At 40.0% G+C, this 57,319-nt stretch overlaps 5 protein-coding genes across 10 annotated transcripts; 4 read left to right on the top strand and 1 right to left on the bottom strand.

Annotated features, from left to right (window-relative positions):
* The first annotated feature begins 4,201 nt into the window (after nt 1-4,201).
* On the top strand, nt 4,202-5,571 carry tbcc (tubulin folding cofactor C). The gene has a single exon (XM_004084275.4). The coding sequence runs from the start codon at nt 4,238-4,240 to the stop codon at nt 5,321-5,323; it is 1,086 nt and encodes a 361-aa protein (XP_004084323.3). The 5' UTR covers nt 4,202-4,237; the 3' UTR covers nt 5,324-5,571.
* Nucleotides 5,572-9,490: 3,919 nt separating this feature from the next.
* On the top strand, nt 9,491-14,637 carry prph2 (peripherin 2). Its single transcript, XM_004084274.4, has 3 exons — nt 9,491-10,594; nt 11,659-11,905; nt 13,470-14,637. Exons 1-3 carry the CDS (start codon nt 10,014-10,016, stop codon nt 13,674-13,676), a joined length of 1,035 nt encoding a protein of 344 aa, XP_004084322.1. The 5' UTR covers nt 9,491-10,013; the 3' UTR covers nt 13,677-14,637.
* A 7,350-nt stretch (nt 14,638-21,987) lies between these two features.
* On the top strand, nt 21,988-36,845 carry LOC101161529 (protein quaking-B-like). 6 transcript variants are annotated; one of them, XM_023949827.1, is made up of 10 exons: nt 21,988-22,295; nt 22,426-22,593; nt 24,471-24,619; nt 25,644-25,760; nt 29,543-29,686; nt 30,769-30,856; nt 31,075-31,359; nt 32,697-32,720; nt 33,381-33,458; nt 35,178-36,845. In XM_023949827.1, exons 2-10 carry the CDS (start codon nt 22,452-22,454, stop codon nt 35,198-35,200), a joined length of 1,050 nt encoding a protein of 349 aa, XP_023805595.1. In that variant the 5' UTR covers nt 21,988-22,295; nt 22,426-22,451; the 3' UTR covers nt 35,201-36,845. The 6 variants fall into 6 exon arrangements, with proteins under 6 accessions (XP_023805595.1, XP_004084307.4, XP_023805597.1 ...); XM_004084259.4 differs by having other exon boundaries at nt 21,988-22,593; nt 33,384-33,458; XM_023949829.1 differs by lacking the exon at nt 32,697-32,720 and having other exon boundaries at nt 21,988-22,593; nt 33,384-33,458.
* A 4,668-nt stretch (nt 36,846-41,513) lies between these two features.
* Nucleotides 41,514-44,339, top strand: timm23 (translocase of inner mitochondrial membrane 23). Its single transcript, XM_004084258.4, has 7 exons — nt 41,514-41,899; nt 42,026-42,084; nt 42,171-42,264; nt 42,490-42,574; nt 42,662-42,720; nt 43,090-43,200; nt 43,745-44,339. The coding sequence occupies exons 1-7, from the start codon at nt 41,794-41,796 to the stop codon at nt 43,861-43,863; spliced, it is 633 nt and encodes a 210-aa protein (XP_004084306.1). The 5' UTR covers nt 41,514-41,793; the 3' UTR covers nt 43,864-44,339.
* LOC101161025 (elastase-1) lies at nt 44,335-47,929 on the bottom strand. The gene is made up of 6 exons (XM_004084257.4): nt 47,704-47,929; nt 47,520-47,629; nt 45,524-45,618; nt 45,162-45,442; nt 44,729-44,892; nt 44,335-44,655 (listed from the first exon to the last, which is right to left on the bottom strand). The coding sequence occupies exons 1-6, from the start codon at nt 47,879-47,881 to the stop codon at nt 44,476-44,478; spliced, it is 1,008 nt and encodes a 335-aa protein (XP_004084305.2). The 5' UTR covers nt 47,882-47,929; the 3' UTR covers nt 44,335-44,475.
* Nucleotides 47,930-57,319: the final 9,390 nt, after the last annotated feature.

The raw sequence follows: 57,319 nt of genomic DNA, 5'->3' as shown, positions 1-57,319 counted from the left end.
TGGTGGGCCCTCTCCGGGGACTCCAGCTTCCTCCCACTGTCCAAAAATATGCTTCATAGGTTAATTGGAAACTCTAAATTGTCCCTAGGTGTGAGAGTGAATGTGTGATTGTGGCCCTGCGACAGACTGGCGAACAGTCCAGGGTGTCCCCTGCCTTCGCCCACAAGTGGCTGGGATAGGCTCCAGCAGCCCAGTGAGCTCGAAGGGGACAAAATGAATGAAAAAAATGAAATATATATATATATGAGCATGGTGTACAAAGTACTTTTAAAGTCAAAGGCACTACACTGTCCCGCTTTACATAGTTTTGTAGTAGTTGTAGAATTTCGACATGGTCACAGCTTTGGACAGCACTACAAAAGGGCGCATACACTATAGTGCACTTTGTAGTGAGTATGAAAGGAATTCAGACAGAGCCTAGATTTACGTTAAAAGTGTCTAACAGGTGGTATGCTGAATTTTGGAAAGATTTAATATTTATTGTTTTATTAAATTCCACCATGCTTAGTTTAAGCCAATTAAAACCTTTTTTTTCTCTATGTTATTTGCTTATGAGCAAATTAAAAGAATACTTTTGTTTTGCAATATACAAATCATATATCGAACCAAGACAAGATGGTAACCCAAACATCAAGGTTTGAACTGAACCATAGTACGTAATCATTTTTAGTTGAATTATTAGGAAAAAGTAGTTCACTCTCTTGGCTCCAACAGGTTGTGTTTATTAATCATTATTTTTTTTTCTAACGTTTTTGTTCCAGGGATGCACAATGATTGGTATCCAGAGATAATGGCATCAAAGAGTTAGAAGTAATTTCTGCTGGAATCAGCCAGTATAATTATTACTGCAAAAATGTTTTGCTGATTTAGTCAAGCTTAGATCATACAATCAAAATGAATGCATCTGTGAGACTGCAACACACTTAATCTAGTTTGGATCCTGGAAGTGTTTTTGAGGGTTTGACGACAGACAAAAACTTGCTGCAGCATTGGTAAAGCTGCATTGACATCTATGATGGTGAACAGCATAAATTTGATGATAAAAAGGTTGTTTTGACTTTAAAACAGGACAGTCGTATCAGTTTCAGCTCACATGTATCTAAAAAATGTACTGAAAATTATTAAAATCCCATAATGTGCATTCTCATTTATTATAGACAGTAGTATAGAAATTCTGGCCAAAAAGAAAGAAATGTTCCTTTTTATTCTGTATGTTTTCTTATTTTTTTTTCCAGTTCATTCATCCATCCATCCATCCATCCATCCATCCATCCATCCATCCATCCATCCATCCATCCTTCCATCCATCCATCCATCCATCCTTCCATCCATCCATCCATCCTTCCATCCATCCTTCCATCCATCCATCCATCCATCCATCCATCCATCCATCTTCTTCTGCTCTTCCAGGACAGTGTCACGTAGGGCAGGAGTCTAAGCAAAGATACTTAGATTTTATTCTATTTCACAGGTTTTGGACTACAAACAGGTTTAACCAGCACTAATTTTTCAGTAGTAATACATTTTAGATACAGTTACAATACGGTTGGATGGTTTTTTTTTTTTGGTATGGATACATTGTAAAAACATGAGGGATTACATTTCACTCCTTTTTTTTTAATGTTCTGTCAAATACTGACAAATACTTATATTGGCAATTGTTAATATTGGATCATTTAAAATAAAATTTCCGAGTTTAGTAATAAAACAGAAAACAATACGTAACAATTTTGGCTTTGTAGTCTAGTATATTTTCTAAAAGTTTCTTCTTAAGTGCCAGCACTTGGGTTTTTTCTACCAAAAACTTAAAGTGCAAAAACAAAACTTTAGAATGGTATTTTTTTAAATAAAACATTTTTTCTTTTTCAAGAAAAAAGGGAATGGACTGCAAAGAAAAAATGCATAATTTTTGTTGGACTATTCCAATTAACTTTGAGTCGGAAAATGTAATTGCACAATTAATTCCACAAATGTAGTCAAATCTATTATTTTTCATCTATCTGTTCACCTTTTACTGTCACAAAAATGGTTTGCGTGTTGTATTATTTTGTCTTTGTAATTTTATTGTGGGAATCAAATCAAATCAAATCAAATCAACCTTTATTTACATAGCACTTTTTCAACAACATATGTCACTCAAAGTGCTGTGCATAAAATACAATAAAATTTAAAAACAAGATGACAAGACAAACCGTGCGACAACCCCCCCCCCCCCCGCAAAAACACACACACACACACACACACACCCACACACACACACACATCAATAAATAAATAAATAAATGAATAAATAAATTAAAAAAGTGATAAAATGATAGAATGTAGAGACCAGGCTTTGTCCTGAAGTGGGGAAACGATATTTTGGGGACATGTCCACACCAGCGACCCCCCAACCCAAGTTCACGGAGAACACTACCACAGAACCCCCCAGATCCGATCAAAAGAGTCAGACCCAGGAGACCCCACTGCAGCGTCCCCGCTCACTGAGAAGGGTCAGTCACTGATGTGGAGGTTCCCTCAGAGGAAAACACTGGAGTGTAATAAAATGTAAAAGGAATAAAATTAAAATATGTATAAAACATGGACAAAAAACAAATAATTACATGAACCTTAATAGGCATATGAAATAGTAAGAGCGACTTAAAAATTAATAGGATAAATAAATGTATTTACATACACATATAAAACTAGTTAAAAGAAAAATAAATAAATAATTAAAATATTTAAAAAAAAAAAATTAAAATCCTAAAATTCAACTAAAAGCTAAATTAAAAAGGTAGGTCTTAAGCCTTCCTTTAAAAACATGAACAGTCTCTGCGGCCCTTAGGCTCTCTGGGAGGCTGTTCCACAGGCGAGGTCCGTAAAAACTGAATGAGGCCTCGTCGTATGTTTTTGTTCTTACTTTTGGAATAACCAAAAGGCCTGTATCAGAGGACCTCAGGGTCCGCGAGGGCTCATACTTTAAAATCATGTCAGATAAATATGAAGGCCCGAGACCATAAAAACATTTGTAAACCAATAAAAGAACTTTAAAATCAATTCTGAATTGCACAGGGAGCCAATGCAGCGATCTTAAAACTGGTGTAATGTGTTCCCGCCCCCTGGTCCTCGTCAACACGCGTGCTGCTGAATTTTGCAGCAGTTGAAGATTTGATATTCTTGTTCTGGGAAGACCAGAGAGCAGGGCATTACAATAATCTAATCTGCTGGTAATAAAAGCATGCATTAGCACCTCTGTACTGGCAAGAGAGAGAAACGGGCGGACTCTGGCTATATTTTTTAGATGATAAAATCCTGTTTTTGTGATATTTTTAATTTGTGGGATAAAAGTCATCTCAGAGTCAAAAATGACACCCAGGTTTCTCACACACTGAGAAGTTTTGTAATTCTTTAGTTTAGATAAAACTATCTCTCTCTTGTCTTCAGAACCGATCACTAAAACCTCTGTTTTGTCCTGGTTTAGCTGTAGGAAGTTCTCTGCCATCCATGACTCAATGTCTAAAATGCATTTTAAGAGTGTGTTGACCGACTCTTCGTCATCAGGAGACACAGCGATGTAGAGTTGAGTGTCATCAGCATAGCTGTGGAAACAAACGCCATGCCTCCTGATGACGTCCCCCAGTGGCAACATATATAGATTAAAAAGTAGTGGGCCTAAAATTGAACCTTGGGGGACCCCACAGTTGATGTCGAAGACCCTTGAGGAGCAAGTATCCATACTTACGTAAAAACTTCGATCTGTGAGATAGGAATAAAACCACTTTAGTACGGTACCAGAGATGCCCAAACCTCTCAGTCTGTTGAGTAAAATACTGTGATCTACAGTGTCGAAAGCAGCACTGAGATCCAGTAGTACCAGAACTGAGAGTTTCTGACAATCCAGGTTACATCTAATATCATTGACTATTTTAACAAGGGCCGTCTCTGTGCTGTGGTTTGTCCTAAAACCAGATTGATATTTTTCAAATATGTTATTTCTATTTAAAAACTCATTAAATTGGATTAAAACAGTTTTTTCAACCATTTTACTTAAAAATGGCAAGTTGGATACTGGACGATAATTGTTATAGTTGTTTGGATCTAAATTACTCTTCTTCAGAAGAGGCCTCACCACTGCCGTTTTAAAGGCAGCAGGGAAGACACCTGTCTGAAGAGAATAATTTACTATATTTAAAAGCTCAGACTCAAAGAATAAAGTACATTTAAATAAAATCTAACTCCGAACCACCAGGGGGCGATGTTCGCCCCTAAATGTCAAACGGAAGTTACTAAAGAACTCTTCCGGGTAAGCAGTACGCATGTCAATATGGATAAAGTAAACCAGGAAAATTGTGTACAAGGCGATTTCAACGCGTCTAAAGTACACGAGCGACTGGAAAAACGGCATCAGGCGAGATTCGAGGATACCGAGCGGAGGAAAGAGGCCAAAGAGAGTCAGTCTGTCAGCGAAGAAAAGAGCGAGTATTTCTCCAGCACTTTCTACAGTCAGAAGGCTGGAATCGATGAGCTGCTGTCCGGCTGCGCTGGGGCCGACAGAGCAGTGGTGACCCAGAAACTGGAGGAGGCGACGAACAAGACGCTGCAGCTGCAGAAGTTTCTGAATGACAGCATGTTGTTCCTAACGCAGTATGAGCTAATGAAAGCGCAGGGTGCTCTGCAGAAGCTCCAGACCACCATCGCTGAGATTAGGGAGGAGGCTCTACCCAAGAAGAAGTTCACCTTTCGAGCTCGCACCAAAGCAGCAGATAGAGGTCCAGCCACAGCTCAACATGCACCTCCAGCTGACACAGGAGTCACCAAGGTGGATGGGGCACCACCCTCAGACCTTTGCGGCTTCTCTAACATGAGCAATGAGGTCTTAATAAAGACAGCAGAGGAGCTCCAGAGCCGAGACGTGTTGCTGTCTCACCTGACCAACTGTAAGGTCCGTCTGTTTGGTTCTCCCAGCACCGTGCACCTGAAACACATCAGCAGCTGTGAGATCCTGTGTGGGCCGGTCTCCACCTCAGTGTTCGTGGATCACTGCAGCAGCAGCACCCTGGCCTTCGCCTGCCAGCAGCTGCGGACGCACAACGCCACAGACACGCAGGTGTACCTGCACGTCACCAGCCGAGCCATCATCGAGGATTGCAGCGGACTGAGCTTCGCCCCGTTCTCCTGGACTTATCCAACTATGGAGCAGGATTTCACTGTTTCGGGTCTAGATCGAAACAGAAATAACTGGAACCAGGTGGATGATTTCAATTGGCTGGCTGCAGGAACACACTCCCCAAACTGGACTGTTATTCCAGAAGAAGAAAGAAAAACCACTTGGTACCTTTAAAAATAACACATTAACCTTTTAGTGTTTGCATTAGCATGACAGTCGAAGCATCACATTAACTGCTTTCAGACCATATTTAAATGTCTGTTGTGATGTAGTTCAGTTCCGAAAATCACAAAATGTCCATGTGTTCTTTCTAGGGTTGTTCTGCTCTACAATAGTTCAGGATGTAAGACAGAATTCATGTGCTTAAAATGACTCATTCTGTCCACACAGATCTGTTAAATAAACAATAAGTCTCCAAAACACTCTCTTTTTTTTGTCATTCTCTTGTTTGCTGACTAAATTCGTTTTCACTAAAGCTTAGTACTTTTTTATTTAAGGAATGTAGCACTTAGCAATTTTCCTCCAAAACAATTAATGAACAAACATTTTCTGAGTTCCAGAAAAATATTTGTATTTAGGATGCTTCTGGCGAAGAACAGAGAAAGTTAGGAGCTGCATTTTGTCTTTGTGGTTCTAGGTAAAGTCAATGACAGGATTTATAGAGAGGGGATGAGGAAGTCCACAGTGGCAGAGAAGTTTAGGGTGTGGTGAGATGTTTTGTTGGGGTGTATAGAGTTTAAGGTGGAGGTGGGATTGCACCAAGGATCAGCTTTGAGCTCCTATCGTTTGTGTGGTGATGGACAGACTGACAGATGAGGTTAGATGTGAATCTGTGAATCATGATGTTTGCAGATGATCTGTTGGTCGAGGAATATCTAGATAGGTGGAAGTTTGCTCCGGAAAGGAGACAGCAGCAGCAGAACAGTATATGTGTGAATGTAAGGAACTCAAGAGGAAAGGTGAGGCCACAGGAGGCAGAGGGGAAGAAGGTGGAGGACTCGAAGCTTAGTGTCAACAGTCCAACAACAGAGAGTTTTGGAAGAGGTAAAGAGGTTTGTGCTAATATGCCAGCAGGTTGGAACGGGTGGATGTGAGACAAAAGAGTGTCAGCAAGAATGTAAGGATGTAAAGTAGCTGTAGAAGACTGTGGTGAGAGCAGCCATGTTGTTGGTTGAGAACAGGGATCTGCAACCATCAACACTTCATGAGCCGTCCAGGTCAATTTTTCACTGACAACAACCTAAGAAGAGCCACAAAGTTTTACCTCACCCTTTAGCATAAGAAGACATGTTATTATTATTATGTTATTGGTACTATTATTATAAATAAAAATGCACCGTTGTTTCATTTGGCATAAATAGATACCAAACGAAGATAGCTTTTTTCAAAATATGACATAGTTTATAACTTCTGTCAGAGGTTCACATGGGTTTCTTTCAAAATAAAAGACTCCCAGTGTCACATCTCAATGAAGCAATAGGTAGTGTAAGGTCAGCAGCGTGGAATTTTTTTTATTCTTTTGATATTTTATTTATTTTGTTTGTCTATTATATCTGCTTTGATTGCTTGAAATAAACCATTTCCAAATCCAATTCTTTGTGGTGGATCTCAGCCAGAAATTTGTAAATCTAACCAACAAAAAATTCAGTCAAAGCTAATTAAATGACCTTACTGTATTTGTCGTAACCATAAAGCTAACTTAAAAAAAATATATATATATGTTCAAAAATAGAAAATCTTTGTAATCTGGCGCTTACCAACCTCCACTTGGTCTTCTGTGTTACACGGCAAACAAAAATCTGCTGAAAGGTTTTAGTTCGATTAATGATACCTAACATTCAGCGGTTTGTGAACGAGTTTATTAAAGTGAAAGTTTTATTTATTTTTTGCCTTACTATTTTTTTTTAACTTTACGTTTACTTTTTAACTGTAAAGTAACCACATTGGAGGGCTAAAAGAGCTTCACGTGACTCTGGACCTGCAGATTTAGACATTGAGAGTGGAGGAACCGTGTTTAAATGATGCTGAGATGGGAGCTGCCTGGAAAAAAATCTAAAGGAAGACCAAACAGGAGGTTCCTGGGTGGAGGGAAGGACAACACGGGGTGGTTGGTACGAGCAAAGAGGATGCAGAGGAGAGGATTACATGGAGGCTGGAGCGAGCTCTAAAGGAAGCAGCCCAAAGGCAATAAGAAGGTAAATAGTAAATATTTATTTTAAATTGATGTCATTCATTACAAAACCTCAAGCATTTTTTTCATCCTCCCGTTTTTTCTTAGTTTCTTTTTATAGGAAGGAAACAAATTTTGTTGAAATTTTAAAGTGATTTTAAAAAACGTCCATTATTTTTTAGTTCCAAAGACAAAAATTAAAAGTAGAACTAATTAAAAGAGGAAGTCAAAGTAATACAAAGTTAACCTAAAAAGGTTAACTTTGTAATATTGTGACGGGATCACGATTATAAAAACGATAGAATATACATAAAATAAACACTGACAGATAATAGTAAACAGCGGTCTGAAAACTGCAGGACGGATCCTCAGAACGACAGAAACTGAACTAGACTGGACAAATATAAGGTGAGGTTTCACGTCAGCGACACAAAATGGTTATAGTAATCCTGTTCTAGTCAGCTAGAAAGAGCATTATGCACTTACAGTCACTGTCAATCAACACTCCGACATGAGCCAGATGCTGAGAACAAGCAGACTTCCCCCAGCGGCTTCCGTTCTCACCTCTCTTGTAAACCTTGTTGCATTATAAAATGCACATTAGTACTAAAAAACTAAATAGTAGAGTGAACTTGATTTTTGTTAACTCGAATGAGCAGATGTGTAATTGGAACAAAAATGGAAAGTTTCACATAAAGCTTGCATTTCAATTATTTGAAGTTCATTGGATTTTTCCAGGACACCCCAAGGCTGGAGAGTGTTGCCAATGACAATTAAGTTATTAAGTCAAAAGTTAATGAACACATTAAAAAATCCACTTTACAGATGTATCATTCATTTGATTTAAGGTGCAGATATGTGCTAACATCCAAACCTGACAAAGAAGGAAAACAATCTATGTAGGAGAATGTTTGAAATGACTTTTATATCAACCAAACAGGAAATTAAGACAGAATTTCAAAGTAAGTGCTATTCAAGACTGGATGACTTAAAACAAAAAGCTGAAATGTGTTTAAAGGAGACAGCTGACGCACAGAAACCCTAAAGAAGATTTCTATTTGAAGGTTGAAATATTCTGTCCCAACTAGGTTACATTAAAATGACAAATTACAGAAGTTCATTGAGCAATGCTCATGGTGCTCTGTGATCATCTGTTTTAGTTTCTTCCCAATTAAAAAAAAAGAACAAGACAGGGGTGGGAATATATACCGTAGGTTGTCTTCCTTCCACTCCTTTTCAAACAATTAATTAAACTCCTTCGGACAAACGTAATGTTTAATGGTTTAAATGTGTCATGTACTCTACGAATGTTAGTAAGTGCTAATATATCTGTTTTTGATTAAGAGTAATTATAATAGATTTTTTTTATGAGTATGTGGATGTATGCATATGCACATGTATTTTTCAGTCAAATTGTGATTGATATAGTTTGATATATCCAGGTATTGATTTATATTTCTGTTTGTCTTCTCTAGTTTTATTTTTGTTTTGATTGCTTGATTTCCAAATCCAGACTGATGGTCAAAATGACTCACTTCTGTCCTCATTGAGTGATTTTTGCTCTTTTTTTGCTCCAAATTTTAATGAGAAAGTGGGTCCAGACAGCCTAAAATGAATAAGCCTCACCCATCCAGGTTTAAACCAAAATTCCATTCATCCATCTTAAGAACCCACTGAATCCCTTTTAGGGTTATGGGGTTGTTGGAGCCAACCCAGCTGCCATTGGGCGAAGGCGGGGTACACCCTGAACAGATCTGTTCACACTCTGACATTCACACCAAGGGGCAAATTTGGAGTTACCAAGTCACCTATGAGAAGCATGTGTTTGGACTGTGGGAGGAAGTCGGAGCTCGGAGAAAAGTCACATATGCATGGAGAGCACATGCAAACTTCACATTGAAATAACCCATCTGGGATTTGAACCAGGCGCTTCTTGCTTTGAGGCCAACGCGCCAACCACCGTGCAACCCTGAACCTAATTAGACAGTGTTTACATCAAGGGGTAACTGGGGTTCGGTTGATAACTTGCTATAATGTAAAGTTTGGTGTGTCAATGATGCTCCCATAGCTGTAGGTGGGAGTGCTCCACAGTCATGTTTGTGATCTTTGTCAGCCTGCAGCTCCTTATTTGTTTCATCAAGGTGGCCACGACCATGTGAGCTCTCAAACCAATTATGGTCACTGCCAGCCGCTTACAATCAGGCTCATCTTGTGTGGAGGATTTCTGGAAATGGGATCAGGCTACTTACAGGAGCTTAGCATGACGTACTGCAACTTTGAGTTTAATCATGAGGCTCTACGGCAATCTCCCACCTTTCCAGGAGATCAGTACATCAAGGTTAGCTTCACCTGTAAGTTAGGAAGCAAAAAAGCCAATTTATGGAATTTTTCTCTGTTTTTTTGGCACAATGGGCAAGGAGAGAGCTTTGCAGAAATAAGACTCTGGCGTTAATCCTGGTTCCTCTTTAGTTGTTCATCTCTGCGCTTTTGCCCTGCAATGGATTCCCTGCTGAACTAATTTTCCTGTCTTTTTGTGCCAGCCAGAGGACACCCTGATTCCACAGTAACAAGGAAACAAGACGTTGGAATACTCCCGATTTAAGTCAAGTGTTTACTGGAATTTGGGATCTTCTTGAGGCTCAAGGTCATTTATCTCCCTTCTTTGCTGACAAGGACACGTCCCAGAACTGGACAATGGCTTTGATGGTGGTCAAGTTTGACCTGAAAAAGCGAGTGAAGCTCGCTCAGACAGTCTGGTTCATGTACTGGTTTGCTGTTCTGGCTGGCATCCTTGTCCTCAGCTTGGGTTTGTTCTTCAAAATAGAGCTGCGAAAACGCTCAGAACTGATGGACAACAATGAAAGTCACTTTCTGCCCAACTTGCTCATACTCATGGGTCTCATAGCATGTGGCATCAATGCGTTTGGAGGCAAAGTGTGCTACGACTCTCTAGATCCGGTCAAGTTTGCCAAGTGGAAGCCCATGCTGAAGTACTTCTTAGTGTTCTGCGTGTGCTTCAACGGCCTGCTGCTCATGACTTCCCTGCTGTGCTTCCTGATGAGGATCCCTCTGCAGTTCACCCTGGCTGAGGGAATAAAAAACGGCATGAAGTTCTACAAGGACACAGACACTCCGGGACGGTGCTACATGAAGAGGACCCTGGACCTGATGCAGATGGAGTTTCGATGCTGTGGAAATGACAATTTTAGAGATTGGTTTGAGATCCAGTGGGTCAGCAACCGCTACCTTGACTTCAGCTCAAAGGAAGTTAAAGAGTAAGCATCAGAGAATTTGTTCCAAACTCTTTGTAGTGACTTTTAACAGACGACTGTTGTTGTGTGTGACATGAATGTGACGTAGAGACAATTTTTCTTAGTGAAGAAACTTCTAGGTGGGATAGTTTAGAAGTTCCATTACCCGGGCAGGGTAAGTGGATTAGCGGTTCAGGCAGGGCAAGTGTATTGTTCACTTTTGTCCCATCAGGATTATCACCACAGAAACAGAGACAGCCGCTGTCAGAGACACATTTAAGGGGGGGGGGGGGGGGGGTCATCCAGAGGAGGTAACTCTGTTATTTGGGATTGATCTATCAGAAGACAATACATCAAGTCAAGGTGACTTTAGGAATTTTAAAAACAATACCCCTACATTACAGAATTTTTGGACAGTTTTGCAAGCTGAGGAATGATTAGTGTTTAATCTCAAGGATTAAAAGTCCTTTGAGAATCTGTGTCCTGTCCAATCAGCAGGGCGCCTGGCTGATGTCCAACTCTACCACAGTTCAAGAACTTTGATCTAGAGATGTGTTTTGTTTTAATAAAATACGAAAAATGAAAATATATTGCTGAAAATTACCTTAACTCTAATTTGGAATGACATTTCATGAGTCAGAACTTTGCCATAGAAGCTAGTGTCGTCCACCTGTACATGGGCTCAAAGCCTAATCAAAGGCTTATTTTTGGGCTTGATAAGATGGTTTTTCTAGAAATCAATGATGCCTTCGTGATCTAATCACCCATGTCTTTCCATTGACCTACTCCTATCAGTCACAGTTGAGCTCTGATCTGATCCTCAGATTAAGCTCTGACCCAGATATTTAGTAGTAACTTCCAACTCCTTGGAATAGCTTTAAAGTTTACAATATTGTTGGTCAAGACCTCCTCTGATGGGACATTGTCAACTGTTGACGACGGTCACACCAATGCAAGATTCTGCTGAAGTTGGGATGAACATAATTTTCTCAAACTGTATTGAAAAACAAAAAGTCTTGAATTCTTACCTTGTAGGTTGAGTTTAAGTTGTATCTTACCTTGGTTAATACAACACTTTGTCTTCTTAGTCGCATTGGGAGCAATGTGGACGGCCAATATCTGATGGATGGAGTGCCGTTCAGCTGCTGTAACCCCAGTTCCCCACGACCCTGCATTCAGTACCAGATGACAAACAATTCGGCCCACTACAGTTACGACCACTACACCGAGGAGCTCAATGTGTGGAAGAAAGGCTGCCGCGACGCCCTGCTGTCCTACTATGGAGGCATCATGAACACCATAGGAGCACTGGTGGTGCTGGTGACAATGCTGGAGGTCAGAACCATGAACACATTTTCACACAGTTTTGGCCCATTCGCCCTTGTTTGATTGGAAAAGAAAGGATTTACCATCTTATTCACCAATTTATGTCCATGTTTTGTTCAGTGACTTTAAGAAGTAGCCATTGGTACAACTCTAAAGTTTCAATGTGCTACGCAATATTCTTATTGTTACAAGAAAATATAGGCTATAGGCTATAGGCTCTATTAATGACACTGTAAAGTTTGTTCTTACTTGTTTTTCCAAAACAAGCCCAGCAATGCAACAGCTGTCCATTCAGTCTTTGAGTCTTTGGCTTTGAGCTTCTCCATGTGGCAGCAGCAGGGACTCTGCCCTCTCCTCAAAAAGCATGGTCTTTTTCCATTGGTCAGCAAACAGGTGGCTTAATCAGACAACACCACCACCACCGTTACCCAACTGTGAATCATTCCCTCCAAACTTCAAACATGAAGATCTTTAATAAAGAGTAATATTGGCTTGCTTTGTAGCTTTATGGGAAACACAAAAGGCAAGATATGTTAAGACTATTTAGAAAACTGTTTACTCAGACCAAGATTGACCCTACTAACACCCTCGCACACCTTTAAAAGCAACTGTAAAATGATTGCATCTGTTCACATTTGCTGTTATTTTTGAAATTTTGAAACTGGACAACTAATGCCGTGGAGTAGAACAACAAAGTTATAAGGGGTTAAAAGAATTCACTTCTTTAGACCCTTAAAAAGTTATTTCTTCAGTATCATCAGGTGTGCAAACAGGTAAAGCTCTGACCCACTTGGCCTTTGAGACGTCTGATTCCTTCACTTTGCCAATATGTTTCCCCTCCTTCCAAAACCCCTATATCCTCTTTACCTAAACATTTGTCCTCCTGTCTCCCTGCCATGTTTTCTGTGCCATGCTTGGTATGTGTTTAAATGGAGTTTGTCAACATTGGACTTCCTACCCAAAGGGTAATCCTATAAACAGCCACACCGTGTTTCCTCAGATTCAAATCCCTGCCAGTCTTTGTTGTTGTTTATACCAAACTATGAAACAGATTGATAAAAAAAACAACCAGAAATTAACTTATAAATCTTTTTTCACTCAAAACAAGAGCAATAAAAACTTTTTTGTCAAAAGATTTACTTAAAACTGACATGGAAGCTGATCTGCTGATGTTACACAACCACCTTTAAAAAAAGGTCGTGGAGTCAGAAAAGGAGAAATGGGTCAATCTTCCCAGAGTGACAGTGACAGACCTACTTCCTGGATGTTTATCGTCTTAGCTGGCGTCCTTATTTACATGAACTCTGAATAAAGGGGCCCAGAAAAGCGGTAAAAAATTGTTAATGTTTCAATTAACAAATGATTACTTTCAAAACAGTTAAAATGATGTTTTTTTTCCTTTTTGAGGACATTTTCTTGACACATGATCAAGTTTAGATCAACCTAAACCCTTCCGATCCACTTTAAGCTTCGTCTTTTCTTCTGTTATTTTTTTTTTCTCAAGCAGTATTAGATCCATTTTAACACAAAAATATATTTTTAAAATAATTTTTGCTCCTGTTTTATTTGGCAGGTAGCTGTGACCGTTGGCCTGCAGTACGTCAACAGCTCCTTGTCCACCCTGGCAAACCCGGAGGAGGTGGAGAGCGAAAGCGAGGGCTATCTGCTGGAGAAGACCGTCAAGGAGACGTTCACAGATATCATGGCTAAAATGAAGGCCATGGGCAAAGGCGGCAAAGTGGAGGAAGGTGGGGAGGAAGCTGTTGCGACTGTGAGTTGAGCGAAACTGCAGCTGCAGAAACCATGAACACTCCCAAACCATGAACACTGGAAAAAAAAGAGAGGGGGGGGGGGACAGCACCTATTTGTGTTGTTTTCTGTCAGCATTTATTTTGTATTCACTATCAGAACCAACACATGATAATGACTTCATTTTAAATACGTTAATGACAAATGGACTCTTCTTCATATAGATAATGGGTCATACTGATGTCAACTTTTCCAGTTTGCATTTCTGCTCACACCAACCCTGTTTTACATGAAGCCAATAGTAGAAATTCTGTACAAATGATGGATTTTAGACAGATTACTATCTCGCACCACATGTACTGATAATTGACTATTTTCCAATTAGGATTAGGTGTTTAATGTTTACTCTTTGTTTCTTTATCACATAGTTTGTGGGGTTGGTGGTTGCTATGCAACCCCCCCTCATGGAAACCAAGAATACAGACACATTTCAATTAGTTAAATTTGTCTGTAAAGACAAACAAAACAAAAAAAAAAAATCCAAATTTAGCCCTCTTTTTACTGCCATTGAGCTCTTTTTATCAGTTGATGTTTGAATGCTGGATTTGCTCCTACAAACTGGAGTAAAATATTTTCCAAGTCACCATGAATTCCATTCTGAAGCTGTGGGACGTGGCTGAGGAGAAGCTGTGGTTGAGGATATTGGCAGCTAAATATGGGCTCCCCCATTCTATAAAGTTGGCTTTCCTTTCTCTTGTGCATTCACCATCAATTAATTACCACATACAGCATGTATGTATGTATATGTATGTATGTATATTATTATCACTGGGTCTTTGTACATAGTGTAGAAAAAATATTTTTTTAAATACTGTAATTAAGGTATATCTTTTCTTTAATTCTGAGTTGAGATTTTTTCCAGATGATATTTTGGGGTTTATGTGTTGATGTAGAAAAAAAATGTACAAATAAATAAAGGATTTTAGAGATGATGTTGTGCTCTGCCAACTTTGAGTCACAAGGAAGTCCCCCCGGGAGCGGAGGAGGCCTTGCTGCGAGTGCTGCAGTGCTCCTGATTAAGTCAATAGGATAAGGGTAATTACGGCATTACTGCTTTCACATGGACGTGGGATGACTTTTCACATGTCCGGCATCAGGACATGTGTGTGTCTGTGCTTATAACGACATCCCCAACATAAAAGTGTGCACATATGGGTTAAAATTGTTTTAACATGAGAAAAAAATCATTTGATTCCTTTAGACTTCAAACTGATTTAAAAAAAAACTACATCCATCCCAGTCTTAAGTAATACACCATGAACTTCTTAGAAACAAATCCTTATATTCTGCTCCCACAGCGAGGCTTGAGACGCTGTGATATAAATTTTGTTTGTTTTTTCTGACCGTATGGGGTTAGGAGGCAGCGAAGAGTCAGCAGGAACAGTAAAGAGGCCAGATCCGTGCTATATTTCTGTTGGACCAAAGAACATAACAAGTGCTGAGTAGATAAGAGGACTAAGCGGCTTGAGATTAGCATGATCCCCTCGACCAGGTGAGCAGGACTCACGACAGGAAGGAGAAACTGAAAGACAAACAGGAGAGAGTGAAGATCAGGGCCATATGAAAGTAAAACAAGGCAGAGCTTGAGAGATTTTCCACCAAACGTTCTCAAGGTCTTTTTTTGGAGCAAGCAACGGTTCACATCTTTTGTTTCCAAAATAAAGGAGCGTTTGAGAAGTGCGAGCAAGGAAACCAGAAAACATCTGATGACCTAATAAATCTAATTTAAAAAATCAACAGTTACAGTAGGGTAAAGAATGAATTAGTTAACCACCAATTGTGCCAGTTCTACCACTTCAAAAGATGAGAGAGACCTGTAATTTTCATCATAGGTGTACCTTAACTATGAGAGACAAAATGAGAATAAAACCATCCAGAAAATAACATTGTCTGAGTTTTTAAGAATTTATTAGTAAATAATGGTGAAAAATAAGTATTTGGTCACCTACAAACAAGCAAGATTTCTGGCTCCCATAGACCTGTAACTTCTTCTGTCAGAGGATCCTCTGTCCTCCACTCGTTACCTGTATTGATGGCACCTGTTTGAACTGGTTATCTATATAAAAGACACCTGTCCACAACCTCAAACAGTCACACTCCAAACTCCACTATGGCCAAGACCAAAGAGCTGTCTAAGGACACCAGAAACCAAATTGTTGATCTGCATCCCAGAACCACACGGGGGACCTAGTGAAAGACCTGCAGAGAGCTTCGACCAAAGTAACAAAGACTGCCATCAGTAACACACCAAGCCGCCAGGGACTCAAATCCTGCAGTGCCAGACGTGTCTCCCTGCTAAAGTCAGTACATGTGCAGGCCTGTCTAAAGTTTGCTAGTTTTTGGAGGATCTAGAAGAGGAATGTCCTATGGTCAGATGAAACCAAAATAGAAATTTTTAGTAAGAACTCTACTTGTCGTGTTTGGAGGAGAAAGAATCTAAAGAACACCATACCTACTTTAAAGCATGAGGGTGGAAGCATCATACTTTGGGGCTGTTTTTTAGCAAAAGGACCAGGACGACTGATCTGTGTAAAGGATATGTAAAAATGAATGGATCTGTAAAAATGAATGGGGCCATGTATCCTTAGATTTTGAGTGAAAATCTCCTTCTATTAACAAGGGCATTGAAGATGAAACATGGCTGGGTCTTTCATCATGATCCCAAACACACAGTCTGGGTAATGAAGGAGTGGCTTCGTAAGAAGCATTTCAAGGTCCTGGAGTGTCCTAGCCAGTGTCCAGATCTCAACCACATAGAAAATCTCTGGAGGGAGTTGACAGTCTGTTGCCCAGCGACAGCCCCAAAACATCACTGCTATGGAGGAGATCTGCATGGAGGAATGGGCCAAAATACCAGCAACAGTTTGTGAAAACCTTGTGAAGACTTACAGAAGACATTTAACTGCTTTCATTGCCAACAAAGAGTATGTAACAAAGTATTATATTGAACTTTTTTTATTGACCAAATACTTATTTTCCACTATGATTTACTAATAAATTCTTTAAAAATCAGACAATGTGGTTTTCTGGATTTATTTTCTCATGTTGTCTCTCATAATTGAGACCTCATCTTTTTAAGGGGGAGAACTTGTACTATTGGTGGCTGACTAAATACTTGTTTGCCTCACTGTATGTTTCTTATAACTAATAAATAGGCTTGTATTTTTTTTAACCACTGACATAATTTAATGAAAATCAACAACTTTTTTTTTAAGTCAATAAGGCTGAACATCCCAGTCACTTATAAACAGACTCAATACATCTTTAAAAAAATTTATCTGTTTTGGAAATACTAAGCTTTTTATTTCTTCTATCATATTGAAATAAAAATGTTCTATTGACAGCCGTGAAGTTTATTCAGTCTCTTTTAGTGGCGAAGAGCTGCTGAAATAGAATCTCTCCTAAAGGACAAGTACATAGAATATTTGGCCCGTTGATGCTAATATTTATTTCCAGCTATGAAAAAAAACTCATTGTTTTTGCTTTCAAGTATTTACTAAAATAAAGTAACTTTGGAGCTGAAGTGATGTTCTGTATATGTGGCATCAATGGGTTCCAAGGGGTTAATTAAGTTAAAACAAAAGACATAAAATTATTAAAATATTCCATTATAGCTACAGGAAATACACCAGAAAAACTTCAGCTCAGAAGTGAGTGTGATAAACAAAAACATTTACACACTTTATTTAAAAAAGTAGGCAAAAATGCTTCTCATGTAGTAGATTTGAATTTATTGTTTGCAATGTTGCCAGATTTTGCTTTGGGCAGGAGGAAAAAAGAAACATTTTCAACTTTAATTACAAATTCAACTTAGTTGGGCAGAGATTATGTATATACGTTGATAAAAACATAAACAATTCTAAATCTACATTGTTTTTACGCTGCAGTACAGTATTCTCACAACATTCATAAAAGTGTTGAATTCTTCCTGTTCTGGAGAATTGTCTGCTGTAGACATTTGTTTCCACTCCTACTCCATCCTAGAAATGTCCATTTATCATCACAGTATAAAATAGATTGAATTCAGCGTCAATTTTAGAAAGTTTTTCCTCCCTTTTCTAAAGAAGACAACAAAAATAAGATGCTGACTTCAATCTCATTTGTATAAACTCTACTGCTCCCTGTTGGTGACTGCAGGTATGGCAACGAGTGAAGGAAAATGACACTAAATTATTCAATAAAGACTTAGATCAGCAGTTTGTTTGACAGCAAACTGGCTTCCAGTTCTGTGACGTCAGTATGTGTAACTCCACTGCCTCCTTCATTGTTTTGATTCTTTGCTTACACACAGCCTCTGCGGTGAGCCACTTGAAACGGGATTTATTTAGACTCCAAACATTTTCCAGACTTTTTCTGTGACAAATGAGAACAGTTGGACCACTGACTTCTTCAGTTACACTAAATGTCCACAAGAGGGCGGCTTTTCACCATTAGTGACAACATTGCTTTTCATTAATAAAAAAAAACTCCAAGGGTTCAGGGCGGGGGTCTGCAACCTTCAACACTTAAAGAAACATTCAGGTGGGTTTCTATATAACCCAGTAGGAACCACAAAGGCTTATTTCAAATTTAGAAAAATAAGACACTTATTTGTTTTTATGTTATTGTTACTAATATGATTGAATATAATTAAAATATTGTTTTTTGGCATAAAGAGAATATAGCCTTATTTCTAAATATAAAATAGTTTTTGACAGAGGTTCACGTGACTTCCTTTCACAATAAAAGACACACTGTGTCACATAGGATCATCTCTTTGCAGCAAATAGGTAGTGTGATGTTAGCAGTGATAAAAATATAAAAGCTCACACACAGTTTATTTGATCGTTTGTAATGCATCTCAGACAGAAATGTGAAAATCTAACTAACCCAAATGAAATCAGAGTTAATTAATTGACCCTTACTGTATTTATCGAACAATAAGGGACATTTAAAATCCTTGAATTTGTTCAAAAATAGAAAATCTGCCTGATAATCTTATCTTTATAATTCATCGTTATAATATAAGGATGAATTACGCGTGTGCTTATCTCCAATTGGTTTTCTGTAGAAAACAGCCCAAAAAAAATCTGTCAAAATGTTTTCTTCTGTCTTTGTCAAACTGCAAAGACATACCACTTAATAGATTGTTGAAGCATTATGGGTACTGTAGCAGAGTGATACGTGACTTCACTTTTATATTTTTAATCTACTGCTGACTTAATTTTTACTTCACAATTTACTTTTGTATTCATTGCCCTGGGAAGTCACAACATGTGGCTCCGGGGCTTCAGGCTGCAGACTCCTGCTAAAGGTTACTCATACTTATTAAGACATCAAAATAACCACAATATATGATGACGCTTTCAAGTTTTTCATTTAAATACAAAAAAAAAATGAAAAAAGTATGATGAAAAGACAAAATATATCATATGATCACATCAATTACCTTATTCTGTAGCCAAAAAAATGTGCATTATCACTTTTTTGTGACTAAATATTATCACAGAATATAAACTTTTGGTTGTTTAAATCTTACTTTTTATGTAAAGCAATTGTAAATATGATCCTTAAAATAGTAAAATAAAAAGAGTGAAAGTAAGCTAAAACAAGTGGCAATTTAAAAAGTTGTTTTCTTTTTAAATAAAACAAAGGTTATAACTTTAAATTATATAAATTCTTTCTTGTTTTGTTGTTTTTGACTAGTAAAACCATCTGGGTTGGTCTTTTGCATACAAGTTTCAATAAATTGGCTAAATATCTGACTGAAGATTGACACTGTCAAGTTTTTTTATGCATAAATGTTGATATTAATCTAAAAGCAGCAATATTTGACGCTTTTATTCCATGGTTTGTCGTACCAATGATCCTCTGAGATGAGCTGTGATGGATGAGGACCTTTGTGACTCTGAGGTTTCACAGAGCGGTTATGGCGGCGGCTCGCACACCTCGCCTGACACCTCCCCGCGGGCTGACTGGACACGGCAGACAGAGAGAGAAGCAGAGGCAGAGAGGGGAAGAGAGGCCTGTGACTGGTAGATGTGTGGCCTGTTCAGAGGGGCATTGTTGGAGCTATGAGAGGACAATGCATTGCCCCCGCCCTAAATACTCGCCATACCAGCTGACCAGCCATAACCAACACTGCAGCCCAGTCACAATTCCTACTGGTCTGGCACAAACGCACTCACTCACAACCTCAATCATAAGTTCAGTCTTGCAAGGCAAAAAGACCGTCTGTATTTCACTGTGGATCAGAAAGGGGAGCCAGGTGGGAGGCCAACGGGGCATGACAAAAGACTTTAAGCCAAGGCATGCATGGGCACACATATTGTCCTGCTTCGGACCGTGGACATGTGTGTGTGTGTGTGCGCACATTCGTGTTTGTTTTACAGTTAAGTTTAGACGCGCACATCCCTTTGCCTCTTTACATGTAACATTTCTCCTGGCCTTTTTCTGTTACAGCCTCCTAAAGAGTTCAAATACGAGCTTCATGCCATTTTATTATTGCAGGACTTTCAACAAATGCTCCTATAGAGGAGGGTGGAGGTCATTTCACTGCATTTCAGCTCCAACATGAATAGTCACAAACCATCAATATTAAAAGCCCATGTGCAATCAGATTTTAATTTTTTACACTGTGCTGGATTGTTCGATATTTAATGCCTTGCTTTAATTTTAAAACTGGCCTTTTGATTGTGAAATACACAAAGTAAAAGTTCTAATTATTTATTGACGTTGAGAACAAAAGCTCTTTAAAAAGCTTGTGGCATAACCTGGCACAATGAAAACTTTCAATGTTTAGGGATGCAAACATTTGCAGAAAGTATACGCAAAATTCGTAAGTGTACAGTTTCGGGTGTTTCTTAAATAGTTTTTGAGTCATTTCAAATGTACTTCCGGTTTAATGACTTGACAGCTAAATGCATTAATATTGTGACCTAATGAAAATCAGTGGTTTCACATGTTGACTTTAAAATAACACCTTCTCATGTTTAAAACCTGTGTTGTGTTTAAAGTTCTGTCTTAAAAGTGAAAAAACCAAACTTAAATTATTATGGAAAAAGCCTTCCTCGATGCATACAAGCTCATTAATCATCAAATGCAATTTTTACTTTTTTTTCAAGAAAATTCTAGGATAAAACAACTTGTTCCGCAGTTAACCCAATGCATTATGTATTTCTGGTACATTTGCAGCTGATCCAAGCTGGGTTTTATTCTTGTATTCATACATTTTACAAGTCTTGAAATAAAGGCTATATCTATTAATTCAATCCATGAATTCATTTTCTCTCACAACTAATTGTTTATTGTTTCCAATTTGTTAGTTTTTACCATAAGAATGTAAATTTGATCAATAAAAGTTCTGTCTTTGTTAGTTTTACATTGAGAAATCTATTTATCTTAACCGAAATACACTTAGTTGTTAGTAATGAACACATGAAACTAATCAATATTTAGTTTTATACGTACGGAGCCAAGGACATGTCAAAAAGAAAAAAAAAAAGCATATTCTTTGTGCAAATTAATAGAAACAATTGAGTTATTTGTGCGCACAAATTTGAATTTCATGACCACAAATGAGCATCTTTTGGGAAATTTTAGGGCACGAGCCAGCATTTTGTGCACAGACATGAGTGTTTTAATAATTCCTACTACTAATTTGTGACCACATAATACTAACGTGTGGCCACAAATTGCTCATTTGTGAACACAATTTTAATTTGTGTGCACAAAATGCTAATTTGTGCACATAAAATGCTTATATGTATAGACAAAATTCTATTTAGCTCTCAAAATACTAATTTGGATGCACAAAAGACTAATTCGAACCAACAAAATGCCCATTTGTGTGCACAAAAAGCTAATTTGTGTAGGCTACACATCATACTTAATTGTGCCCACAGTGCTTACAAAATATTAATCTGTGCCCACTATATACTAATTTGTGCACATAAAATGTGAATAAAATTCTAAATTGCAGCCAAAAAACCCTAAAAATGTGGCCTTTTTGTTTTACATGCAATTCCCAAGGCTCTGTAGAATGTATTGTGATTTATTTTTTACATATTTGAACTTTTTTTCTTTAAAGTCTGGGTGGTGGGGTTTCTGTTGTAGGTTAGAACTAAAAACAGCAGAACTGACAGACAGTTGTTGCTGGAGAACAGGTGTACATACCTATACAAAGCTGTTATTTTGTTATTGGGTGGATGTGGGGTGTCCGCGTGCGTGTTAGCCCGTCAAAAGGGCCCGAGCCCCCCTCCTCCTCCTCCCCACTCTACTAGATAGCGGCGGCGCGCGGCGCGGCCGCGACAGTCCACTCAGTACTGTAATCATATGATAAGGGAGCGGATCCACAACGCGGAGCACCGACACACCGGACGAGCGAAGCAGGGCACGCGGGCCAGGGGGGACGGCGGTATTCCTGCATCTGCCGAAGAAGTCGGTTAACGTGTCAAAGAAGAGCTGAACTGCCCCCCGTGACGGAACTTTTACAAACTCTGGAGAGAGCAGAGCAGAGGGGCGGGAGGGGGGACCGTGTTTGGGAGGAAGAACGGGTCTCACTAACCGAAGGACAGTCCACTAAACCGGCGCGGAGGAGTTGAGTTCACCCGTAAGTCAGCGGCGGTCTGCGGGTCGCGGAGTCCCCCGGGGATCCTTGCGCCGCCACTTTGGGATTTTTTTTTCCTCTTTCTTCTCCTTCAGTTTTTTTTCTTCAAAGAAAACAGTTATTTTGTTCTTAGCTAGGAAACTCGAACCCCAAAAAGCCATGGTTGGAGAAACGGAGGTGAAGGAGAGACCCAAGTCCAACCCGGACTATTTAATGCAGCTGATGAACGACAGGAAGGTGATGAGCTCACTGCCCAACTTCAGCGGCATCTTCACGCATCTGGAGCGGCTGCTGGATGAAGGTAAGCCGGCTCCTCATCACTCAGAGTCAGTCCATTTTTTACCCATCATCCTTTTAGTGGGCCAGTGTTCATAAAAGTAGTTCCTGACTTTATTAAAAAGTCATTAAGTGCTGGAATTCCTCCCTGCCTCCACGGAAACGTGACAGACAGCAGTGTTGCCCCCCCCCCCCCCCCCGCCCCCCCCCCCCCGCACTGATTTGATCCCAGTGATAAATTGCCACATTTACTTTGCCCTTTGACTGTTTTCACTCAGCACAGATCTTTAAACGTGGAGGCAACTTGAAGTAACATCTCAGATTTGTTGACCCTCATAGGAGACTCTCCACCCACACACACCCACACCCACACACACACACACACATGGTGATGGGAACAAACAGACAGTTGTTAGCCTTTCCCAGTGATCTAATGCGCAGGCTTATGTGAATGCTTCAGCCCATCCCTGAGCAGGAACGAAACCATGTCAGTGTGTAACATTCTGGACCACATTTGAAACTCTGGAATTTGACTACCAACTTGTTACTTTAATCAAACCCAAGCAGGCATCTTAAAAAAAAAATCCCCTTTTTTCTCAATGTCATTCATGAAAAGTCGCTACAAGTTTGTTGCACGCCAGCACTGTCCAACCTAATGACACGGCGGAGTTGACCGGTCGACCTCTGCAGCTCACACAAATAGGTCAACTTAGCCTGTCTTGTTGTGTTGAAGTGAGGGGGGCCTGACAACTCGCATGTGATCATCTGACACCACTGGTTTCCGTGAAAGACCTTCCTCGTTTGAGCCACAATGTGCAGAAAAATCCTCCGCTCCACCTTTCTGATAGGGGTCTACATTTAACCCTTTGACAGGTCGAAGTGTTAAGGTTAGGTTGGCCGCTGCTCTCCTTCTCCTCCTTTATCATTCCTTCCTTTGACCTTCGTTCACTTCTCGTTTTCTTTCTGCTACTTTTAACTCAACTGTGACAAAAGCGATGCTTGGCTGTGCAGATTTGTGCGTGTTTGTAATTGTTAGCTTTGGCCTGTAATAGGTCAGAATAGGTTATTAGAGGATCTTGCGTGTCACTGCTGTAGTGGCTCTAATTACAGCTTCCTACTGCAGTTATTATGGTCAGACTCATCACTCTGAGAGGAGGGAGACATGCTTGTCAGCCTGCTTGGTCAGATGATATTCACGCCCCACGGCAGTTATCCTGCCGTCAGTGTGCTGGTGGGGACTGCAAACTGGAGGGGTCTGTGTTTATGTGTTGCATAAGTGTTTGTCTGCTTCAGTAGTTGGTTATTATTGTGCTGGCGTGTCATTGCAAAGGTATCAGAGAGGCGAGCGCGGGTCACGGAGGCGACGGGCGGAGACGGGGCTCCACAGCTAAACCCCACCCGACAAATAAATGGATTTTCACAGAATTATCTGCAAATTTGAAGCCAAAAAATCAACTAAAAATGTGATGTTTTAATGGTTGAAAGCTGAAAGTGTGTAAAGTTCACAAGCTTCCTAAAAAGTGACCATGTGCATCCCTTGCATTATTTGCAGAGTGGAGGTGGGGTTGACCTGTAGTCGAGATTGAAGGTAAAGACAGCATCCAGATTTTCTAAGCGCTCGGTGGTTAAATTCTACATTGTGGTGCAGAATAGTTGCGAGCGTCTCCCTGCAAGCCGTCCGTGCGCCTGTCTTTCAGGCAGATGTCACACACTCAGAGCTTCCTTTTTATTCTGGTGACGGTGAGTCATCACCCTGAAGAACGGACAGTCTGACGAAAGAAATGTGAAACCTCTTGTACCCCACTCTTCCTCCTCCTCCTCCTCCTCCTTCTCCGGGGGTCTTCGACCACTTACTTTGCTGAACTCAGCTGCCCTTTTTTTCTTCTGCTTCTGTCTCCCAAGAAATTGGCAGGGTGCGCAAAGACATGTACAACGACACGCTGAACGGCGGCATGTTCAACGGGCGCGACATGGAGGAGCTTCCTGAAGCCATCGGGCCTGTGGCTCAGCTGCAGGAGAAACTCTACGTCCCAGTCAAAGAGTACCCTGATGTGAGTGGACGACTCAACGGCCTTCCATCGGTTTGGAGGAGTTTCTGGGTACCTCCTAGTCTCAGCCGCAAAGAAAGCCCAGCTCAAAAACAGGCAGATTTGTCTATAATTTTCTATCTAAAAAAGCTGATTTCACTCTGAGCTCATCTTTGGCTACACCCAGTGAGGTAATCTGGAGTTAAATAAATCAATTTAATGAAGCCACATCAGGCTAAACCAAAGGTACAGACTCATCAGGTTGGTTCCTTCCAACAGGCGACATTCAGGTGTAAATGTCACCTTTCTGGCAGCCTTTCCAGGTTTACAGTATAAATATTTATCAGAGCTCGGATTAAGTTTTTCCTCCAAATTATAAAGTCGAGTGAGCTGCAGCGAAAAGACGACCATGCCGCACATCCGCTGCCATGCCAAGTACAGCTAAGCACATCAATATGAGTTGATCCAGATTGCATAGCTCACATGATTTTCTCCATGCATCAGTTCGCCAATCACCCACCACAATGACGGGCTGTCCACACTCACATGACAGCGCCTAACAGGACACACACAGGAGTGCATTGGAAAACGGTTGAGATCAAGGTTAAATTTAGAGCGCCGTTCGTTCCTCTGTCTGGATTTTTCCTCGTCTGCTTGTGAAGCCTGAAGATGGCATCAAGGAAAAGTTCGGCGGACGGGCTGAGAAAAACTTTTTTTTTCTTTTTTGGGTAGAGGGCATAGAATACGAGGGGACGAGGCTGGACTTTGTTAGGAGACACAGGGATAGTGGCTGAGAAACAACACAGACACAGAGGGGCAGCTGTCTGCTTAATCACTCAGCCATAGTGACAGATAAGGTTAAGAGAACGGCGCTGTCCTGTCACGCCACCAACAACAGCCTGGACTCAAACGAAGAGCTATTTCCGTCTGCACATCACACACGCTCTAACCTCAAAGCCTCCCACGGTCATACGTCATAAAAAAAACGAATATATGTACAGATATTAAATTCTCTTAACTTTTTTTATTTATTTGCTCTTGCTTGTAGTTCAACTTCGTAGGGAGGATCCTGGGCCCGCGTGGACTGACGGCCAAACAACTGGAGGCCGAGACCGGCTGCAAGATCATGGTGCGAGGAAAAGGCTCCATGAGAGACAAGAAGAAGGTAAACAACACACAACACGGCCCCACCATGAAGGATCCAACGGAAATGGCGAGCAATATCAGAGCTGCCCAACCGTAAAGTCGTAGTTTACTGATTATTTTGGCTTTTTAAAATTACTTTTATACTCTGCACCTTACCTGATATTACAGACCCACAACGATCATCTTTTGAGCTATAGTGACACCGTCCCCACTGGTCTTTGAATTATAATAATTCAGTTTTTGTCCAAAGTCAAAAATCCTGTATCATTTTCTAGGACATAGTTTCTGCCAAGCGGCGGTAGTTTATTAAAAATTCACCTCTGAGTTGCAGGCGGGACCGTTGGCGTGGAGCAACCCCCCCATTGTTACTGAGAGCTCTCTGTTTATGCGCTACCTTACAGCCCCTCAAAACACCGACCAAACATTTGTGGTACAACAAAAATGGCAACAAGATTGGAGCGATACAGTAGCGTCTGAGCCAGATTCCAGGTCAGATTAAGAAAACTAAGACGTACATTGATCCATTTGTCTACAAGTGGATGCATCAGAATGGAGCAGAGCAGGGAACTTGCATAGTATTTTCAAAATCATTACAAATATGATCTTTTTTATTCAGAATTATTTCGTCGGCTCCTAATTCACAACAATTTGAATACATGCAGTACAGACCAAAAGTTTGGACACACCTTCCCGTTCAAATGAATGGGAAGGTGTGTCCAAACTGTAAATACTCAGAAGGACAGTTTTAAGCCTTATTTTCCCTTTATTTGTGTCGTCCATCATCAGAAAAAGGTCACAAGAAAACCTTAAAAACACCTAAAACACCATTTTCATGAGAGTGGGTCTTTAAATTAACAACAAAATGTTTTTCCAGCATCAACTTCAAGCCTTCTCTGGTCCTTTAAGCATTTTATTTTTAGTTTTAACAAGTGAACATATAAGATGCTGATAGGTGGACTCACTTCCCTTAAAGAGACCCCTCCAAAAATATAAAAAGATATTTGGTGCTGGAAGTAAGGTGGAATTTTCATGTCGTGGAGACTGGAAATACGGTGACAGCAGCCTCAAAACACTTTAACAGTCACAGTTGTTGTAACATGGAAAAATAATCAAAGTTATAATAAATTAATATATTTGTTAATATTTGATGAGAGAAAGATTTTGTTACAGCACAATCAATGATTGTTCTCAATTAAAAATGTCATTTACAATAATATAATTAACCAGCAATTCAAATTAAAGGTTAAAGCTAGAAAACATTGATTTTCCCATCTGTTTTCCTAGCTATCTATTCATTTGTTTATTATTCCTCACTTTTTGGTGCACAGTTTCTTTTTCCTGTCCTGGTGTTCAGTCCATCTGTCCTCCCTTCCTCTCCCCTGGTGTCTACTGTTGGACGGAGTCGACTTAAGCTTTCCAAACGGCAGGTGGAGCAAGTCCAGCATTCCACTCCCCCACCCCTCTCTCTCTCTCTCTCTCTAGAACATTCCCTACCCCGCACGCCCCTCAGAGGGAGACGCTCAGAGACAGAGAGGAAGGAAAACAGAGACACAGTGGGAGGCAACTGGGGGAAAAGAGAGATGTTGACTTTTAGTGTTCTTCAGAGCGATACAGTTCACTTAAAAAAACATCCTCCCAACACCACACAGATGCACCGCTCAGTCTTCTGCCTTTACTTCAGCTGCTTGTTCTCTTCTGCAATGACTCCAGTTCTAATTGAAAGTTAAAAAAATTACACGCACAATCAAAAACCTTTAGTACCACATAAAGTAGCTGAATTGAGAGAATTATTTCACAAATTAATCTAAAGATAAAAACACTATAAATATAAGGAGTCTAGAAAGCTATAAAATGCTTTTATTTGTTGAATTCATTGTTTTGTTATATATCATCCAGCCTAAATCCATCACTTCATGCATTTATTCTTTCATTCATTTATGATTTGTACAGTTTGTTTCCATACACGGGTTCACACCTGGCTTTGGAATGTATCTCCACATCTGTCTTGAGTGATCACTGGTGATCAGATCCAGCCTCCTCGCTTTAAAAACAAACAAAAACAAGGTTTACTTTAGTTTTGGGAAAAGGCTCACGCCTGTCACACCCACGGAGCACGGGATGGGGAGGGGGACGTCGGATCACAGACCGATTCCTACCTATTATCTGTACTTTCCCCGTCACACCCATCCGAGTTTCACCACTGAGCCCAAAATTAAGCTTTAAGCCGTTAAGTAGCAGGAAGCAAATGCTTTCTCTGAAATTGGAATCATTTTGCTAAACTAGAGTGCACAGCCAGTTTATGATCATACCAACTACGTTAACCTTTATCGGGACTTTTATAAAAACTCATATTATTGTCCACTGAATCCACTGATAATGCTTTAATTTGAAATTTCCCGGGCTTCATGTGTGTATTCATTTCCCAACCTCGCCTTCTCTTCCTATTTATCGTGCGAATGTTAATGAAAGCTCTAATTATCCGTACCAAGAATTGTTCATCTCCTTTTATTGTGAAGCTTCCAATTAATAAATTGAATTACTTTACAGGAATAGAAAACAAATCAAATTCCAACCTTTTTCAGATGTAAGGAAATTCACTCCCCTTTTTCCCTCATGTGCCAAAAACCTCTGATCGCTAGAACTGATAGTTAACAGTAGAATTGTTGAACTTCACTGCATGAAAGTGAGAAACACAAGTCAGAAAAATAAATAAAGGAGAAAGCGGACTGAAGGAACTTGCATTGATCAAATTATAGATTTTTTAAATCCAAATGTATACATAAAAGGATTATTTTGCAAGGCTAAAATAATGCACGATCTGTATTTTTCAGAGTTTCAAATACCCAATCTACCTTGGTGTCCTTTATAACCCCACTCTAATTATCTTTTGATCTATTGTAAAAGCGTTCTCAGTAGTCTTTTACTTATTATTCTGTCGTTTTTAGCCAAAAACCCTGTGTTGTTTTCTAGCACATAGTTTCTCTGCAAAGCAGCAGGAGTTCATTAGAAAATTGCCTCTGTTGTGGGTGGGACCGTTGGCACGGGGTAAGAAGTACATCCATGTACATCCAAGAAGTACATGGATCTGTTTGTCTGCCAGTGGAATAGAGCGCAGCTTGTGGCCTGCCATTGTAGCTTCTACGTCACACCTACAAGCTTTTTCCAACAACATTTTATCGTCTGCTCCTGAATCACAACGATTCGAATAAAGAAACACTCAGAAATACAAATTTAAGCTAAATTTTCTTTATATATGTACTCTATCGTGAGAAAATGACACAAGAACCCGTTCATCGGAGTGGGTCTTTAAAAAGTACAAAAGTTGGACAGTTGCAGAAAAAGACTTTTTGGCCATGCAAAAAAATGTAGCTATTTTGCTGTTTATCTATTTTATCGTTTATTAATAAATGATATTTTGAAAAAGAAAACAAAGTTAGAGTGAACGAGTGGAATTCATTTGGGGAAGAGTGGTGCTAAAAGAAGGCTCCATCCTGGGACACGGTGCACAAAGATCCAGAGAACACAACCTTCAGCAAAATGCAACAGCAATCTTGTTTAACGGCTGTGGAACAACACGGTCATTCCATGATTTCGATTCGCCTCCGAAACGGCGTTAGATAACCTTGAGCTTTGTGCAGGTCTGTTTGTGTGGAGTCTGAAGGCGGTCCAAGATCCCAGCCAAAGCAGAAGAAAAGTGAAATCCTGTTTCTCTCCCCCCTCTCTGCAGTAAAAAGGCCTGAGTTTGTGAGGTGCATCCAAACAAACCAACCTTTTTTTTTCTCCAATCTTTGTGTGCTTCAGGAGGAGATGAACCGGGGTAAGCCCAACTGGGAGCACCTCAACGAGGACCTCCACGTCCTGATCACAGTGGAGGACACGCACAACCGTGCCAAGATCAAGCTCCAGCGGGCCATCAACGAGGTCAAGAAACTCCTCGTACCCGCTGTGAGTGTCGCTCATGCGAGCCCAGATTGCATTTGCTGTATTAAAGGCAAATAACGGACTGGATGAGAGTTCACTGTGTTGGTATGCATAGAAGGGGGCAGGGGATTGTCAGCCCAAGAAGTGTGTGCGGTTTTTTTGTGTCTCTTCTCTGAGTGTGTGTGTATGAGAGAGTATGTGTAAAGGGTTAGGGTAATTAGGGAACAAGCATAAAGGGGTTGCCATAGTAACCCCGGGTTGTTTGAAAGGCTGAGGGAATGAATGGAGAGTCTGTTCACTCGTTCTCCCCACTCCATCACTCTTTTCACTCGTTCACAACTCACTATATTCCCAACTAGCAGCTAGAGTGTTCCTTCTGCTCTCCTTTTTGTTGTTGTTCTTCAAACAAGAGAACGTTTTGATTGCAACCCTCTACATTTCTCGCATTCTCCAGCCCACCTATAGCCCCCCCCCCTTCTCTTCCTTATAGGCATGCATACAAACTTCATGTATGGATTCACATGTGTTAGGAAAAACCAAAGCTCATTGATTTCATATGAGCCAAAGCGCACTTCAAAAATTCCCCTTAGAGACGACAAGTTTCCTTCCTTGTTTTTCTGCATCCTCTGCAAAAAACAGTAGGGGAGGTGGTGGTGGTGGGGGGGTCTATTGCAGCAATCAGCTGTCACATCCACTTTGGTCACAGCACGGCCAAGCGGCTGCAATAAAGGCTGTAAGACACATATATGCCTGTAGGCTGTTCGGAGCTGAGCACCTGCTAATCTATGTTTGTGTCTTTGTGTCTGCATGTGTGGAGAAGTAAAGTCAGTGCGATGTGTGTTAGTTTAACCCGGCTGACCTTTTCCTCCAAATGTAAATCAGTCAAGCTTTTCAGCAAGTCGTAACCGGAGCTGAGAAACTAACATGTTTGAAACGCAATATGTCTTGTCTGGAGGAGTGGCTAAAATCAAGGTCCAGTGCGACACGGGAGGTTTTCTTCCCAAAAGTTCCGACAAAAACCTTTAACAAGGTTCTTATTGGTTATTCGTCTATTCGTATAATTTGTTGAGATTTTGACAACTGTCTTTGGTGTGGTGCTGCTTTAGGCCGAGGGGGAGGACAACCTGAAGAAAATGCAGCTGATGGAGCTGGCCATTCTCAACGGGACCTATAGAGACGCCAATGTCAAGACGCGTAAGGATGACATCATAGCTCACATGTGGAGGAGGGTTGGTGGGTGACAAGGGAGGGGGCCATGGTACAGAAGCCCACTGTACATGGAAACAATGCGTCTGTTTCTCCTGTTAAATAGACTGTTTGTCCTGTCCTCTTCTTCCCTGTCCTGTCTATTGTACATTAAACGTGTGCGTACACCCACACGCGATTTCATTGAATGTTTGTGTGTTTTCCAGCGACCGCCACCTTCCCTCTAGGGACTCCTCAGGCGCCTCGGATCATCACAGGCCCAACACCCGTCCTGCCTCCATCCCTGCGCAACCCCGCCCCAGTCACCACGCCCACAATTATGCCCCTGATTCGCCAGATCCAGAGCTCCGCCCTTGTTCCAGGAGCCAGTCCACACCCGGCACTGATGCAGCAGGGGCCTGAATCTGGAATCATCTACACCCCCTATGAGTACCCGTACACACTTACACCCTCCATACTGGAATACCCGATCGACTCAACTGGAGTTTTAGGTAAATATAAGCCAGCAGGTCATCACTCCCATACATGGTCAATGGATGTATTATGAGAACTGGATATTGGTCACCAAAGGTCGTAGGTCAACATTACGGATTCTCCAACTGTTAACTTGCTAAATATAAACTTTTTAGTGTTTAATTTGATCTTGAGTTTAAAAATTTCTTTTTTTCATTCCAGTTGAACAGTTTAAGCTCCTTCCTAAACATCATGTTGATTTTGGACTCAAAGACTGTGTAAACAGATGATTTGGCAACTTCAAACCAAACTACACAGAATATTGATCGGTTCTCAGAAACATTGATGGTCTTTCTGTGGCTGAAGTAATTATTGAGTCTCACTGTTCTGAGAAGAAGAAGTAGCATTTAAAAAAAAAAACGTACCAGCTTCATCTGCCATCAGGTCACGTTTTTTATCCTCTACTAAATAACTATTGGTCGAAGTCAGAGAACTTTCTGCACCAAATGCAGTTTGCTACAGTTTTTAGTGGCCACCTCTACTTCAATTTACAAATAAATCCAGGATTAGATGCCAGCTTTAAACTTTGGGAGAAGTTATCTGCAACAGTCCACAAAATAAATGCTTCTTCTTTCAGACTCAAAAGAATATTGAGGTGAAGAACTCCGATGAAAATTGGGTTTTAGGTGTTTTTAATGTTTTTGATTGAGGACACATGTAGAGAAAACTAAGTTTAAATTGCATTTGTGAGTATTTCTTTATATAAATTGTTGTGAATCAGGAGCAGATGAAAAGATGCACCTGGAAAAACATCTGTTTGATATGTAGAAAATACACTTTGTGGGTCACAAGCTCCCTGCTCCGCCCCATTCTGATGCATCCACTTGTAGACGACTAGATTCATGCACGTCTTAGTTTTCCTCGTCTGAGTTGGAATCTGGCTCAAGCGCGAAAGCCTCAATATTTCTTGAGGGGCTGTAAGGCAGCGGGAGAGCGTATAAACAGTTAACGGGGAGGGAAATATAGGGGCAGGGTTGAGCCACAACAACAGTCCCACCCACAACGCAGAGATGAATTTCTAATGAACTCCTGCAGCTCTGCAGAAACTATGTCCTACACCGTTTTCAAATTTTAGCTAAAAAACTGCATGATCATAATTAAAAAACTGTTGGAAACGCTTTGAAAATAGATCAAAAGATGATGGGAGTGGGACTTAAAACAAAACAAAATCCAAACTTGTTTTCTGTCAGTTTTGTTCTTGTCGCCTAGGGTTACCGTCCTGTCCGGGTGGCAGACACTGGCAGCCATATCCAGCTCTTGTAATACATCCTGGTTGTTAACAGTTGCATGCTGAAGCTCATTGCTGGGCTAACAGTCCCTTCTTCCTGTGTTTTTGCAGGTATGGCTTTTCCCACCAAAGGCTAAGCAACAGCATCTATCCCTAGCACACACATGGACTGGCTTGCAAAGACACCCCCTTGTGCCTCTGCCCTACCCCCCCCCAACCAACCACACAAACACAAACACACAAACACACTTTTCCCTCAGAGCAAACAGTTTGCTTCCTCCTTAGGATGACAGATTTCCTCAGCAGTCATTCTGTAGTCGAGTGTCCATTCCTGTTCGTTTCCTCTTTGTATTAGCAGACTAGCGTTGTGGTGTGACAGCGACTTTAACGTTTTGTTTTTTTAATAATTCAGCTTCTGCTTGTAATTTTTAACACGTTATAGTAAACCCATAGATATTTTAGAAGAGCTGCTGTTTGCGACTTAACATACGATGAAGCTTATTTTGATCACAGAGCTATAGAGTGACTTTGCTTACAGCTGATGTTGATGCTTAGTGAGAAATTAGTGGTTTGAATTATTTTAGAGAGCAGAAGACCACAGAACAACAATTCTGTCCTTTAGAAGTGGGGAGTTTTTTTGTTTCTTTGTTTGTTTCCGAACACCTTCCAGTCATTTCTGGTGTCACTGATGTTGGTACCATGGGTGGACTGTGATGTCTTTCTGATGAGTAACCTTCTGTGTTCTGTTTTGGGATTGTTAATGGCTGTTAGCAGGTGCCATGACCACTAAGGTACGACGCCACGACAAGAGAATCCATCCTTACCAAAGGGTAGTGACCACAGACAGAGGTTAGTTAGCTCACCAGCCACCGTATGTGTGTGTGTGTGTGTGTAAATGTGCGTTCTCCTGCGTGTGTGTGTGTGTGCATGCAGACCCGGCGGACCAATTTCAGTTTGTGTGTAACGCGGCATTCCTAAACGAGAGATAACTCAATCGAGCAAAATGTGAAGCAGGACTTGTTGCAGAGGAATCAGAGAGGGAGAAGCGGGGAGGAACCACCGTGGGTAAAGAATGTTTACCCTCTCGTTTTGAATAGACGGGTCTGTTCATGTGACCCCCGTCCCTCGTGACTTCTGGAGCCCTCCCTTGAAAACCATATGTCGCTGTTTATCTCCTCAGTACTACTCCTTACCACATAAATACTGCAGGAAGTTGTATTTACACTCATGAGACAGGACGTTCCTTTTTAAAATACTTCCTTAAAATCTTTCTTAAGCCCACTTATTTCATGACACGAAAGCAAAGCGATGATTGTCTCTTTCTAAAGGTCATTGAATTGATTCTGATCTTTAGGTTTCACTACTAAAACACAGCGTGTGATAACTACTGAAGTCTGTGTTACAAGCTCTTTTGTATGAATACTGTTGTTTGTGGTCTTATCAGTCGCCCACTGGACTTTATCATTGGGGCTGTTTACATATTTCATTTATTTCCTAGCCAGAGTGGTGCTGTTACCATGTATTTAGCTGCAAAAAGACATTTGTATATAGGGAATTTAAGTGCTTATATAAAGCTTATGGAAAAAGATCGCTTGGAAATAGTTTTTCTTTTTAGCTTTCAAATTTTTATTTTTGTTTTTATGATATGCTTTTTATAGATAAAGTGTCTCCATATAAGATTTATTCAAAGTGTGTAGCCACGACTGTTTTAGCCACCCCCCCCAAAGGTGGCAATGAAGGCAGTGTTTTTGCTCTGTGTATTTAAGACGAGGCCACCCTCTCGATTCACGGGCCTTGTGACTGTTATATGCAACAGAATGGACTAGTTAGCTGCAATATATGTGTGTGAGCGTTGGTGCTCTTGTTGTACACAATGGAAAAAAAAAAGAACACTAAAAGGCAATAAAGATAAGTATTGAAAAAAAAGTTCTCTAAAGCGAACCAAAGTCTCTAAATTTTTGTAGTTAGTCTGTCTGCTGTTAAACTTTTCTCCAAATCATTTCTTAACCCCTCATTGCTGTCTTTGCTAGTCTGTTTAGGTGCTGCTCTAAAACTTCATAGTAAACGAATCAAGCCATAATAAATAATCAGTTTAATCATCCAGATCTGACTCCTGCTGCTAAACAAAAGCTCTATTTGAAAGGATAGACTTTCCGAGGTCAGTGCACTGTTCTTTGGACATAAAGGTCACTTTCTCACCCATGTGAAACCATGCTGTCTCCCTCTGTCCATGGTTTCACTGTCTGTCTCTGCTAAACGTAGCACAGTGGCTAGCATGAGTAGTGTCACCATAGCAACTCCCTCACGGCACCAGGGGCGTTGCCCGAACCCTGCGGACACCTTCATGAGCGCAGGTGGAGAACCGGCGCTCGTGAAGGTGCGTCTCTGCGCTCACGCAACGCCCCTCGCGCCGTGAGGATGCTTTAGATTTGCCTTGTTGTCATCCCAACGCCACTAGCTGACACTAATCTCTTTTCTATCTTTTTTTCTTTTTATGTCCCCTTTTATGTGCCCTTTTTGTTTTTGTTTCCTTTCCTCGTCTGTCCGTTTCTGTTCGTCTAACTCTAGCTGCCACGGCAACTAACCCATGACCCCCCTTGACCTTCTGACCTTTCCGCCCACTGATGACCCACCCATCTCTGCCCGCTGGCGCGCTCATTGGCTCACGGCCCTGCCACTCCCCCAGCTCAGCCAACCAGAGACCACAACACGGGGAAGGTCCAGCCTGCCTCTGTCTAACCAGTGACCCGACGACAGCGCTCATGGGAAAAAAACCTCAGGACCCATCGCCAAGGCCCAGCTTAAACGTTACCACCAAACGTGCCTTCCTTTTTAAATTCCAAAGCCAGTTCAAGATTTGAGTTTTCTCTTTTGTTTTGTTTTTCTCAAAATTACAGTCTGTAAGAAATCCAACACTTAGGTTGGGCCCCAAACTGGTAAAGGGCTCCAAAACCAACCCCAAGATGTGCCAACCTGTTACTTTGAGCTGCCATGCAATGCAATAACAATGACTCTGTTAACTGGACTGATTCTAGAGGTACTTATCAGCACAAAACTCTCCTTAAAACACTCATTTGTTAAAAAGAAATCCAATTCCAAGAATGTTTATTTCTCAGCAGGCGCCTTTTTTACAAACGCCTCCTTTTTTAACCACTCAGCTGCCACATAACAGCAATTACATGTTAGACATGATTTCATGTTAAAAAAAACATTGTTTATTTGGAAAAGCTGCATTTCAATTCAGTTGGATTTATATGGCCCAATATTTACAACAAGAGTCTCTTTCAATGGGTTGACATCTGTGCACATTTGAAAACATTTTAAGGACTTTTTAGGAAAGGCAGAAGTTTTAGGAGCAGGAATTTGTATTATTATTCTGCGTGTGGGCGCAGGTATTTCCAGTCAGATTGTTCCTTCGTCATAACTCGACTGGTCACGATGTCGCCTTTGCCTTTATCACAGTACAGTATTGTAAGAGCTTGAACAACAGTGCCTTTATTTATTGTGAGCGATGGAACAATGTTGTTCTAAAATCTGCTTTTCTTCTCCACCGCCGTCATTTGGATCCGGATGAGGCTGACGTATCCTCAACCAGTTTTTTTAATTTTCACCAAAAAAAAAAGAACGAAAAAGCTCACATGAATTTGAAGAGCAATGCTCGTCTAAAAACATGTCTGTGTTTATTTGAGTTGTTTGGCTTCCGTAAACAGTGTTAAACCATTTATTTGAGTGTTTTAGTGTTAGCTGAAGAGCTCATCCATGTTTGCATGTCTTTTTTTTTTTTCTGAGGAAACAGTTTGACGTAAACCAAGGGATGCCTTCATATAAAGGAAAATCAAGTAACATCTGTAACAAGTTTATAATGTATTTTTATATTCTATTTTGTACGCAAAAAGTAACATTAAACCACTTTTCGGGATGAGAGCATTGTCACGAACGATAGTTTGGTTTAAAAATGTACTTTTTGTGTCATTTTTCTAAAATCTCGAGCATTAACTTGGAGAGCATTGCTTGCCTTTTGTGCCTTTTGTATAAGAGCGACATTTAACATTAATCTACTCTTCAGTTTCAAGTGTAGGTTACTAACTGTTACCATTTCTGTGATTATTAACCACTTAATGGTATCTGTCTTTGAATTCTCAAAGTGTGACAATATGAAAAAAAACGACCTGTTCTCAGCGATGATCTTTTAACTTTTATCGGAGCGTAACATTAAAATCTTAGTTGTGAAACTAACAAACTTTGTTGCTTGTTCTCTGTAGCACCTAATTATGCAAAACGGCTTCCTTTCTGCATACTAATCAGCAAACACTCCTTAGATCCAGACAGAGGAACCGAGCAGGCACCCGGGCCAAAATGCAAAAAGGGAACACAATGTTTTCTCCCATTTCTCCTTTTCACTCTTCTGTCTCTTGTCGTCCGTCTTCCTCTGCTATTCAAGTGGACATCACACACACTAGTGTGTGTAATAGGAGAGAAGAAAACACACGGCTCACCATGGTTTCTCGCAGGCATGCACATGTATAACACAAGAGAGAAGGAGGGAGGGGAGGTGGTGGACTGGTAGGAGGCTTGGAGGACGAGGTGACTGGGGAATCGAGGGGAAATTGATTGTGCAATCTCACCCTGGAACATCTGCAGAGTAAATATCACACGGTGAAGTCTGTGAAGGAACAGCATGGACTTATGACAGTGGCTTTTCATTGCACTGGTGGAAAAACGTCCATTTTTCAACACTTGGACCCCAAACTTCCCTTCAAAGTGCAGATTGAGAGGTTCGCACGCAAAAAAAGAAGGAGGAAAATCACATGGGCTTCTCTGTGGTGAATGCAGCAGTGGGTGGCTCATTCGTCCTTTCTCTGCCCTTCCTGCTTTCATTGTGGGGCCGGCAGGGTGGGTGAATTTAAGGGAGGGGGGGGTCTGATACTGAACTTCAGGCTTGGAGTTGAGCCTGCTCTGTGACCACAGACAGTGAAGGGACATAATGTGACCACTGCTGACAATCCGCTGTACAGGAAGAAGCAGTGACTGAAACTCGCAAAGGGAGGGGGGGTATAAAGGAGAGCATGTGCAGATGAAAATGGGTGGGGGCAGAGGATGGGTGTGTACTCTTGTCTATGCTTTTCCTGTTTCCCCCCTTAAGTTGTGCGACTTTTTTTATACAGTGCAACTTTCTGAACACAGCTGGTAATGTGTTCTGCTGTCAGCTTTCACTGTTGCCAATTGTGGGGGCCCGGGGCTCCAACAGTTCAGATTGTGTGTCGTAAGACAACAGACAGGTTGATTTACATCGCCATGCATGCAGGGCATCCTCCGCATAAGGAGCCGCTCCTGATGTTCTCGTATTTGACGAACCAAGCAGCAACGGCGTTCTGTAAGCCGCCAGGAAACGGCCCAAAAGTTGTATTTCAAATCCTTCTTTCTCTGCCTTGTCCTCTTCCCATGTAAATAAGGCCAACTCCCCCGAACTCCACACACCCCTCTGAGGCACTTTAAAGACCCAACACTGTCTCCTTGTCTCCTTGGCGACCAGCTTACACTGGGGTCCTGTCGCGGCCTCTCTGTCTTTTGTGTTTGGGAGTTTAGAGACACAGAAAGGCTGAGAAAAGAGGGAGCAAAAGAGGAGAGGAAGGAAAAGTTGGTTAAAAAGACAACACAAAGATGACATCATTGCTATGTTATTCCACAACCAAGAATTTGGGTTCTGATGATGATGATGATGATTAGCCAGAGGCACAGAATGGGTGACAGCTCAGGCTGAGAGTGTGAGAGGATGGAGAGACGGAGGCCCACAGCTGAATGGGGCATTGTGGGAAAGACAGTGGGCACACTGGGCAGCAACACAGAGAACACTAACTCACACATCATGCCAGAGAGTCTGAAAACACCCACACTGGGCGACAATGGCAAACTTCATCGCTTCGCTTGGCCCCCTCTGAATACACACACACAATGACAGGGCCCGAATAAGATGCTCCGTTATTCCTGAAATCCAGAACACTAAATTCCTTCAGTTCCTCTGTCCCTTTGACTGGCAGCAGATGGCCCTGCCAGGCTGCGGTCTGCATGAGCGCATTTATTGGATTCTGCCTGGGAGTTACATCATTGCTTCAGATTCCGGGACACACCTCGATAACGTGTGACGTCACATTAACAAGGCACCTGCTGGAGATCTCTACCCTCGGGTGGAGTTTGGTTTGCATGTTCTCTCGTTTTTTTTTAAAGGTTTAAATCGCTTTGACCTGCTGTGACCTTCAGTTCAGGTAAGCATCAAGGGGTCAAACTGGCAACTTGTGCACGGACAAAATAAACTACATTCCACCTAAAGCACTTTAAAAGTACAAAAATAATTACAAAAGACAGAGAAATCAATTATAACCAAAAAACAACCCTCCTCCAAAAAAATCACCAATGACGGATAAAATAAAGTAGAGTATAAAGCGAAAATGTATAATTAAAAAACTGTGACATAGAATGTTTAAGTTAGCTAACGTTAGAGGTAAACAATATAAAATTGACTTTGGTTTTTTATAAAGGCTCTCATTGTTGATTTGGGGTCTCTGCTGCCACCTTGTGGTGAATGTGGAGAACTACATCTCCAAATGACCATAGAAGTAAAATCAAAGAATTAAAGATCAAACGTATATGTAAAAAAGACCAAACCTAAAGTTCTGTAGAGTTGTAGTGGAATTTCCCCCAAACATTGGCATGTTCTCTCTTTATTAGACAATTACAAAACCTTTTACAGTAGAGTATGTTAATATGTAGAATCCTGTTTAGGGTGTACTCCACCTTTGACCAACAGTAGCTTGGTCAGGCTCTGGTGACCCCGTAACCTCAAAAAGGATAAAGCAGGTATAGAAAATGGATAGATGGATGGATGGATGTATGGATATGCAGTATAGCCAAACTGTTTATTATAAAAAAAAAGATGATCTGGCACATTAAAGAAACAACAAACATAAAATGTAAATTCCATTGCAAAGTCAGTCTTTGATTAATAGTTCCTACCAATATATCCTAAAATGGGTAGTGAACAACAAGTTATTGAACAGCATGGTGTTTTTTCCCTTTATTTTTTGTCTATTGGTGTCATTTTGTTGATGCTTGATTTCAGTGTTTTTTTAATAAAACAATGTTTACATTGTGATTTAAATCATTCTTCTTTTATGGTATGTGAAATACTTTGGTAAGGATTGTAACTTTAAACATTAAGTTACTTATTGTCTGCTAGGTTCTGCAAACAAATTCACCAACAACATTTCTTTGGGAAATTTTGTTTTTCTTGCCCTGTAAAACTTTTGGTTCTATTATTGTGATTCTTGGTCTATTTGTACTTGCTGTCACATAATCCTGTCTCATCAGACAGACAGGTAACATTCTAACGGAACAAAAAGGAGCCAAAGTTCTTCTTTCCTTTTTTCATTCAATAATTTTTCTGGCCTAATAACCCTTGGACTAACACAAAAACCTTCAATGCGACCCCATCCAGTGTGAAACGTCAACACACTTTTGGCATATTGTCATGCCATTGGTACCACCATTCCTTCAGTATGTAAAATAGTTTTGTTTTTGTAATTTTCAAACACTTTGTCACATTGAAAGTTCACATGTTTTTCTAAGAATTTTATCAAAACTGAACAGGCATCGTGAAAATCTTACCCATTTTCCTGTAAAAATATTAGGACCTTCTAGAATATTTCATTATTGCATCGTTGTTTTTAATATCGTCTTAGCAAAATAGATGTTCACACTATTGAAATAACTTCACAATCAGACTGTGGCGTTTACTGCCACCTAAAGCATGCACATTAGCCTGAATTTTGTGATATCTGCGGTATGATCTGTCACATTGTTGTATCTATTCTTTTGTTTTTAAGAGTCAGCAGCACCTATAATGTGACAAATATCCAAATTGTTCATACATCTATCCATTTTCTGAATCTACTAAATGCCCTACAGCCTAACGGCTACACCACCATGCAGCCTCAACTTTTTTCATTGTTTAATTTTCTGGTGAGTTCAGTTTCATTTTGGATTTAGTCTGTCATTTAAGTGTGATTAAAAAAAAACACACAAAAAATATTTTGATTTATTATGGTCAGAAGTGTTTTTAGACTAGTTTACAAAGAAAAAAAACTTAATGTGAATAAATAAAATTCCGAATGAAATATCTGCATACATTTCTGTATAATCTGTCTTTTACTGAGAAACTCTGACAACATCCAACTATTTCCAACTATTTTTGTAAGATTTGGGGACTTTAAATTTAAGTATGCATTTAATGTGCATTTAAATATGTCAGTAATCCATCCATCCATCCATTTTTCAAACCCACTGAATCTTTTTTTGAAGACAATTTTGTTTGATTTCCCCCAGAACCCACACTTTTTAACAAAAAAGAAAAAAAAACATTCTAATTTCTATTATTATTATGGCCCGCAGCAGCAATCACTTATTATTATTATTATTATTATTATTATTATTATTATTATTATTATTATTATTATTATTATTATTATTATTATTATTATTATTATTATTGTTTATTATTGTTGTTATTTAAGTCACTTATAACATAAATCTTATTTTTCGTTGTTGTTTTTATCACGTACCTAATTTAAAGAAACTATAAATAAAACTATAAATTGTCGAAGTAGAGATTGTATAATTTGTCAAGTGTCTATCTACAAATAAAGTTTTTTTATTTTGAATTGCTGTTTCAAAGCAGAGAGAGAGCCTGTCGTAAAATCTTTGGTTGTTTTTCTCAAATGTTACCAAAGTTATTATCAAATATAATTAGTTTAAATAATATTTTGAGTGAATTAATTTAATATAGTAATTTTTGACGAAGTTGAGAGAAAATTCTCTCATTTTTCAGGACTTGATATTGGACGTAACATGAGTGCGACGCCGGTGATCACTTTACGGCAGAGCATGCTGTTGGAGGTCAGTGGCATGACGTCAAGGCGAGTTCTGAGCAGTAAAACACGAGTTCGATTTGATTTTGCGTTCTTAAAATTTATCGGAGGTACAGCATAAGCTTTTATAGATGTTTTATTTTAGTGAAGGTGGATCCTGGCTGCGCTTCTGAATAAAAAGCTTTATAATTTAACATAGTGCTAACGACGTTAGCCGCACAGGCTCGACTCCCTATTCCACTTGACCCTTTAACTTCACAGCCATGGATAATAATTCACAAGGATCTGGGGGATTTAAAGGAGGTCTCGGAAGTATTTTTGGAGGGGGTGCCCCAGAATACTCCAATACAGAGCTGGCTGGAGTTCCGCGTAAGTATTGTGTAAACTTGATGTACTGCTAGATAGCTGCTCTCATTCCTGAGGAAGGAACCAAAAAAACTACAGGATCAATTAAGGACTTAATCGATTATAGTTTATGTTGTCATTGATTTTCAGTGACTGGGATGAGTCCCCTGTCCCCTTACCTCAACGTGGACCCTCGATACCTGGTTCAGGTACGTTTAAACATTAGTGTTGGTTGGTGCTTTTGTGTGTATCATCATGTTTGGCGGCTCTAACTGTCAAAATGTTTGTGTTATAGGACACAGATGAGTTCATTTTACCCACTGGGGCTAATAAAACTAGGGGGAGGTTTGAGCTGGCGTTCTTCACCATTGGAGGTTCCTGTATGACAGGTGAGTAACCTTAAATTTTTACATTAAAAACGACTTTGGGGCACGTACAGTAACGAAAATAAGATACAGAACCCCATCATTAACCAGCCATCTAGATTTAATTTCATTTCTATTCTTCTGACCTCTTTTGGTAAAAAAAGACAAAACAAAAACAAAACCATCATCATAGTTTTTAAACTCCCTAATTACTTAACAATACTAATTTCTTGCTTTTTTTCACTGCAGGAGCTGCCCTGGGAGCCATCAACGGTCTTAGGATGGGTCTGAAGGAGACCAGAGATATGACGTGGTCCAAACCACGAAATGTTCAGTAAGTTAACAGAGAGCAGGCTACAAATTCGTTTTGCACCCAAAAATGCGCCTTTTTTCTTCTAATTTGTACCTGTTTTGCCATCAGAATTCTTAATATGGTAACCAGACAAGGGGGATCATGGGCCAACTCTCTAGGCTCTGTTGGTAAGACTTACAGTTAGAGCTTGGGGGTTTTACGCTTTCATATTTCTTTGCCTCCTGTCATTTTTGAATGTCTTTTTGATAATATTCCCATCAAATCATTAGAAATTTTTAGTAAAATGCAGCCAAAATAAGTGTGGGCATTGTTAAATATGGCCTTCTGTGTGGCTACATTATTACTCAAGATGTCCCTGCTTAGGGAGGGACAGAATTCTTTTGTTTAGCTGCTTTCTGATACTTTTTCTGTAGTCGTCATGCATGTTCTTTTGTTGAGTAGAGTCACCACCTCAAGGTTAATCTCTTCAGAGGTTCAGGAAAGAAAGCTAGAACATCTGTGATGATGTTTTAATATGTATTTCTTTATTTTTTTAGCCTTGTTGTACAGTGTTTTTGGTGTGGCGATAGAGAAGGCCAGAGGAGCAGAGGATGACATCAACACAATGGCTGCCGGCACATTAACAGGAATGCTCTTTAAATCTGCAAGTAGGTGTTTTTCTGTTAATGAATCCAATTTGTTTTGTGGTACAGCGTTCCCTCGCTAGATTCACCTTGAAGCTGTTTCCTGGATTTTTTAAGCACAATTGTGCACATTGTGTTCTGCGTCCCGATTGGCTGTAGACCTTGTCAGTCAATCTCTTCCATGCTGTGTCTCCTGTCCAGAGTGCAGCTTTCCAAAGCTTCATAAATCTATCCTCATGCTCAGATCTTTGTTTTCATTCTATGATTCATTTTTCACGAAGGTTTGAATTTCTGAGTTTAAACAAGAAAAAAAAAGTGTGAAAATGTTCATGTCTGTCTCAGAAAAGTGTGGGGATGAGTTTTATATCCGTAAAATGTAAAGCTTAAAACATTTACAGGGTTATTAAAAAACATTATTTTAGGTTTTTAGAACTCAAATGAATAAAATTATTGCAGATTATTTAAATTTCTTTTTACTTGTACATAGTCCTGATTATCTTCTTTAGTGAAATATTTTCTGAGGTCCTCAGTATTTGGGATCTTTTTTTTCTTTTCTCTGTGCTCTCAGGCGGACTGAAGGGTGCAGCCCGCGGAGGCCTGCTTGGTTTGGCGTTGTCTGGAGCTTATGCCGTTTACAACAACTGGGACCATCTCACCGGCTCCTCCTCATCCTCGCGACTATACTAAACTCCCATGTCCTCATTTCGTCACTTGAGGTCAAAATGTGGATGGAGGACGCAGCCTTCAGCCACAGACTGCAGGGAACTCCTAAAGGAAGGAAACCAAGAAACCCACGAGCATTCTGGGAGTCTGAAGATGGTTGTAAAATAAGTTAAGGAAAAACATGGACTCAATTCCACATTTTTGTGTTTATCTTGTTATGTTCTATTACTGTTCTGTTTAGAATCCCACGTCAGGGTTTATTATTTGTTATAAGGTTGTTTTTGAAGCCTTTTCAGTCTTTGATGCTAGGTTTTAAAAATCATTAAACGGATGACGGATGAGGGGGAATCCTGTTTTTGTCATGGCTTCTTTGTGATTTCCAAACTCGGATCAAAGCCTTATTATCCGTTTTTTTTAATTGATGTATTATAAAGCAGTGAGAATCATCAAAAGCTGTATTGGAACATATATTATGAACTAAAATAAAACCATAAATGTTTCTTTTTTGTTTATATTGTTTTTATACCTCAAAGGGATGCAGACAGATAAATACAAAGAGTAACAAAAGGGATTTTGCGAAGCTGCATTTACATCAGGAAGTGTCTTCTGCAGAACAGGAGGAAACTTTGAGTTGGTTCAGTGCAGGAAAAAGTCCCTGATGCGAGTCGCCTCAATCCATGGGATGTAGGTGGCTGTGCGGGTGAACACGCTGGGTTTATTCTCAACGGTGCAGCCGATGGGGCCGAAGCTCACCACTCCATGCACCTCCCAGCGGTCTCGGTCCAGCTGGCAGAGCAGAGGACCCCCAGAGTCGCCCTGGGAGAGGAGGAAAGAAAACAGTGAAGGTACTTTTCCTGGTCTGAACATCACCAGTGGCTGGAAGGCTTACCTGGCAGGCAGCAGGTGGGTCCTCTGTGTCTCTGAATCCGGCGCAGATCATAGAGTCTCTGACACGGTCACCCCAGAATTTCTTCTGCCGGCAGGTTTTGAAGTCGATGATTGGCAGACGGGCTTGATTCAACGCTTCTGCCAGGGAGACGTTGTCCTTCCCACCTGGGATGTGTTAAAACAAAATGTCAACACTTGAAAAGTATACAAAAAAGTCATTTCAGAAACAAGATTTTATTGAAAATGTTTAAAATGTTCTGTTTTTGTAGTATTATTATATGCATATTTTTCCTTTTTTGATTGTACATGTGTTAAAAATCATTTCTGATTTAGATTTTTTAAAAATAATTATCATACTAATGGGAAACTTTAACGCTTCGATTTGTCAAGTCAATTTGGTAACTTGTAGTCTTCCTCCCAAACCCTCGTCTCACCGCGGGTGTCTCCCCAGCCCGTGACCCAGCAGTAGTGTCCTGGTCTGAGGCCGGTCTGCTTGCGCGGCAGGCAGGCGTAACGGATGAAGTTTGATGGTGGGATGTCCGTGCCGGCCTTCACCAGGGCGATGTCGTAGTCCAGCTCACTGTGGGTGGGGTAGCGGAAGCTTTCATGCCGATAGATCCTTTTGACGGGGAAGATCCTCTCTGCGGTCTCAGAACGCTTCAGCTGGTGCTTCCCCAGCACGATCCTCCAGCTCCCAGCATCCTCAGCTTTCCCCCTGAGGACAAATAAAGAGGTGATGTTTGACCTGTACAAACATCAGAGGCATTCCAGATGTGCTGTCAGGTGTTTTTCGTACTTCTGGAAGCAGTGAGCTGCTGTAAGGACCCAGTTCTTATGGATGAGAGTCCCTCCACAGACATGAACGTAATGTTTGCTCCCTCTGGGACGAACCTGTGGGGCAAAACAAATGTCCTCCTTATTGATGGTGACAATTATAGAGCTGATTCTACAGATCAGTTCAGGACCTATTTCCTCATTCTTCCGTTTTCATCATCTGATATCCACAGAAAAAGATTTTCCAAAATGAACCTGGGTATTAGAGGGATTTTTTTTCTGTGCTCATAAGTGATTCCTACAACTTTGTTTTTGTGCGTACATTTCTTAAATCTAACTGTCTTGAAGCATTCACAACAAGCTGACAGTTCAAAGGTTCTGGTGACATGTCTGCGTCTATTCTGTTCCCAGAAAATGAAACATGCAGACAAGAGTCAAAGCAAAATTAAACATAGGAGGCCCCAACACACAACCCTGGGTTGTCTGCAAAAATGCAATGGGATAAAAGTTTTTTTCCTAACTCCACATCTTGACCTCGTTTTTACTAACTATGATACATGTTCGCAGTAAGAAATGCTTCAAACTATGAAATTAAAAACTTTTGTTGCCAGGAAATCTTCATAAAACAACGTTGTATTTAAGCTTTCAGTACTTGGAAAATGAATTTACCAAGAAAATGTGTGGAGCCACAGAAATTGTAACTTTGTTTTCATCCCTGGCCAGTTCCACCAGCCTTTTTTTTTAGTACTTTAGCTGCACCAACGTCCATAGAACATTTCTGTCTAACCTTAACTTTATTTTCATCAGGATGAAAAGAAAGTGTTAAGTCAAGAGTCATGTACTAATGAGGCCACAGCCAACAGTCTTGGTTACTTGTTAGGGCTTGAATTGGTGCCCACTACAGAGGTCAGTCTGCATTCCAATGAAGACACCTGAGCATACTTATAGTTGTGGTCTTTGTTGTTTTTTTATTGAATAGATTCTTTTCAGGTCTAATTTACCATTGAAAGACTTTTTACTCTGCAGACTCGTTGAGGAAGACATGGAGTTAAGTGCTGCTTCAAGGACACGTTGGAATTTGGAGTGTCAGAGTCTAGATCTGAACGTCAAACCTTTCAGAATCAGTCAGAAACATACTTTTTTCACAGTTTTGGCACTTTTGACTGAAAAAAAAAAAGATTTTTAAGCACAAAACGCTCCCAAAAGCACCTTTTGTCATTTGTAGTTCAAAACAAGTGTTATTCATGGTCACATTGTATGTTTCAAAGTCCAAACGATTTTTAAGCATAAATCGCTGTCAAAAGCACGTTTTAAGACAGAAAATTAATCTAGCTTTATAGCAAAAAAAGGCGTACTAACTACTGTTTATAATAGTGTAAGACAAGATAAGAAAAAGACAAGATGAGGTTATTTGCTGAAGAAAGCAGAAACCCTCTACAAATTGTCCTCACATTTTTTAAAGGTCAGAAATGTGTGTTTTATTTTTTGTAGCTTCAAGTTCACACATGGATTCTGATGTGGGACAGTGCAGAAAAATTAAAGTTATGTCTATTTTACAGCAAATGACAAATAGTAATAATTAGTTAAAGGTAAAACATGTCCTTTCAAGATTATACCTTTTAAACTTTTAAAAGAATCAAGCAATTTGAACCAAACTCTGCAAAGATAATTTGCTCCACAAAAACGTAAGTATTAAGTTTTATTCTAATCTTGATTGAAATTAACTTTGATTCAGAAACACCTTAAGCCCCACGGACACGTTAGCTAACAAACCTCTAAACTATTTTTTTGGCAATTTTGCTAAATAGTAAGAAATTATCAATGCTATTTTGTTATAAAATGTTAAAGTTGACCAATTATCCAATTTTTATAAGTCCTCCCTGAATTTGCAAACTGAGATGATCTGCCTCCTCTGTCAAAATCTGCTCACAGAGGCTTTGAAACTTTAAAGAAAAAAAGAAATCAGCAGAGCTAAAATGCACCCAAAACCAACTTTGTTTACTACTTTGTGTGCTTACCTGCAAAGAGACTTGCCAGGGCCAGGAGTGAGGTCGGGCTTCATTCCCAGACACAATCCTCTCGGCCATGTTGGGCTTAAAGTAGGCCATACCACAGTCCTGAGGCCAATCTAAAGGAGAGATGCACCCCGCTGATGATACAGAATTACACCAAAACGAGTTCTTAAAGGTCTAATGCTCTTACCCAGGTGGAGGATTTTGTGCTCTGGTTCCTGTCCAGCATTGAGAGTGAATGCAGCTGCAGGCCGGGATGCCTTGCTCAACAGCAGCAGCAGCAGCAACAGAGGCAGAGGCCAAGACAGAGGAGGTCCTGGTACAGCCATGGTTTTTTCCACAGAATCACCAGCAGGTTCACATCTCATGCTATTTATACCAGGTAGAGAGCACAGGCAGATGTACACAAACAGGTACAGTACCAACACAACAGCACACCTCCAGGGACAAAGAGCCGCGTCACAACAAAGGCGAAGCGCTGGATAGTTCTCCAGTAGCTTTGAGTTTCCACTGCAGCTGAGAAAAAAAGGGGATTTTGGGAAGTCCCATCAGCACTTTCACACACACACAAGGACTCACCGCACACTGACATGTACATAGGACAAAAGCAAAACTGTACTGACACAAAATTCACGTCACGTCACGTGATATTAGCCCCAAATCTATAAATCTGGCTCTTTAAAATATAACTGAGTCTAAAAATAAATCAATTAAGAAAACTGTTTTAGGTTGGCTTTTATCTGCAAGGTTAGACCTAAACAAACAAAAAGAGCTTATTCCATTCAGAAAAAAGTTTGCATAGATTACTGCATCCTTTGTGACTATGACCAACATCTCTATAACCTCATTGCTGTAAGCTGCTTGTCAGTGAATGTCTCAGTTTTTGTTGGATCCGTCTCCTGGCTCATGGAGGGATCATTGTGACTCAGCTTGAGCTGCTTCAAACCTAAAATTGCTAAGTTCTTCAGCCACAAGCAAACACATAACCAAACTACTATTGCCTGTTGGATGTTTAAATTGCTACTAAAAAGCACCAAATATCAACTGCAGGGGTCTGCAACGTTCAACACTCAAAGAGCCATTCAGGTCAATGTCTCACGAAAAGCAACCCAGTAGGAGCAAAAAAAACTGTACTTTTGTGTTTACAAAATGACAAAAATGATTTGTATTTTTGCTTATATTAGTATTATCAGAAATATAAATAAACTGTTGTCTTGTTGCTTAAATAAAGTATTATCATTATTAGATTTTTTTCAAAATGTAAAATAGTTTATAACTTTTGAAGTGAGGTATGAGGCGCTTGAAAATTTGTCAAAATCTTCTGCATTGGTAATCTACTTAGCCACACCCCTGGGTGGATTGTTGGAGCATTGTGGGTAATGTAGTCAGGAGTGAAGAGTCAGGTGGGGTGACATACACAGTATTGAAACTGTTTGTGAACAAGTTGAAAGAAAGGACACTTTTATGACTGTTTTGTTTTCTTTGATGTGCCGTACAGTCCCAAAAAAGAAATTACTTTTTACAATTAAAAGCATTTTATTTTTTCAAGCCTCAGGTTGCAGACCCCTGATTTAAACAAAAAAACTGCAAGTAAAAGTATTTTTTTTTTGTTTTGTTTTTGAAAAAGTGAATGGATTGGATAGAGTTGATTTAATATTTTCATACCAAAATTCTTTCATGTGGTTACAAGATGCTTTGAAAATGTCTTTCATTATTTTTGTTAAAAAGATTTAGCTGGATCAAAGTTCCATAAGAGGGCTGGAGTGGATTTTAGAGGCTTACTCCAAACCCTGAAACCTGATGGTTATGGTTTGTGAAAACTATTGGATGTTTGGATCAAAGCGTTTCTTAGATACTTTCTTTAAAACTCAAGAAAATTACACATTTCTACAGCAGAAACATAAAAAGTAAAAGAGTGCCCTAATACCTTGCTTGCCCGTCAAATAATGAATGAACTTTTGTCTATTTATTTTTTTACTTTACACAATTTAAGGTTTTTGTAAGAATAACTGAGTGTTTCGGTTTTTTAAATAATTATGAAAACATGCATTAAAAGCAAATATTTTTAGACTTTTTTTTTTCTGAAAGTGTAAAAATACCTAAATAGATGCTAATTAGCAGCCACAGCATTGAAAATCCAACAACAACAGAAGCCTCGGGTGAGTTGGGCTTTTTCTGCTGTGGTGAATGAAAGAGAATGTGCCCGCTCTTCTGAATAGCAGCCCTTGAATGGTCAAATGTCATCGTGGTTCACCAAGTTTACAACCTTGTGTGTTTCTGTGGCTTGTTTTTGTAAAAGTGTAGCTTTGGTTTTGAGACACGGAGCAGCTTTTAAATCTATCAAATTGATTTGATAGATTTGATTTTGATTTTGATTTATTGATTTATTTCAAGCATTGTAGTCAAACCAATTAAAAACATTACTTTTGCTTAATTAAATATGGTGATCATTAACTGAAGTATAAGTAGAGCTTGATTTATTGCTTGAAAATGACTGGGAAGAAGCGAATTTATATAATCCCACCCCTCCTTGTATTATTAATTATTAATATAATATATTAATATTAATTGTATAATTTATTTTCTTTGAAAAAAAAGACATTTAAAGGGGAAGAGATCACAAATTCTGACAATAATGGAGACAAACCTTTTTTTAGATTCTTCATTAAACACTTAAAGACCATAAGTATGTTTGTATTCTAAGAAAACCCAATATTACATGCAGAAAACTCCCTGGTTCAGTAACTTATTAAAACACGTAGATTTTCAAGTTTTCATTTCCAATTTGAAAGATTTTTTCTTTTTTTCAGTATTTTCATCTTTAGAATCCTCTTATATTACTTATTCTTAACCCTTTAAATGCCCGCTTAACCAAATGGCAGAGCAAATTAAGAAAGCATATTCAAAACATAGATTGTGTAATAAGAAGGTAACAAGAAGCAGAAATGGGGTTAACGAAGGTTGATGGTCAGAAAAACTAAAGCTCCAAAGCCCTAAAAGTTTGATTGATTTAAATACATTAAGACTAATAGTTCTGTTCTACTCAAGCAGCTCAAACAATATAAAATGTTCACAAAAAATGCAAAACTTTGTGAGAATTTAAATAGAGTTTTTCAGAAATTATTAGGTTATGAAAAAATGAAAGAATAAAAGGATATTTTGATTAAATGTTTTCCTGTTTTAAGAAATGTTCGAGTTGTTTAATTAGACTTTAACTGCGGTGAAAATGAAAAGTTTTGGTTTACCATCCTCCTCCTCGTCAGAGTCAGAGGACAGAGCTGGTCCTCAAGAGAAGCCCTTTCTGTCCTGATCCATGATGACTTCAGTCCAGCAGACTCCAGCGCTGTGAATGGTTGAGACTATAGAGACATTACATGTCCTCGGCAGAAACCGGCTCAGTCTCCTAGGTCTCGTCTGCTTCAAGGACATCAGGCTCAGGGGACAACTTGAACTTTAAAACTAATCACCAAATTATTCCTCAAGCTTTGGATGTCTGCAGATGCGTAATGACTATGTTCCGTTGAAAAAACAGCAAAAATAACCCAGTTGTTGGAAAGTGGCTTTGCAAAGTCTGAGGCTCACAACGTGAAGAGGCAAGCTAAATCCCTCCAGAGTCCGTGCAGATTAACCCTTGTGCTATCCTAGGCACTTTAACATTGGGAGTTGGGTCATCTAGACCCACTAGACAATGCTCTGAACCCTTTTTCTTCAATGATTTGTGATCTTCACTGGTGTCCATGGATTACATGAAATCTTTCCACCTTTGTCATGGTAGGGAGAACACGTCAATGCAAGGGTGGGGTCATCTAAGATAGCACAAGGGTTAAATCTAACATCAGCTGTGCAGCAAACTCACACAATGGAACAACTCTCTTATCTCTGAACCTTTTATAGCTGACAGAAAGAAGAGAATAAAACAGAGCATCTGTAAACGTTTATAGCACGTCAAGCTCACTGACTGTATAAGACAACTGGACTGGACTGGACAAACTGTCAATCAAGTGTTTTAAACCTTCAATGTGAGACCACATACTTTTATTTTGTCTTCTGATTGGTTGGTTTATAATTTGAATAACTAGGGTCACTCGGTCCATTTCTCACATATAGTCAATAATTAAGCTCAAGTTCAAAGATTACATGAAATCTTAGAAATAACTCTAGTTTAAAGACACTGTCCCGGTCATCTGGTGGACTTTCCTTTTAAAAGACTCAAACATATTTTGCAACAACTTCACATTATTCAGCTTTAGAACTCTTCCTTGTCTGACATCTTACTTACCTGAAATGTAACCTGATAATGTCAAAAGAAAAAATAATAATAAAATAAAATAAAATAAAACACTAACTGAGACGGTGGTTTCTGTTCTTTCCCCCCAAACTTGCTTTTTCACCATACATGTCTTTAAACTGCCAGTTGCATGAATAATCTATCAGGTTAAGATGTAAATTACCCTTTGCTTGAACCATAGCGTTGACCTAAGTGAAAAAACTTTGTTTTAGACTGTGATGCTCTCAAAAAGGTCAACAGAAAAGCAGCTTTGAGCACAAAGCGTGTTTTTATTAAGTTGCACAGGTCAGGTCAGTGTGGTTATAGCTGCTCCAGTACATCAGGACACAATAATTATGCAACACTGTGAGAACCAAACACAATGCATCTATAATCACTGCTGCTTTGGACTTTCAACACTGTTGTCAGCAGTTGAACCAACATTGATGAACAGGTTGCAACAAATACAGGCAGAAAAAAGGAAAATAATAGGAGGATGTGCACATTTTTGTTTCACTTTTCCTGACCTCATTTTATGTTGAAAAAAAAAGGAACCATATAATAATACAGCAATGAAACACACAAAATAAAATGAAAATACAGAAAAAAAACATTTTTTCCCATAACAGGAGTCCCTGAGAGGTTTCATTCTCATACTAAATAGATAGTTACATTAATACAACAGCAGTAAAATTAGGCCTGGCGGCACATTTTCACTCATCAAATCCATATAAAGCTTTTCAAACTTGTCAATGAAGTCACATCTTTTACTTAGCTGCTCTGAATTCACATTTAAACAAGTCCTTATAGCGATGATTAAAAACCAAATACAAAGATTAAAGCTGCGAGTGGCGTTTTATGGCCCACGAGTCGCTACACGCCCCTCACTCTCCTCCACTGTCCCTGCCACCCTGATCAGAGGTGCATGTGACAAATTCACTATAATAAAAAAAACACATTTTTCAAGATGGCAGCTTTTCTGTTGGCTTTATCTCCCTAGCAACCATTTTATTTTTTGGTTGCCTGGCAGTGATGAACAGGTCTTTGTCATTTTCAGAAGAATCTGCAAAAGTACATTTTTGGATTGCATTTCCTTGTTAACGACACCCACATTCCTAATATGTTCATAACATATGTCATTTTGTTTCCTTCAGCTTTATCTTATGATTCATGAACTCCATTATCGCAATATTGTGGTAAAAAAGGTGAGCAAATATCACTTTTGTGAGCTCACCACGCGAACAGTGTTAAAACTCTACAAAGTCTAAAACCAACAAATGATCTTTGAGGAGTTGTGAGGCAATAGATCAAAATCCCGTAGAGAGCTTTACATTTGTGCTGGACCTAACTGGGATTTTTGTTAAAAACTATATATTTTGACATTCATCCGAATGTCAAAGGTCAACGAAACTTCGGTTGTGATTGTAGACTTAACCTGGTAGTGGATGCATGAAATTCCAAACAAAAGTGTTCTTTTCCTATATTGTGCAAAGATAAAAAAATCGCAAAATTGCAAACTCTCCACAAAATGACTGACAAGTCATAGGTCGTGTGGCCATCCCATAATAATTTTAAAACTTCCATTGGTTATCCCAACATGTGTGTTTTTGGTTTTGTTCGTGGATAATTTTTTTAACACCATAAGATTTTTTTATTTTGGGCTGCACGGTGGCGCAGTGGTTAGCGCTCTTGCCTCACAGCAAGAAGGCCCCTGGTTCAAGTCCCAGCTGGGGGACATGAAAAACACAACATCAATGGGGGACCTTTCTGTGTGGAGTTTGCATGTTCTCCCCGTGCATGTGTGGGTTTTCTCTGGGATCTCCGGCTTCCTCCCACCGTCTGAAAACATGCTACATAGGTCGATTGGCAACTCTAAATTGTCCGTGAGTGTGAATGGATGTGTGATTGAGGATATTCCACCCTGCAACAGACTGGCGACCAGTCCAGGGCATCCCTTGCCTACGCCCAAGTGGCCGGAATAGGCTCCGGCAACCCTGTGACCCCGAAAGGGAATAAACGGTTAAGAAGATAAATGAAAAAGATTTTTTTTGCCTCATTCAGAATGGTCGGACCAGGAATAGACACACAAAGTGTTTGGGTAATCCACCTTATAAGAGACAGAAATAGCAAGAATATTATAGATAAGCTCTGCATTCGGTGAACAGACGCCTCCAAAACTGACCATCGATGTGGACGGGGACCTGTTTACCCCCTAAAAAAACAACAATTGACAACAATTGAATCACACAAATTGTCACATTTGCGTCTCCTTTTGTGAGACAGAAGCAGTACGCTCACTACTGTCGGGGCTGCAGTCAGTTAACAGTGGAACCAGGAGAGGCACATTGCTCTTCAAGTGTGGGTGACCCTAGTTGACACCAGGTAACTGAGCCTGAGAAGGAGAAGGAAAGGTGGAGAAGCAGAAATCATCAAACCAAAACATTTCCTAAGAAAAAAAAATACAAATAATGCCAAAAGACAAAAAGACACTGGTTCTAGATAAAGGTTCTTGCTTTGTCGCAATCTTCCAAAAACCTGGGCACATTACTGCCTATGAGCTTAACCCTTGTGCTATCTTATGACCCCACCCTTACATTGACGTGTTCTCCCTACCATGACAAAGGTGGATAAAGGTAGAGAGGATTTCATGTAATCCATGGACACCAGTGAAGATCACAAATCATTGAAGAAAAAAGGTTCAGCGCACTGTCTGGTGCAGGGGTATTCAATTAAAATTCAAAAAGGTCCAGTTACTAAGTTACTAAGGTCCGGATCTTATGTTTTCACTTAACATAATGTACCCTTATGTTAATAAAATCAATAACGCACATACATTTCTATATAATTTATTGTTACATTTCAAGTGTTTTCAAAGTAATATGCTTTTAACATACCGAAAAGTCTGAACTTGTATGGTACTTGAATGGAAAACAATACCGTAGTTCTCTTTACTACATGTCAAGTAACAGACACTGACATTATTCTGAATAACATAAATAAAAAGTGCAAACACAGCTTTGAGCAGCCTGAACTTAGGGCCTATTTCAAGTAATGTAAAACATTCAGAATCTTTTGAATAAAATAAAAGTGCTTTAATCTTTGAGCTGAGACATTTGAGCTGCCACCTTTTTAAAACATGAACTACATTTTAAATAAAATAACACAGGAAACTTTTCAGGTAAAATAGAACAGGGCAGAATTTACTGAATAAAAAAAGTGCAGAACTTTGAGCAGCTCCCTTTTTCATCTCTCCTTTCAACCTTTCCTTACTCCCTTTCAATCTTTCTTTCCTAGTGAGAGAAATGAGCATGTAACTGTCCTGCCAGCAGTTTGAATCTTGGCTTAAATGGGGTTAGTGCAAGTCTCATGCTCATGTGGAGATGCTCATTGGTGAGCCTAGAACGGTACTTTGTTTTAATAATATTCATTGACGAGAAAGCTGTCTCACAGCTGTAAGTTGATCCAAACATGGTTAAGGTGTGTAGTGCTACTTTGGTTAGACCAGGGAACATCGTTTCTGGCACAATCTGTAACCAGAAAGTAGCAGAGTCAGTTGTTTCAAAATGCCTTCTTAGAGCAACATCTGCTTGCAATTCAGTGAGCTCTAACTGTAAAGATCCAGGATGTGCCCACTTGAAGGTCTGTGTCACCGCCTTTGAAAATCCTCTGATTTCTCTGATAAGGAATGGATTCTCAATTAGCAGGAGGAGCTGGTGTCCAAGGTTGAAGCAGTCAAATCGTTGACAGAAGTTTCCAATCAGCTTGTCTATGAAGCCGACATAAGGGGAAATGTCTCTCTCACCCTGAATTTGTTCACGCATTTGTGGGAAATGCTCACAATCTGCTTGGAGATCTTCTTTGAAAATGTCCAGCTTAATCTGGAATGAGCGGACAGTTTTCATCAAATCGCAGATAGAATTTTTCTGACCCTGCAGCTTTAAATTGAGCTCATTAAGGTGTCCTGTGATGTCCACCAAAAAAGCCACCACATCCATCTTGTGCTGATCTTGCAAAAAGTTTGCAAACTGTGTTGCTTTTTGACTCTTGAGCTGCTGTAAGAAAGCAGCTATTTCCTTTCGGATGGACCAGAAGCGTTCCAGTGCATTGCCTTTACTCAGCCATCTCACGTTGTTGTGGAGTAGTAGGTCATTCGCATCTGCATCCATTTCCTTCAAAAATTCTCTCAGCAGTCGATGCTGATGGGATGAGGATGCCCTCAGGACGTTTATACGTTTCATCATGGTATTCATTACTTCAGCAAATTTTTCAGACAGAATGGCACAGAGAACAGTCTGATGTATGATACAGTGGTAGGCTGTGAGATCAGGGTTGTCTTGTTTCAACAGCCCCCTTCTCTCTCCCAACCATGGCAGGTGCACCATCTGTGGTGACTGACACTACTTGCTTCAGATTAATCTTTCTTTTTGTGAGCATCTCCTTTATCCCCTCATATATATCCTCTCCTCTTGTGTGTGTCTCAAGTGGTGTTGAACCTAACATGTCCTCACACATCTCTTTCTTCTCTTTGTGAGGAAATCTCACATACACCAAAAGCTGGGCATTATCCGTTACATCTGTGGACTCATCAATGGCTAAGGATATGCATACTGCGTTCTGAACAGCTGCATCAAGCTGTGCCAGCACATCCTCTGCTAATAGTTCAGTTTTTCTAGTTGTTGTTGTAGCTGACAATGGGATTTTTTTTATTTTTTCACACACGTCATCTTTTAGTTTACCGTCAAGTAAGGTTTCTGCAGCCGCATTTAAGCACTCCTTTACAACTGTTACATCGCCGAATGCTTTCTTGTGTTGCGCCAAAATCCACGCGATCTTTAACGAACACTCATTTGCACGTTGCTGCCCGGTAAATGCATGCATGATGACACGAGTAGACCTGTCATACTGTGCTTTCAATTCGATGATTTTACTTGCCCTCACTGCGGACTTCTGCTGGTACATTTCCTCAAACGACCCGTGTGACGCTTAACGTTGCCACTTTTGATTAACGCCACATTTTCACAGCATGTGAGAAACAAAGGTTTAGAACTGGCTGCAGGCAGAATAAACATGTATTTGTCCGTCCATTCATCTCTAAAAGTTCGGTTTTCAGCATCTACTTTTCTCATTTTTGAGCAAGCCATTTTCTCTCCTCTCCTCTCCATATCTCTCTCACACTCGCTGTTGCTGAAAGGTAAACAATCGATTTGATTGGCTTGGCTATTGATGACGCTCCTGTCATAATTACTAGATTAGCTGCGCATGAACAAATGATTTATATTTTTATTAATATCAAAAGTTTTAACGGGTCCGGGCAGACTCATCACTCGGTCCGGACTCGGACCGCGGTCCGCCATTTGACGATGCCCGGTCTAGTGGGTCTAGATGACCCAACTCCCAACGTTAAAGTGCCTAGGATAGCACAAGGGTTACAACTCACCAGGTCTGAGTGGACTTCCTCCCTCAGCAGCAGTGGATTCTCAGCTTCATCACATTACCAACACATCAGCTGCTGCAGTCAGTGACAAGTTTTTAAAAGTAC

The sequence above is a fragment of the Oryzias latipes genome, chromosome 19 (genome assembly GCF_002234675.1).
Source record: "Oryzias latipes chromosome 19, ASM223467v1".
NCBI lineage: Eukaryota > Metazoa > Chordata > Actinopteri > Beloniformes > Adrianichthyidae > Oryzias > Oryzias latipes.
This window is presented reverse-complemented; position numbering and strand designations above follow the sequence as displayed.

Excerpts from the sequence above, each read along its gene's own strand:
- tbcc (XM_004084275.4), top strand. The coding sequence starts at position 4,238 with ATGTTCGCCCCTAAATGTCAAACGGAAGTTACTAAAGAACTCTTCCGG.
- prph2 (XM_004084274.4), top strand. The coding sequence starts at position 10,014 with ATGGCTTTGATGGTGGTCAAGTTTGACCTGAAAAAGCGAGTGAAGCTC. Across the intron at positions 10,595-11,658 it reads AGCTCAAAGGAAGTTAAAGA|TCGCATTGGGAGCAATGTGG; the intron begins GTAAGCATCAGA and ends TTGTCTTCTTAG. Across the intron at positions 11,906-13,469 it reads TGCTGGTGACAATGCTGGAG|GTAGCTGTGACCGTTGGCCT; the intron begins GTCAGAACCATG and ends TTTATTTGGCAG.
- LOC101161529 (XM_023949827.1), top strand. The coding sequence starts at position 22,452 with ATGGTTGGAGAAACGGAGGTGAAGGAGAGACCCAAGTCCAACCCGGAC. Across the intron at positions 29,687-30,768 it reads AGAAACTCCTCGTACCCGCT|GCCGAGGGGGAGGACAACCT; the intron begins GTGAGTGTCGCT and ends GTGCTGCTTTAG. Across the intron at positions 30,857-31,074 it reads AGACGCCAATGTCAAGACGC|CGACCGCCACCTTCCCTCTA; the intron begins GTAAGGATGACA and ends TGTGTTTTCCAG.
- timm23 (XM_004084258.4), top strand. The coding sequence starts at position 41,794 with ATGGATAATAATTCACAAGGATCTGGGGGATTTAAAGGAGGTCTCGGA. Across the intron at positions 41,900-42,025 it reads AGAGCTGGCTGGAGTTCCGC|TGACTGGGATGAGTCCCCTG; the intron begins GTAAGTATTGTG and ends ATTGATTTTCAG. Across the intron at positions 42,265-42,489 it reads TGGAGGTTCCTGTATGACAG|GAGCTGCCCTGGGAGCCATC; the intron begins GTGAGTAACCTT and ends TTTTCACTGCAG.
- LOC101161025 (XM_004084257.4), bottom strand. The coding sequence starts at position 47,881 with ATGAGATGTGAACCTGCTGGTGATTCTGTGGAAAAAACCATGGCTGTA. Across the intron at positions 45,619-47,519 it reads CCTGGCAAGTCTCTTTGCAG|GTTCGTCCCAGAGGGAGCAA; the intron begins GTAAGCACACAA and ends TTTGCCCCACAG. Across the intron at positions 44,656-44,728 it reads ACCCACCTGCTGCCTGCCAG|GGCGACTCTGGGGGTCCTCT; the intron begins GTAAGCCTTCCA and ends CTCCTCTCCCAG.